The sequence below is a fragment of the Somniosus microcephalus genome, chromosome 15 (assembly GCF_052327205.1).
Source record: "Somniosus microcephalus isolate GS21.2 chromosome 15, FLI_Smic_1.0, whole genome shotgun sequence".
Classification (NCBI taxonomy): Eukaryota; Metazoa; Chordata; class Chondrichthyes; order Squaliformes; family Somniosidae; genus Somniosus; species Somniosus microcephalus.
This window is the reverse complement of record NC_141001.1, coordinates 115,294,474-115,366,562: the sequence shown is the minus strand read 5'-3', so window position 1 is coordinate 115,366,562 and position 72,089 is coordinate 115,294,474. Positions and strand designations below refer to the sequence as shown.

Here is a 72,089-nt window from a genome sequence, read left to right as displayed (position 1 = left end):
CAAATCTCCTCCCAACCTTCTCTGCTCCAAGGAGAACAACCCCAGCTTCTCCAGTCTATCCACGTAACTGAAGTCCCTCATTGACCTGAAATGCTGGGGGAGAAATTCAGTACCTTAGCGCCTCCAGTTAGTGCCTGGCGGTGGCACTAACGGGGCGCAGAGGCAGTAGCACCACGGCGAGGCACATCCAGCACTGCATGCCAAATTCGCCCCCCTCCCCATAGCACCGCCAGTACAAGTTAGCGCCAGGGACTTTAGCGCCAAGCTGATCGTGACGTCTGTGAGCGCGCAATGCTCACTGGGTGCCTGATCTGCTAAATTGATTATCGCCCCCTGCCTTAGTGCCTCGCCCCAACAGCAGCAGGGAGAGAAGGTGTTATTTCGGATTTCCAGCATCCACAGTATTTTGCTATCGAGATAATAGGACTGGCGGTCAAAGAGGTAGGTTTTAAGGAGCGTCTTAAAGGAGGAGACAGAGGTAGAGAGGCTGAGAGGTTTAGGAAGGGAATTCCCAATTCCCAGAGGGAGGCTGAAAGCACGGCCGCCAATGGTGGGGCGAAGGGAGTGGGGGGATGTTCAAGAAGCCAGGGTTGGAGGAATGCAGAGATCTCGGAGGGTTGTAGGGCTGGAAGAGGTTACCAAGGGTAAAGATTATCTAAATCAACAACATACCCGATCCATATCAAAATCGCTGCTTTTCTTCCCTTTGTGACTAGTCATTTTATTAACGGTCTGTTTTCTCAATGAATTTGCAGGGCACACATGTGCTTATCACCATCCTGCACTCGACTTGTTTTACATGAGGCAGTGATCAGATGTGCATTGTTCGGTCTTGTCGACTGGGATTTCTTACCCGCTTTGATGCCTTGGTAACTAATGGAGATGCAGTAAACATTTGCATCTCCACAATACATCGTGACTGAAGCTTTCTTCAACAGACATCTGGGATTGAAGATACCTCGTCTTGGAAAGTGTTCACAGTGGCAGCAGATTCCTCCTGTTTGATTTGAATGTGGAACAAAGATTTTTTTTTAAAAGACCATTGGTGCTACTGTTTATAAACAGATACACAAATAGTACAATTCATAAGAACATAAGAAATAGGAGCAGGAATAGGCCACTTGGCCCCTCGAGCCTGCTCCGCCATTCAAGAAGATCATGGCTGATCTTGGGCTCAAAGCCACTTCCCCACCCGCTCCCCATAACCCTTCACTCCCTTATCTTGCAAAAATCTGTCTATCTCCACCTTAAATGTATTTAATGACCCAGCCTCCACGGCTCTCTGGGGCAGAGAATTCCACAGAGTTACGACCCTCTGAGAGAAGAAATTCCTCCTCATCTCAGTTCTAATATTTTGCTAAAGAAAGAGAGAAAGAACTTGCATTTCTATAGCGCCTTCCACGGCCTCAGGACGTCACAAAGCGCTTTACAGCCAATGAAGTACTTTTTGAAGTGCAGTCACTGTTGCAATGTAGGAAAAGCGGCAGCCGATATACGCACAGCAAGATCCCACAAATTGCAATGTGATAAATGACCAGATAACCCTTTTTTTAAAGTGATGTTGGTTGAGAGATAAATATTGGCCCCAGGACACCGGGGAGAACGCCCCTGCTCTTTTTCGAATATTGTTAGGAAAATAACGGCTGTTGTGGCAGCTACTTTTTAGCTATTTACTTTTTAATAAAAAGTTTTTAAAAAAGTGTCAGCCATATATTTCAGACATCACAGCTGCGATTTCAACTCTGGGTGCGGACTGCTCGACGTGAGGCTGGAGCCGTTTTAAACCCTGGGCCTTCTTTTACATTTCTGTGCGACCGTCTTGTGCCAGAAGTCGATGGGAATGACATCACTGCTGAAGGATTCTGGGCTTCAACATGAAACCACAAAACCAGTTTTAAGGAAATTAAAAAAGGATGGGCTGGTATCCCAGGATTAATTACTTGCTAAAAGGGCAGAATATGGTTAAAAGTATTAACACAGGATAGAACACAGAACGGTTATGGTTTAGAAGACGATGTACTTTTGCGGATAATGGAGGAGACTAAAGATACCCTGGGGCCTTGAGAGACTGTGGGGAAACTGTCAACAAACTGTTTGTGCAGCAGAGAGCGAGAATGGAAAATTACTAGACAGCTTATTTTATCAACCAGCAAGAAGGGCATGAAAACAACCATTTTTAGTAGTTTCGAGGAGACAGGCTACACAAGAACATAAGAAATAAGAGCAGAAGTCGGCCATTTGGCCCTTCGAGCCTGCTCCACCATTCAATGGCTGATCTTCTCCACTTTCCCGCACAATCCCCATATCCCTTGATTCCCTTAATATTCAAAAATCTATCGATCTCTGTCTTTACGGGACAGACCAGGAGACTGATTGGGAGACAGACCAGAAAAGCACCAAGAAGGATGTCAATAGAGGATTAACCCCCTCAGTCTGCCGAACTGGAAGGAGTTTCAACGTGCACTTCTTCTGGGAAAATGCTGGCGTATGGGTCTAAATTGAAGAGCTCTTTCAGAGAGCCGGCACAGGCACGACGGGCCGAATGGCCTCCTTCTGTGCTGTAAGGGGGGGATTTTGCCAGCCCTGGGGAGGCGAGTATGGAGGCGGGACTGCTGGGAAAATGGGAGAAAGTGGGTGCGGGTACCGAACCCGCCCCCAATCCGCCTCCATGCTATCTTCCCAGGAGGCGGGTACCCGACCCGCGCCAGGTCCCATCTCCTGGAGGCGGGAAGGGGATTACAGCCACTTAACTGCATGTTAACAGGTAATTAACAGGCAGTTAAGAGGATCATCCCCATTTTTCCACCAGAGGTGCGGGCTTCCCGACGTCAGGAAACCCCGCCAGGGTCAGTGAGGCGAGCAGTGGGTTTGCGGGGGTGAGGGGGATCGAAAAGGGTGAGCTTAACAGGGTCAATCAAGGGGAAATAGCGTGGGTTGGCCACAAGTCGATGGAGGCGGGACTAAAACCCGACAAGTGGGAGTCACGCCTCCAAAAGCTCCCCATTAACAAAATCCAGCCCAAAGATTCTACAAACTAACCCCCTAAGTATCTCTAAAACTGCTGCACTTTAATGTTAACAAAACCAATTGATAGAAAAGTTTTAAATCTTGCTTCCTTCTTACCTCTGATAGAGTTAAATAAAACCCTGCCTACACTGCTAGTGGTTGTGAGCGAATATTAGAGTTGGGGGGGGGGGGGCCGGAGCTGGGACTCGGGTAAATAATGTCTGGCAATGTGTGACAAAGGGAAGAGGGCCGTAGGAAACCAGCAACACTCGTGATCAGGAAGTGGGTGGTGCTGTGTGGGAAACCCGGGGCAGGAGGACCAAGGTATCCTTGTGGGATCGGGAGAACCACAAGGAAACCTATATAAAAGTAAGATCTAAATAGGATAAAAACTTACCCGGGTCTTCTGTGGCCAGGATGCCGCCGGCAGTTAAAATGGCGTGCGCGTCACGATGACATCATCAGAATGCGGCATTGCCATTTAAATTAGGCCCCCCCGGGTCTTGAGCGAGTGGCCTTCCCTTGCCCGAATTCAGGCAAGTTAAGATTGTGGGAGGCAGGAATGCAAAGGAAACACCTCCCACCACCACCAACATCTTAACGCCCACTGTTCCCCGGGGAGTAAGGTGGCAGTGGTGGGGTTAAAATACCTCCTCATATTTCTAGATATCGATAAAGAGAGAATGCCAATTAAGAAAGAAAACAGAACCTGTGCTTATAAAACACCCATCATATCCGCAAAATGTCCTAAAGTGTTCCACAGTACATTAGTTAGTTTTGAAGTACAGTCGCTGTTGCTCAAACGCTGCCGACAATTTGCAAACAATTATTCCAGATGGCTCCGGTTTAACATCTCGTGTAAAAAAAAAGGCATCTTTTGACTTGGAGATGTGAATGCTACCAAGTGAATCTTGTAAATTTTGGGTTGACAAGCACCGAGCAATCTTAAAAAAAAAGTCCCTCAACAAACAGCAATTAAACTCTGGATGACCCTCAGACCTATTTCAACCAATCCCACAAGGGGATGCCTTAAGAAGTTTCAGGTCAGGTTAAAAGCTAACCATCACAAGCATCCTCCAGGGTGCTCAGGAGAAACCCACAAACAAATAATCAGCTTGCTTTTGCAAACAAATAAAAAAGGAGCTCACATTAAGATAAAAAAAGGAAAAAAATTGAGTAGGCTAGGCCTACATTTCCTAGAGTTTAGAAGAATGGGAGGTGATCTCATTGAAACATGTAAAATTCTTAAGGGGATTGACAGGGTAGACGCTGAGAGGCTGTTTCCCCCTGGCTGGGGAGTCAAGAACCAGGGGTCACAGTCTCAGGATAAGGGGGCGGCCATTTAAGACTGAGATGAGGAGGAATTTCTTCACTCAGAGGGTGGGGAATCCTTGGAATTCTCTATCCCAGAGGACTGTGGATACTCAGTCGTTGAGTATATTCAAGACTGAGAATGATAGATTTTTGGATACTAAGGGGGAATCACCACCACCTTCTCAAGGGCAATTAGGGATGGGCAATAAATGCTGGCCTGGCCAGCGAATGAATAAAAAAAATTACGCTCCTGTGAAGTGGGACATTTTACAACATCAAAAGGCGCTACATCAATGCAAGTTGTAGTCTTGCTATAACACATGGAGGTAGAACGCCACCTTTGACTGTTTCAACCCATCCTGCATCTCACTATTACCATTTAAAAACAAAAAAATCAGCATTTAATCGTGCACACAAGATCCCGATAGATAAAACATACCTTGCCGAGGGATCGGCTCACGGTCGCCGAAAGCCAATGATACAGAAAGGAACAGCAGCCTCAGTGTTAACATTTTACTCACTGATCCCTCGCCATGGAGACCACTGGAGCGTCGTGTGAGTGTCAGCCTTAAACTGCAAACAGAAACTGTCCCCAAGTGTTGCCGCACAATCCGGCTACGTAGGGCCGCATTCCAAACTCATTAAAATATACCATGGATCTGTTAAAATACACATTAAAGACATTGTAATTTCACCAAACATTCGTCCATTTCAGATTTAGTTGAATCCATCATTGTTTTGAATCCTCAATAAACCGGTAATTATTTAATTGCATTGATCTAATTAACACATCCTGCAAAAACTCCATCTCAAACTAATCCTACCTGCTCCGCGTGGGGTGAGATTCAGGACAAGACCTGCTCCCGGCAGAGATTTAACACCAATTAGCAAGTGGGCAGTGATTGCAATCTCAAGTTATTTTCCCAGTTTGCTTTCAGATTCCAGTGGAAAATGATTAAGAGGGTGGAACAAAGTGGTTTGCTTTTACCGTTCACGACTGATTCAGTTTAGGATCCCATTGCCTTGGTAACTGCCCTTGTGATTTGGGTGATGTTTTTGTTCTGCCCATCGCCAGTTCATTGCCATTGTCCAGCCCATTCAGCTCCCCTGCCACACGCAATGTGATCTCTCCACGATTTCGCTCTTGATAGACACAAAACGAACGCAGACTTTCTAACTGACTAACAGTGCAGTGATTCACGGCAAGTCTTAAATTGGTTCTTAAAAAGGGACAAAGTTTAAAGTAAACACGAGCAAATCAAACAGATGGAACGTTATGCAATAGAACTAAAATTGCTGGAAAGCTACAGATTTAACAAAAAGAATTGAGCATGTCCACTGCACTCCAATCAAAAGCATTTTTTTTTTAATGTCAGCTGTGGCTCAGTTGGTAGCACCCTTGCCTCTGAGTCAGAACAATTGTGGGTTCAAGCCCCCACTCCAGAGACTTGAGCACAAAAATCTAGGCTGACACTCCCAGTGCGGTACTGGGGGAGTGCTGCACTGTCGGAGGTGTCATGTTCATAAATAAATAGACATTTTTATCATGAACAGCTAGCTTGTGCTAGACATTTATTCAGCCATGTTGACTTGTATACAGTAGCCATGTTGACTCTCTCGACCAGTGCCTCATGTTAAACAAGACAACCCCTATAGATGTAGCCCACTACTAAAACATACAGCTACACCGAGTGTACCATTCTAGAGTGACATGTTACTGCATATCATTACATCCCCCTTCCTTTGAGGTTAAACAAAATCAATATCAATCACCTTTCAAGAAAAACGATAAAGATGATATCAGTAACACTTTTGTTAGTGCTCTATAAACCTTTGAATGAACTTGTTTTTTTTTAACATCTTCACAACAGTCAACACATCTTCATAGCTTTACTTTATGAACTCTAAGCTTTTCATTCTTTTATTATAGTTTTCTTCGTACTCAAAGATTAAGTCTATCAGGCTTTTTTACTTCACGTGTGGATCTTCTCAGCAAAGGTAAGTCTGATGTGTTTTCATGAGAGCCTGTATGTGTGTTTGTGTTAGATTGTTCTGGTGGTGAGTGACAAGATTCAGTTATGGCATTGTCATTGATTTGCTCGTGGATAGTTTCTTGTGTTTTCAGGAGGGAACGGCGGTTCCTCCTGAGAATCTGTCCTTCCTCAGTTCTAACAGTGTATGACCTTGGTCCTACTTATTCAAGAACTGTAGCTTTCCTGTTCCATGCATTTGGATCCTCAATCCTGACAACATCATCCCTTGTCAATGGTTTCATAGTTTTGGATGACTTGTCATAGTATGATTTCTGTTTCAGCTTTAACAGTTGAAGTCTCTGTCTCAGTTCCTTACTCTGCTTTTCTTTTGCACAACAGGGTAGCGTGGTGCGCAACTTGTGACCCATTAGGAGTTCACCAGGTGAAGAACCACAGTCTAAAGGGGAGGCTCGGTAGCTCAGCAGGGTGAGATAAGGATCAGACTTGCTTTCTGTTGCTTTCTTCAGTAGCTGTTTGAGAACTTGAACACCTTTCTCTGCCTTACAATTCGACTGAGCATACAGAGGACTGGATGTGATGTGCTGAAAGTCATAATGTGCTGCAAACTGTTGCCACTTCTTACAGTTGAAGCACGGACCATTGTCGCTAACGGCAATCCTGGGAATCCCATGTCTGGCGAAGATGGATTTAACATGCATTATGACACTGCTTGCTGATGTGCTTGAGAGCAGCGCCATCTCAGGATAGTTAGATTAGTAGTCAATCACTATTAGATAGTCTTTACTATTCAAATGAAAAAGGTCCATACCAACCTTTTGCCATGGTGCTGTTGGTAAGTCAGCTACTATCATTGGTTCCTTTGCTTGTTTGTTTTGGTGTTTCTGACATGTCTCACATTTGCCTATCATGTTCTCAATGTCCTTATTTATGCCAGGCCAATAAACAGTGTCTCTTGCTCTCCTTTTGCATTTTTCAATTCCAAGGTGTCCCTCATGAATCCGTTTGAGCATGTCTCGACGTAAAGCCTGTGGAATGACTATACTGTTCTGTCTTAGTAACAGTCCACTTGCGACACTCAACTCTGGCCTGATGTGATAGTACTTTGGACAGGAACCTTTTGGCCAACCATTATGAATGTTCTCTATTACTGTTTGTAACACTGTATCTTTTACTGTTTCTTCTGCTATTTGCTTTGATTTTGTGTCTGACACGGGCAGCGCAGCAGTGACCATACTCACATGAATATCCATGTCTTCCTCAGTAGAGCTCACATGACTAATTGTGGGTGCTCGGGATAGTGCATCTGCTAACACTATGTGTTTGCCTGGTATGTAGATCAGTTCAAAGTCATATATTTGCAGCTTCATCATGAGTCATTGAATCCTTGGAGACATCTCATTCGGGTTTTTTTTTTTTATGATGGCAACCAGTGGGCAGTGGTCTGTCTCAACTGTGAAGGCGGGAAGTCCATATATGTAGCCATGGAACTTTTCTAGTCCAACTACCAAGCCTAGACATTCCTTTTCAATCTGGGCGTATCGACACTCAGAATCAGTCATACACCTGGAGGCATAGGCAACAGGCTTCCAATCTTCACCCTCTGCTTGTAGCAAGACCGCGCCTAGGCCATCTTTTGATGCATCCGTTGACACTTTGATTCTCTTTGTTGGGTCAAAGAAGGTGAGTACAGGTGTGGTTGTCAACACTGTTTTGAGGTTCACCCACTCTTGTTCATGTCTTTCTGTCCATGCGAACTCATTTGTTTTATGTAGTAGGTCTCGCAGGCAGGACGTCTTGGTTGACAAGTTAGGAATGAACTTTCCAATGAAGTTTTTCATCCCCATGATGTGTAGCACTCCTTTTTTGTCAGTGGGTCAGGGCATGTTGAGTATGGCGTTTACTTTTTCCATATCTGGCTCTATTCCTTTACCAGATAGGTTATCTCCTAGGAAAGTGACTTCCTGGACGCCAAACTGACACTTGGCTTTGTTGAGCTTCAGTCCATTCCGGCGTATGCTCTGTAGCACTTTAGTCAGTCTCTCATTGTGTTCTTTCAGTGTGGAGCCCCAGATGATGATGTCATCAACATAGACCCGAACTCCTTCCAGACCTTCAATTATGTGTTCCATCGCTCTATGAAAGATTTCAGATGCAGATATTATCCCGAAAGGCATTCTGAGGAAACAATACCTGCCAAATGGTGTGTTGAAGGTACAGTATTTGGTGCTCTCTTCATCCAGTTTTAGTTGCCAAAATCCTTGTGAGGCATCGAGCTTTGTAAAGTATCTGGCACCTGACATTTCACTGGTGATTTCTTCTCACTTGGGAATCTGGTAGTGTTCACGTTTTATGTTTGCATTTAAGTCCTTTGGATCCATGCATATTCTTAGATCATTGTTCTTTTTCTTTACACATACCATGGAGTTAACCCAGTCTGTTGGCGCTTCGACTTTCCTGATGACTCCTAGTATGGTCATTCTGTCCAGTTCTTTCTTGAGCCGGTCACGCAGGGGTGCTGGAACTCTCCGTGGAGCATGTACCACTGGCTGAGCATCCTCCTTTAGCTGGATCTTGTAAGTGAATGGTAGAACTCCAAATCCTTTGAACACATCCTGGAAATTACTCACTACAGAATCCACTGAGTCATCTGGTCTGCTTATGGCACAGTTTATACGTAGACTCTCTTGACCAGTTCTAAGTCCTCACAAGCTTTGTCACCTAGTAGTGAATCAAGACCTTCAGCCACAACAGAATACATGAGATGATGCACTTTGTCTTTGACTGTCACTTTAAGTCTGCATACACCTAAGCTATCTATTTTCTGTCCATTATAGTTCTTCAGTAGGACTGACTTTTTCTGTATTTTGGGCTTTTCTTTCATATTTTTAATGTCACTCATACTGATTAAGTTTGCTTTTGCCCCAGTGTCTGGTTTCAATGTAACTAATGCTCCATTTACCTGCAGTGGCATCATCCATTTGTCCTCTTTTACTGCATTAACTTTATGTTCAGCATTGTTCTTTCCTGAGGGCTGCACATTTTCTGTATCCTTTTCTATATTGTCACATGACACCATTCCTACAAAAAATGTCTCACTTAAATCAGTGTCCTCTTTTACTGCATTAACTTTATGTTCTTTCTTTGCTTTTACTTTTGAAAAGCATTGTTTGGCAAAGTGATTCTTTCCATTACATTTTGTGCACATTTTCCCAAACGCTGGGCATTGTCTTGACTGGTGCTGGTAACCACAGCATTTACAATTGAAAGTTCCATCCTCTGATTGCTTTGCATTCCTGTTCTGCCCACATTTCTTCCCCTTGCAGGACACAGCACCAACAGCTGCACTGTCACTCACTACAGTCGCACCATTATTAATTTCACTGAAAGTCTTTGCGTGCTGCTGAGCTAGCTCACTGGCATGGCATATTTTCACAGCATCCTCCAATGTTAGTTCGGTTTCTCTCAACAGACGTTCCCTGACCTTTTTATCATGAATACCAAACACAATCTGGTCACGAATCATGGATAATTTCAGTTCAGAGAAATTACATGTCTGTGCTTTCAGTTTCAGATCGGTCACAAAGCGATCAAAAGTCTCATTTTGCTGCTGTGTCCGTGAACGGAACACGTACCTCTCATAGGTCTCGTTCTTTTTGGGAGAACAATGTGTATCAAACTTCTTTAGCACGTCGTCCATTTTTTCTCTGTCCTCCTCTTGATCAAATACAAACGTATTAAATACCTCTATTGCCTGCGGGCCTGCAACCGTGAGCAGCAACGCTATTTTCCTTGCGTCTGGCTTCGTACCGAACCCGATGGCGGCAATGTAGAGTTCAAATTGTTGTTTGAAAGTCCACCAATTGCAGTCGACATTCCCCGTGAGTTTCAAACCCTCCGGTGGCTTCAAATTCTCCATGTCGCGTTTCGCAATATTCAGCAGATATTACCACTCCTGGTCGCATGTTATGTTCATAAATAAATAGATGTTTTTATTATGAACAGCTAGCTTGTGCTAGTCATTTATTCAGCCACGTTGACTTGTATACAGTAGCCATGTTGACTCTCTCGACCATATAGATGTAGCCCACTACTAAAACATACAGCTACACCTAGTGTACCATTCTAGAATGAGATATTACTGCATATCATTACACCTTTGCCTAACAAAAATCCATTGATCTCGCTCTCGAAATGGTCACTTGTTCCCCAGCCTTTTGGGGGGGGAAGAGAAAGCCACATCTCCACTACCTTTTGTGTAAGAAAGAATAGTGCTTCCCGATTTCACTCCTGAATGGTCTGTCTCTTATTTAAAGATTGTGGCCCCCTTGTTCTGGATCCCCCCAACTAGAGAAAATAGCTGACAACTTGCAAACTACCTGAACCATAACACCAATTGATCTGATCGACTTTAGGATGGGGGCAGCCAAGGGTGGCAGCTAAGCATCGTACCCGTACCACAGACTACTCTCCAGGGCCGGCCAGCTAGTACATGTAAACATTGGAGTGTGGCCCTCAAACTGTGACTGTCTTGTTTTGCACACTTTGTACAAAAATAATAAATTGCAGGACAACGGAGTATTACAGTTTAAACTCTTTTAATGAAGCATCAGGTCTGTAAGCTTTCTCAATCAATACAGCAGCACCATGTGGACAAGATGGAGTCCGGACCCCTGGGTCCTCTAAACCAACAGCAGTCCTTACAGATGCCTGCAGGCCAATGACAACTCAGCATGTGATCACATGTGAATATAATAGGTATTCCTTACAGATGCCTGCGGGCCAATCATAAATCAATATGCAAATGTTAAATCCGCTTTCTTTTAAAAGAAAAATGTTATGCATTACTTTCGAACCTTTCTTCTACATAATGTTCACAGTAGCATCAACATATAAGTAAACTCAACATTTAACTAGCACTGAAAACATCTCAACGTTTCAATAACGATGTACAGTTTTTTTTAGGGCAGCGATCCGCCTACACCCTTTGACAGTTCACAAGTCAAGGATAACTCTAGGCTTGTCCTCTCGTCGGAATGACGGTGTTGTTCCTTGGTGTTCAGGAGGTGCCTGTGATTGCAGTGGTACACCTGTCCTTCTGGGGTGCGGATGTGATACGATCGCTCAGTGTCAGCTGGCTGGATGACAACTGCTGGCTTCCAGTAGTCATGCTCCTGGATTCTGACGGATTCTCCATTGTGCAGCGGCGGCAGTAGTCTAGCTGACCTGTCATAGTATCTGTTTTGGTGTTGCTGTCTCTGTACACGTTTTGCATGCACTTGCTTGCAGCTGACGTTGTTCCATGTGAACAGATCTGTTGCCACAAGATGCCAGGGCCTGTCTGGGATACGGTGAGGTATCATGGGCTCTTTGACATTTGATGGGCGGCGTTCTAGACAAATGGAACATTTTCCGACAATGTCCTCAATGTGTTTGCACATTCCGGGCCAAAACATAATGTAACGTACCCTTTGCTTGCATTTTACCATGCACATATGTCCAGCATGAATTTTTGTCAACATCTCTTCTGTGAGACTGGTAGGAATGATGATTTTCTCCCCTTTGAAGACGATTCCGTTGATTTGTGACAGTTCGTCTCTGTGGTTCCAGAATTCAGATATGCTCTGAGGGCATTTCCTCCTTTCCTCAGGCCATCCTTCATGTATGACTTTGCTCAGCAGTGTGAGTTGTGCATCTTTCTCTGTTGCTGCTCGAATCTCCTTCAGTTTTGAGTCACTCACAGGTAAGCTGTTGTACACCATGTGCACCTGCACATCCATGCCTTCACTGAGGCTGCTGCCCTGGTAGCTAAGAGACTTTCTGGAGAGCGTGTCTGTGACAGGAATGTCTTTGCCTGGATGGTGAATGATTGTGAAGTCATACTTCTGTAGCTGAAGGATCATTCTCTGTAGCCTTGGTGGGGCTGCGGCTAGTGGTTTCCTAATGATTGACTCGAGGGGCTTGTGGTCGGATTCCACAATGACCTGTTGGTCATCGACGTACTGGTGGAAACGCTTACATCCAAACAGAATTGCATATAGCTTTCTCGATTTGAGCATAGTTGATTTCACTGTCTGAGAGAGATCTGGAAGCGTAGCCGATGGGCTTTCCTTCTTGCAGTATTACTGCGCCTAGTCCGTACTTTGACACACCCACTTGTAGTCTGAGCTCTTTGTTGGGGTCGAAGTAGGCAAGAAACATAGAAACATAGAAGATAGGAGCAGGAGTAGGCCATTCAGCCCTTCGAGCCTGCTCCGCCATTCAATGAGATCATGGCTGATCATCCAAATTCAGTACCCTGTCCCTGCCTTCTCCCCATATCCCTAGATCCCTTTAGCCTCAAGAAATATATCCAACTCTTTCTTGAATATATTTAATGAACTGGCCTCCACCGCCCTCTGTGGCAGAGAATTCCACAGGTTCACCACTCTCAGGGTGAAGAAATTCCTCCTCATTTCAGTCCTAAATGGCTTACCCCTTATCCTTAGACTATGACCCCTGGTTCTGGACTCCCCGGCCATCAGAAACATCCTTTCTGCATCTAGTCTGTCCAGACCTGACAGAATTTTATAGGTTTCGATGAGATCTGCTCTCAATCTTCTAAACTCCAGTGAGTATGAGCCCAATCGACACAATCTCTCCTCGTACGTCATTTCTGCCATCCCAGGTATCAGCCTAGTGAATCTTTGCTGCACTCCCTCCATGGCAAGAACGTCCTTCCTCAGGTAAGGTGACCAAAACTGCACACAATACTCAAGGTGCAGTCTCACCAAGGCCCTGTACAACTGCAGTAAGACATCCTTGTTCTTGTACTCGAACCCTCTTGCTACGAACGCCAACATACCATTTGCCTTCTTAACCGCCTGCTGCACCTGCATGCTTACCTTCAGCAACTGGTGCACAATAACACCCAGGTCTCTTTGCACTTCCCCTTCTCCCAATCTATTGCCATTCAAATAATAATCTGCCTTCCTGTCTTTGCCACCAAAGTGGATAACCTCACATTTATCCACATTTTTGTGCATTTGCCATGTTTCTACCCAATCACCCAACCTATCCAAATCGTACTGGAGTTTCACGACATCCTCCTCACAGCTTACCCTCCCACCCAGCTTTGTGTCGTCTGCAAATTTGGAGATATTACATCCAATTCCCTCGTCCAGATCATTAATATATATTGTGAACAGCTGGGGTCCTAGGACCGATCCTTGCGGTACCCCACTAGTCACTGCCTGCCACTCGGAAAACGACCCGTTTATTCCAACTCTTTGCTTTCTGTCCGCCAACCAGTTCTCTATCCAAGTCAATACCTTGCCCACAATCACATGTGCCTTAATTTTGCACGCTAATCTCTTATGCGGGACCTTATCGAAAGCCTTCTGAAAGTCCAAATACACCACATCCACTGGTTCTCCCTTATCTATTTTACCAGTTACATCCTCAAAAAATTCCAGTAGATTAGTCAAGCATGATTTACCTTTTGTAAATCCATGTTGACTTTGTCCGATCCTGTCACTGCTTTCCAAGTGCTCTGCTATTACATCTTTTATAATAGACTCTAGCATTTTCCCCACTACCGATGTCAGGCTTACCAGTCTATAATTCCCGCTTTTTCTCTACCACCTTTTTTGAATAGTGGGGTAACATTAGCTACCCTCCAATCCATGGGTACTGTTCCAGAGTCTATCGAGTTCTGGAAGATGACCAGCAATGCATCTACTATCTCTAGGGCCACTTCCTTAAGTACCCTGGGACGTAGACCATCAGGCCCTGGGGATTTATCGGCCTTCAGTCCCATCAATTTTCCTAACACCATTTCCCTACAGATACTAATTTCTTTCAGTTCCTCCCTCTCATTAGACCCTATGTTCCCTGGCATCTCTGGGAGGTTATTTGTGTCCTCCTTTGTGAAGACAGAACCAAAGTATGTATTTAGTTGGTCTGCCATTTCCTTGTTTCCCATTATAAATTCCCCTGATTCTGACTGTAAGGGACCTACGCTTGACTTCACCAATCTTTTTCTCTTCACATATCTATAAAAGCTTTTACAGTCAGTTTTTATGTTCCCTGCAAGCTTACTCTCATATTCTATTTTCCCTTTCTTAATTAATCCCTTTGTCCTCCTTTGTTGACTCCTAAACTGCTCCCAATCCTCAGGATTATTGCTTTTTCTAGCCAATTTATATGTCCTCTCCTTGGATCTTATGCTATCCTTAATTTCCTTTGTTAGAACTGGTCCTGGTTCTCTGGTGATTAGGTCTTTCATTTTCTGAAATGCTGTGTCATTTTGTTTGTCCCACAGGAACTCATTGGATTGTTTGAGCAACTGACGCATGGGTGCGTTGATTTCGGAGAGGCTCGGGGCAAACTTGGCTAAGTAGTTAACCATGCCTAGTACTGTCTCTAGCTCTGCGCGGTTCTTTGGCGGCTCCATCTTCTTGATGGCGGAGATTTTCTCTGGATCCAGCTTAATGCCATCAGTTGAGAGGTGATGCCCGAAATAACTGATCTCGGTGGATCCGATTATGCTTTTCTCGGGGTTGAGCTGAATACCTTTCTCCCATGATCTTTGTAGCATCGCACGGAGGTTACTGTCATGTTCCTCTCTATTCCTGCCATAGATGAGGATGTCATCTATGATTGCGACTACTCCGTTGAGGCCTTCATAGGTTTCGTCGATCTTCCGCTGGAATTCATCTTGAGCTGAGATAAGACCAAATGGTAAACGCAGAAATCGGTACCGTCCAAATGGTGTGTTGAACGTTGTTAGCTTAGATGACTCTTCTGTGAGCTTGATAGTCCAGTATCCTGATCGTGCGTCCACTTCACTGAAGTAACGTGCTCCCACTAGCTTGGGTGTGATGTTATCTAGTGTTGGTAGAGGGTAGTGAGGGCGTTTGATAGCCTTGTTCAAATCTTTGTGGTCGAGACAGACTCTGAGCTTGCCTGTACATAGTTTAACAACCATTCCTAACGCGTTGACCCACTCTGTCGGTTCTGTTTCCCGGATAATGATTTCTGTATTCTGCATGCTCTGCAGCTCCTCCTTCAGGCGACTACGTAGAGCAAGGGGTATCCTTCTCGATGGGCAAACCACAGGGGTTGCTGCTGGGTCAAGGTGAATAGTGCATTCACCTGGGAATAGTCCAATTCCTTTGAAAACATCATCAAACTCTTCCATGACTGTCTGCTTCTCAATTGGTGCTGTCAATGATAGCACTAGCTTGATGAGGTCCATGTCTAAACATGCCTTTAGACCTAGCACTGGAGGTGCTTGAGTGTCAATAATGTAAAAATCCAACATCATGTCGCTTTCTTTGTACTTGCATTTCATCACGCATGTGCCTTTTACATTGAGCTGCTCACCCCCATAAACCAGTCAGTCTGCGTGAGGTGGGCTGTAGCTCACACTCATCCTTCAAGCTGTGATACTCACTCAGAGGAATTACATTAACCTGAGATCCAGTGTCTAGTTTAAACCTAAGCTCTTTGCCCTGTTTTCCTATCTCAATATCAGCAAAAGCTTGCTCAGTCTCTGAAATCTGTTTTTTCTGTGACACAGAATCAATAAACAGTTCCTCTGCATTTGGCTCTCTATCTAGCATTTGGCTGTCACTCACTGTGTATACTTTTTTTCCGAAAACAGTCCTGCAAACTTTAGCAAAGTGGTTCCGTTTACCACATTTAGTACATTGCCTTCCTTTGGCAGGGCAGTACTCCTTTTCTCCATGCCAGTTGTTTCCACAATATCCACAGTTTTTGAAGCATTTTATGTCTGTATCGCCCATTTTTAGAACTCTCGCTGTTCTTTATGTTCTGAAACACGCTGTCTGGGCAGTGATCTTTGGTGTGTATCTATTAACTGCGTGCACTGTCTGTTCACTCGAGCTGCTCGTGGCACCGGTTATGGTTTTCAACTGTGCTTGGGCTATCTCGTGTGATCTAGCTATGTCCATAGCTTTGTCCAGAGTTAGCCCGGACCCAACATTCAAAAGTTCCTCTCTCACTTTAGCTGAATATATTCCAAACACGATGCGGTCTCTGACCATCTCATCTTTATCTGCATATGCACAGTCTTTTACCAACAGTTTTAACTCAGTCACGATCTGTTCAAACGACTCACTAGCTCTTTGTACTTTCTCCTGAAACTTGTACCTAGCGAATATCGTATTTGTCTTGGGCATCACATATGCTTCAAAACGGTCAAAATAACTTTTCAGTACCTTTGCTTCATCCGCGGTGAGAGACCATGTGTTAAAAATGTCTCTCCCTTTTTCTCCGATCCACAGGAGTAGGTAGCTGCATCTTTCTTCCTCCCCTTTGCTTTTCAACGGACCCAAAAACATCAACTCCACGTGTTGCTTGAACTTACTCCATTCTCTAGGTAAGTTCAAAGATTCCCAATTCATTCGAGGCAAGGGAGCTCCAACAATGTCCATTTTCAATCCCTGTTCTGACACCATGTCTTGTTTTGCACACTGTACAAAAATAATAAATTGCAGGACAACGGAGTATTACAGTTTAAACTCTTTTAATGAAGCATCAGTCCAAAGATGTGCGGGTTAGGTTGATTGGCTATGATAAATTGACCCTTAGTGTTAGGGGGATTAAATACGTGGGGTTACAGGGATAGGGTGGGATATGAATTGGTGTGGGGGTTACGGGGATCGGGTGGGATATGTGTCGGTGCAGGCTCGATGGGCCGAAATGGCCTCTATCTGCACTGTGAGGTTTCTGTGATTCTGTGATTCTGTAAGCTTTCTCAATCAATACAGCAGCACCGTGTGGACAAGATGGAGTCTGGACCCCTGGGTCCTCTAAGCCAATAGCAGTCCTTACAGATGCCTGCAGGCCAATGACAACTCAGCATGTGATCACATGTGAATATAATAGGTATTCCTTACAGGTGCCTGCGGGCCAATGATAAATCAATATGCAAATGTTACAATGACGTGTCAAAAGCACAGAGAAAGAACTTGCATTTATATAGCCCCTTTCACATCCTCAGGACGTCCCAAAGCTCTTTACAGCCAATGAATTGCTTTTGAAGCGTAGTTGCTGTTGTTAATGTAGGAAATGTGGCAGCCAGTATTTGCACACAGCAAGCTCCCACAAACAGCAACGAGATAATGACCGGATACTGTGGCAGAAATGGCGGTCGGAGGCGTACCTCCGGAGTATGCCTCCGAACCATGAAAGGAAACCGCACCCACCTTCAGTCGGGCCCCGGACAGAGAGTTCCCCTTCGGCGCATAACGTCACAAAGGCCAGGAGCGCAGCGTAGGGCCTCGTGCGGAAGGAAAGACACGCCCACAAGACCTGTCAAAACTCGCGTTTGCATAAGCCACGCCCACAAAAGCTCCTTTCACTCTGCAGCGGATTTAACATCGAAATCAACAGTATCTCTTGAATGCAAGTGCTTTTTAACATTTATAAAAAACTTTTAAAAACTTAGAACATTTTGAACAACTTTAAGGGGGAGAAATCTGGTCTAGCCCCGTTTGCGGCGCTAAAACTTCAAAAGTTGAAAAATTAGCGCCAGGCGTTGATCATTCTCGCCTCCCGCAAAATTCAGCTTTAGCGCTCCGCGAGGGAAGTGGAGCGTTAAATCAAGCACTAACCACTTCTCTTAGGGCGTTAAAGTCCGAGAGCGGGGCGGCAGCGGCAGAGCGCTAAATGATTTTGAGCGCATTGTAAACGGCATCAGAGGCGGCTTCCCTCGCTTAAAGGGAAGGGCCATTGATGCTGCACAAGTTGTCGTCAGTTCTGTTTTACAAGGTGACCTGGGCGACTCCCGTTACAGCCCCAAACACTCTCACAGTGTTGAGGGCTCGGACATCTCGCACCAACGAAACATTAAAAACTTTGCGCAGGCACCAGTCTGGTGCAAATAGTGGCCCAGATATTCCGATCGCAGGCCTCCCGCGGGCGGAGTACTGCGACCTGGAAAAATCTGCGCCCTTACCTGAGGGCTCCCGGGAGGCGTACAGTTCCGCTGCTGGGCCTCTCCAAACTGCCGGTGCGCAGGGCCCACGTATCCTAGAGGCGCAGGAGAGATTGCCGTATCCCTGGGATCACGTGGGCCATGGGGAGCCAATCAGAGAAGGGAATCTCCCTTCATACATTTGACAGGAAGACCTGTCAATTATATGAATGGAGCTCACCCCCAAAACATAGTAAACCTTCAAATAAATTTTTAAAAATTCACATTTTTAAAATGACTTGAAATTACATAAATTAACAATTTTAAACAAAAATTTTTGAAAAAAATAATTAAAGTTTTTAACAGGGCTAAAAATAAACACGTTTTTTAAAGTATTTTTAAATGATAAATCAGTGGAAATTTTTGTTTTTAACTTTTTCCAACTCTTACCCCTGCTTTTATCAGGCACACGAATTGTAAGGGTTTTCTGCGGGTCTCCAGAAAGCGAAACTATCCGCCCACAGAGGCCCTTCTCCAGGGCAGCCGGAGGATCTGTCGAGAGCATTCTTGACAGATTGGAAATGCCGGTTTCCAGCGCATGCGCAGTGCATGCCTGAAACCGGCATTTCCGATGTCTCTACGGGTGGGTGCACAGCGCGTACCCACCCGTAGGGATCGGAATATGCGGCCCAATAAAGGCAGCACGAGCTGAAAAGCATTCCCTTTAATTACCGCTCCCGAAGTGGCCAGCCGAGTTCACGACGCCTCCTCTAGCTGGCGCTGTCGGCGCGAGGCGATAAAACATGGGGGGGGCCAGGGTCAATTATCCATTGGGGTGGTAACGGGGTGCTGCGCGCTTTATGATGTCACGAGCTGCGAGGCGCGAGAGGCCCAGGCGCTAAGAGTTAACCGGCACTGAAGTTCGCGGGCGGCACTGCATTCGCCGCGCCCGGGCGCTAACCCCTTAGCGCTCCCGCCAGGTGCTAACGGGAGGCGCTAACATACCGAATTTTGCGACCTGAGAGTTTTAAAGCATTTTGAAGAGAGTAACCTTTAAATCATTTTAAGTGCCTTTAATTAAACAGCAAAGTGCAACGGGAGCAACGGAGCAACATGCGATGATGAAGAGGGCTCAGGACTTTAATGATGACAACCTGAACACCTCCTCAGTGTGGTGTATGTAACCTGTTCCACCTTAAGAGAACTACCTTAAGAGATGTACTACTTTCTCTTGGCTGCTGTATACTGTAATACCGGTGGTGACCACACCGGTATATAAGTGTTGTGTAGGGATTTGCTGGGCAGTTCAGCCCTGACCTCCGAATAGTAAAGACCTGTTAAAAGTTATTCTTGTGGTCTGTGTCCAGTGATTCATAATAAGCATAACTGGGACACACAGACTTAACAGTGGCGACGAGTCCGATCTTACCCTGCGGCAGTTTTACATCCAAGGCAGCTTCGTCCTCAGAACGGGCGTCGAGAAGAGGCATCCGCCCTCATCATCCTGCTGAGCACCATCGCACGGGAGGCATCGAGAACCCGGGTTAAAAAGAAAAATTCTGACCACGAAGCCCTCCATCAGCGACAGGCAGTGATCATCCCTTCTACCACGGTGGTGGGTAAGCCGATCAGCGACACGAGCAGAAAGTCGGCCGCGTTGACTGTGGAGTGGGGGAGGGAAAACGGAGGAAAAAGGGCGGAGAACTCGACCACGGCCGATGAAAAGGGCCGGGCTGCAATCGAGGCCGAGAGGCGCAGCGACTGGGGCAGCTTAAGGCACGAGAGCCGCGGAGAACTCAAACGCAGCCGGTGTAAAGGACCGGGCTGCATGAGAACCGCTGGGGAGGCGAGAACGGCAGCAGCACGGCAAGCGCCATTGCAGCCAGCGGGGGAAGAAGGCAAACGCGGGAATCCGCCATTGTAGTCGGCGGGGGAAGAAGACGAGCGCGGGAAAGACCGCCAAGCGCGGGAAGCCGCCATTTTAGTAGGCGGGGGAAGAAGACAAGCGTGGGAAGCCGCCATTTTGAGAAAAAGAAAAATTTAAAAACTTGCAAGGATGCCTAAACATGGGAACATTAATACCTTTGATAGTGATATCGAAGATTGGACCACGTATGTAGAACGCATGGAAGTTTATTGTAAAGCAAATAAGGTACCAGATGATGAGAAAGCACTAACCTTATTAAGCTCAATGGGTGCGAAGACATACGGGCTATTGAAGCACCTTCTGTCACCAGATAAACCGGCGGATCAGACTTTCACGAATATTGTTACTGTCCTGAAAAATCATTTAAACCCCACGCCGCTGATGATAGCGGAACGATTTAAATTTTACAGAAGAACGCAGCTGAAAGACGAAAGCAACGCTGAATTTTTAATTGAACTGCGTAAGCTAGCAAAGTACTGTCAGTTTGGAACAGGACTAGCAGATGCGCTGAGAGATAAATTTGTGTGTGGATTGTTAAAAGAAGGAACACAAAAGCGACTGCTTGAGGAGAATGAGCTTACGCTTGATAAAGCTGTCACTATTGCAGCATCGCACGAAGCCGCAGCGAGAGGCACTGCGGAAATGCAGCTACGGTCACCAGAACTCAGCACCAATCAAATGGTCTTGAGTACAGTAAAATGTTATCGTTGTGGAAAGACAACGCATGATCAGAACCAGTGCTGGTTCAAAAATCAGGAATGCAGAAAATGTGGCAGGCTTGGTCACATAGCTAAAGTATGCCGGTCAGGAAAGAAGACCAGCAACAAAAAGTCACCGCAGGAAAAGTACAGAAAGGTACACAAGGTGACAGAGAACAGTTCGAACGAACAGAAGTCAAATTCAGACTCCAGCAGTAATGAACTGGGTAGTCTAAGAGTACACAATGTTGGTAAGGAAGCAGACCTCCAAACAATCTGGGTCACACTTCAGATAGCAGGAGTCCAATTGAAGATGGAATTGGACACTGGATCGGCATTGACGGTCATGAATAAGCAAGATTACAAAAGGTTATTCCCACATATTCCCCTACGGGATACGGAGATTGTATTGAAAACATACACGGGGCAAAGAGTATACCCCATCGGGAAGATAGAGGTAAAGGTGGTCCACAAGGGCAAAGAAAGCCGAGGAATGGACTTATATGTGCTACCTGAGGGAGGTCCACCACTACTGGGATGGGAGTGGATTAGGAAAATAAATATGGACTGGCATTCCTTAAAAGCACTAACGGTAGATTCCGGTAAAAAAGATGTCAAACCTAAACGATTGTCCAGAATATTGGACGATGCTAAAGAGGTGTTCCAACAGGGACTGGGAACACTGAGAGGAATTACGGCAAACATCAAGGTTGAAGAACATGCAAACCCAAAATTTTTCAAAGCCAGACCGTTACCTTATGCGATACGACCTGCTGTGGAAGCTGAGCTGGAAGGGCTAGAACGTTCAGGAGTACTGTTTAAGGTAGACTGGAGTGGGTGGGCCACGCCCATTGTCCCCGTCATGAAGCGTTCATCGAGCAACAAGCCGGGGGAACCGGGGAAGGTTCGCATCTGTGGAGATTTCAAGATCACTGTTAATCCGGTGCTTCACACGGTGCAGTATTCGCTTCCGCGGATTGAGGATATCTTCGCTTCGTTGTCTGGCGGGAAACACTTCACCAAGATAGACCTGGCGCAGGCGTACTTACAGATGGAAGTTGAGGAAGAGTCACGCCAGTATCTCACGATCAACACGCATAGAGGCTTGTACCGGTATAATAGACTGTTTTTTGGAGTGGCATCGGCTCCAGCAATTTGGCAGAGGGCCATGGAGCAGGTATTACAGGGAAATCCAGGCACACAATGTTACCTGGACGATATTCTGATTACAGGAGATGATGACGAGGAACACCTTGCAAATTTGGAACTGGTGCTCACCAGATTGAAAGAATATGGACTTCGAGTTAATCGCCAGAAATGTGAGTTCTTTCAGAAGCGGATCTCGTACTGTGGTCATGTCATTGACCAGGAGGGGCTTCATAAGTCTCCTGACAAGATCGAAGCTGTTGTGAAGGCTCCCGCTCCGGATAATGTATCCCAGTTGAGGTCGTTCCTAGGGTTGATTAACTATTACCATAAGTTTCTGCCAAATTTATCCACGGTGCTGCACCCGCTGAACGCTCTTTTGCAGAAGGGAGTACCATGGAAGTGGAGCGAGGACTGTAAGAGGGCCTTTCGCAAAAGCAAGGCATTGATCACCTCAGAGGAAGTGTTGGCTCACTTCAACCCAACGCTGCCTATTCGTTTGGCTTGTGATGCTTCTCCATATGGTATTGGGGCAGTACTCTCACACAAGTTGCCAAATGGCCTGGAGAGGCCAGTTGCGTTCGCATCCAGATCATTGACCTCCGCTGAGCGCAACTATGCTCAGATAGATAGGGAGGCTCTCAGCCTTGTGTGGGGAGTAAAGAAGTTTAATCATTACCTGCAGGGCCAAAAGTTTATGCTTCTGACAGACCACCAGCCGTTGGTATCCATTTTTAACCCTAAGAAGGGTGTTTCGGTGATGACAGCACAGAGACTCCAGAGATGGTCCCTTTTCCTAGGAGCACATCAATATCAGATTGAATTCAAAGGTACGAAGCAGCATGGTAATGCTGATGGGCTGTCGCGCCTGCCACTACCTACAGAGGAGGAGGCACCGACGGTTGACCCTGTTGAGTTATTTCATTCGACCATCATCGAATGTTTACCAGTCACCAATGCAAGTATTGAAAGAGAAACCAGGAACGACCCGACACTGTCCCGGGTCTACGAAGTGACAGTGAAGGGATGGCCAGCACATGGTGATCCACTGTTACCGGCATTCTCAGCAAGACGAGAACAGCTGTCCGTCTGTCAAGGAACATTGATGTATGGAACAAGGGTGATTATTCCTCCTAAGTTAAGAGAGTGAGTTCTAAAGGAACTGCATGAAGGTCATCTGGGGGGAGTCAAGATGAAAAGCCTTGCTAGGGCTTATGTATGGTGGCCGGGTATCGACCAACAGATAGAGGATCTGACGAAAAGCTGCTCAGGGTGCCAAAAAGTGCAAAATGCACCTCCGATTGCACCGCTGCATCCATGGGAATGGCCTTCAACCCCATGGCAACGTGTGCATATTGACTTTGCTGGTCCATTCATGGACTCCATGTTTTTAATTGCGGTGGACGCACATTCTAAATGGCCAGAAGTGATTAAGATGACTACCACTACCTCGGAAAAGACGATCGCGGTGCTAAGAACGATATTTGCAAGAAATGGATTGCCAGAACAAATATGTTCAGGCAACGGACCGCAGTTCATGTCAGAAGAATTCCAGAAATTCATGAAGAAGAATGGGGTGAAACATTATACCTCTGCCCCATATCATCCGGCTACAAATGGGTTGGCCGAGAGATTTGTACAAACGTTCAAAAAAGCAATAAAGGCCATGAGCGAAGATCAGATTCCACTACAACACAAGGTGGACAAATTCCTACTGGCATATCGAAACGCCACTCATGCAGTGACAAACCAAAGTCCTGCCATGATGTTCTATAACAGGAGGTTGTGGTCCAGGTTGGACTTGTTAAAACCAAATGTGCGGAGGGAAGTTGAAAACAAACAATTCCAGCATATAAATAACAAGACCACTCGGAGTTTCGATATAGGACAACCAGTGTTAGCCCGGGACTATAAAAACAAGAAATGGCAATCTGGAACAATTCGGGCCAGACAAGGACCCCTGATGTACACGGTAGATATCGGTGAAAATGTAATACGGCGTCATGCTGACCAACTGGTAGAATCGAGAACAAGGGTCGAACCTATGGTTACGGCAGAGACAACCGTGGAAGAAGTTAGTGAACCTGAAGCATCTACCTCAGAAGTGAATGTACCTGATGATGATGTCCAATCCATAAGAGATCAACTAGATGAGTCACCCCAGCAACGAGAATCAGAGACCCCGAAAGGCGTTATCCAACTCGAATCAGGAGGCCTCCTCAGAGACTGAATCTTTGAACTGTTTTGCATGAAGTTGTATATATATATGTTATTATGTTATGTTAAATGGGGATATAACTGTTAAGCTAAAAAGGGAGGATTGTGGTGTATGTAACCTGTTCCACCTTAAGAGAACTACCTTAAGAGATGTACTACTTTCTCTTGGCTGCTGTATACTGTAATACCGGTGGTGACCACACCGGTATATAAGTGTTGTGTAGGGATATGCTGGGCAGTTCAGCCCTGACCTCCGAATAGTAAAGACCTGTTAAAAGTTATTCTTGTGGTCTGTGTCCAGTGATTGATCATACGCATAACTGGGACACACAGACTTAACACTCAGTGAGGTTGAGGTGAAGTGCCAGCAGCTCATCGGGACGGCCAAGTCCAGGGCCCCACACAAAGGACAATGGCTAGCTTGGACAGAAGTTGCCCAGGCTGTCCGCGTGAACTCCACTCTCCCATGGACAGCACAACAATGTCGCATAAAGCTTATTTAACGGAAATGCAAGATTTGGTGAACTGTAACTGTACTATAGCTGTGATATGACTTAATTATGGAGGCATGCCAGCTCGTTGTAACATTCAACCGCTTTGGAGACGGCATTGTGCTTGTAAACATCTTATCTGTACTCCACAGATTTGAGGTGTGAAATTTCAATCAGTGAGCAATAGCCGGTCTCCAAAGCCAGCTGGTCTCTTAGCTAACGGTGAAACATAGAGTGAAGTTTGCTGTCACGGGGCAGAATCCAGCTCCTTCGACCCTCTGGCACAGATGCGAGGGGGGCATCTCTGTTAATGTTTTAATGTTTGCTATTATTTAAGTGTTGGTGTTGTGTTATTTCTTGAAATTTATAATCGTGAATGATTGTAATTACCCATTTTGTTTCAGATCTGTAGTCTGTAGTCACTTTAAAGTGTTTAACCTTTTATTCACAACCAATTTAGCATTACAACTGTTTACAAAGTAGAAAATAGCTGGCTAACAATTTGTATTTAAAAACTAAGAACATCAAAAAACCACCTCAAAAGTCTTGCAAAGAGTATTTGCTGCTGGAATAAAAGGTCACTGTCACTTTAAATCATCTCTGTTCTTTTCTGTGCCTTGATGGGGGTGGGGGTGGGGGGTGGGTGGAGGGGAGGTAGGAGGCGATACTATCATCACCTCGTAAACACGTTGGCTACAAGCTGTTCTCTGGCAGCTCTGCTCCTCCCCATCAAGCTTGGCCACAGGGACAGCTGTTAGATCCGTGATTCTGAGAGTGTGATCTTTTTCAATAACCACACGGATGCTGTAACTTAACAATCAACAGGTATTTACTGCAGTAGGGTAGTCTCAAGACTGGGGTACAGAGGCATGCTCAAGGCTTATATACAGGTGTGGTCACTGCCGGTACTACAGTATACAGGAGCTGTAAAAGTAGTTCTCTCTTAAAGGTACATACACTATAATTCCTCCCCTTTTAGATTAGCAGTACCCATAATATTCAAATAACAATTAACACTTTAACATGTACATTAAACAATAATAGTCCATTTATAGATTCAGTCTTTGGGGCGGCTTCCTGATCCTTTCGGGATAGCGCCTTTCCTGAGGTTCTTGTTCTTGGTGTGGAGGCGATTCTGGCCCCTTTTCATCAGTTAGTTCATCGGGTTCCACTGCTACTGGTTCAGAGGTAGATGCTACCGGCATGTCGGGTTCATCCCCAGGTACGCAAGACATGGGGTTGACTCGTTCCTGTGACGCTAAGATCTGATCAACGTGGCGTCTCACAATGTTCTCCCCGACATCCACTGTGTACATTAATGGCCCCTGCCTTGTGCATATCGTTCCGGGTTGCCATTTCTCTGTTCGGTAGTCATGGGCCAAGACTGGTTGTCCTACGTTGAAGCTCTTTGTCGGCTTCTCATTGATGTGCTGGAATTGTTTATCCTCAACATTTCTTCGCACATTTGGTCTAAGCAAGTCCAGACGAGATCTCAACCTTCGGTTAAAGAACATCATGGCCGGGGTCTGGTTGGTAACTGCATGTGTCGCGTTTCGGTAGGCTAATAAGAAATTGTCCACCTTATGCTGTAGTGGAATTTCATCATTGCACATGGCCTTTATCGCCTTCTTAAAGGTTTGTACGAACCTCTCAGCCAATCCATTTGTGGCTGGCTGATACGGGGCAGATGTGTAATGCCTTACCCCATTCCTTCTCATAAATTTTCAAAACTCTTCGGACACAAACTGTGGTCTATTATCAGAGCAAATCTGCTCTGGCAAGCTGCTTCTGGCAAATATGGTCCGTAGGACTGCAATCGTTTTCTCTGTAGTGGTTAAGGACATTTTTATCACCTCAGGCCACTTCGAATGAGCATCCACTGCTATTAAGAACATTGAGTCCATGAATGGACCAGCAAAATCAATATGCACCCATTGCCATGGAGAGGAGGGCCACTCCCATGGGTGTAGAGGGGCATGTGGTGGTGCATTTTGGACCTTCTGGCATCCTGAGCAGCTCTTGGTTAGGTCTTCGATTTGTTGATCGATTCCCGGCCACCACACATAAGCCCTAGCAAGGCTTTTCATTTTCACCCCTCCCAGATGACCTTCGTGAAGCTCATTGAGCACTCTCTCCCTTAACTTGGGTGGAATCACCACTCTGGATCCACACATCACTGTCCCCTGGCATACTGACAGCTGTTCTCTTCTGGATGAGAATGCTGGCAACAGTGAGTTGCCATGTGTTGGCCATCCCCTCACCGTCAAATCATATACCCGAGACAGCGTCGGATCATTGCGGGTCTCCTTCTCTATATCCGCGTTCGTTACTGGCAATCGTTCAATTATTGATGAATAAAATATCTCGATAGGGTCCACTGCTGGTGCTTCCTCCACAGTAGGCAGTGGCAGGCGCGATAGCCCATCAGCGTTTCCATGCTGTTTCGTGCCTTTATATTCTATTTCATATTGATTCGCCCCTAGAAACAGGGACCATCTTTGTAACCGTTGTGCAGCCATCACTGGAACGCCCTTCTTAGGATTAAAGATGGAGACAAGTGGTTGGTGGTCAGTCAGCAAGGTGAACTTCTGCCCATGCCGATAGTGGTTGAATTTTTTTACTCCCCATACTAGGCTGAGGGCCTCCCTGTCAATCTGGGCGTAGTTGCGCTCGGCTGAGGTTAGGGACCGAGACGCAAAGGCTACTGCCCTCTCCAACCCATCTGGGAATTTGTGCGACAGCACCACTCCAATACCATAGGGTGATGCATCACATGCCAAACGAATTGGTCGTGCTGGGTTGAAATGGGCCAACACCTCTTTTGATGTGATCAATTCTTTACACTTCTGGAAAGCTCGTCTACGTTCGTCATTCCACTTCCATGGTACCCCTGTTTGCAGTAGGGTGTTCAGTGGGTGTAATACCGTGGACAAATTTGGTAAGAACTTATGGTAGTAGTTTACCAGCCCGAGGAACGACCTCAGTTGTGACACATTTTCCGGTGCTGGAGCCTTGACTACTGCCTCAATCTTTTCAGGGGACTTATGTAACCCCTCTTCATCGATGACATGGCCACAATGCGAGATCTGCTTCTGGAAAAACTCGCACTTGTGGCGATTATCTCGTAGCCCATATTCCTTTAATCTAGTGAGTACCTTCTCCAAGTTGGCGAGGTGATCACTGTCATTTTCGCCCGTGACCAGGATGTCGTCCAAATAACACTGGGACCCTGGAATCCCTTGCAGGACTTGATCCATCACCCTTTGCCAAATAGCCGGAGCCGATGCTACCCCAAACACCAGCTGGTTGTATTGATAGAGACCTTTATGAGTGTTAATCGTAAGGTATTGTTTCGAGGCTTCTTCTACCTCCATTTGCAAGTACGCCTAGGCTAGATCAATTTTGGTGAAGCACTTACCTCCAGATGGTGAGGCGAAAATATCCTCAATTCGTGGAAGCGGATATTGTACCGTGTGAAGGGCTGGGTTCACTGTCACCTTAAAATCCCCACAGATGCGGACCTTCTTTGGTTCCCCAGGCGTATTACTCAATGACCTCTTCATTACAGGAACGGTGGGTGTAGCCCACTCGCTCCAGTCTACTTTGGACAGTACTCCTGAACGTTCCAACCCTTCCAGCTCTGCTTCGACAGCTGGTCTGATCGCATAAGGCACTGGTCTGGCCTTAAGAAACCTTGGGCTTGCATTTTCCTCTATTTTAATCATTGCTGTTATGCCTTTTAGTGTTCCGAGTCCCTCCTGGAACACTTCTTTTGCGTCAGTTAGCATTTTTGACAGTCGGCCAGGTGTGACGTCGCCATCCTTTTTGGCCTCAACCTTCAGTGCCTGTATGGAATGCCAATCTAATTGTATCTTCTGGATCCATTCACGTCCTAGCAGTGGTGGTCCTCCATCTGGCAATACATATATATCCATCTTAGGTATTTCCTGGCCTTTATATATCACTTTCACCCTTATTTTTCCTTTGGGGTAGACTTTTTGCCCCGTGTACGTCTTCAAGACAATCTCTGTAGCTTTCAAGGGTATATGTGAAAATAGCCGCTTGTAGTCCCTTTGGTTTATGACTGTTAGGGCTGATCCTGTGTCCAATTCCATTTTCACTTGGACTCCGTCTATCTTGAGTGTAACCCAGATAGTCTGGTGATCCTCCATTTTGGTTACCTTATGTAGTTTCAGACAACCCAGCTCCTTGCTTCCGGAGTCTGTGTCACTTTTCTGTTCGTCTGAACTACTGTCCATCACCTGGTGTACCTTTTTGTACTTCTCCTGTGGAGATTTCTTACTGTTGGTTTTCTTCCCAGACCTGCAGACTCTTGCTATGTGTCCTGCTTTTCCACACTGTCTGCACACTTGGTCCTTGAACCAACAATCCTTCTGGTCATGTGTTGTTCTGCCGCAGCGATAGCACTTCCCTGTTCCATAGGACATTTCATTGGTGCCATATTCTTGCGGTCTCCGTTGTATCTCTGCAGCGCCCCTTGTGGCTGCTTCGTGTGATACTGCCATACTGAAAGCCTTGTCCAGCGTAAGATCCCTTTCTGATAGAAGCCGTTTCTGGATTCCTTCACTTTGCAGCCCACACACAAACTTGTCCCTTAACGTATCTGCTATTCCCGCTCCAAACTGGCAGTGTTTCGATAGTTTGCGCAGTTCTGTTAGGTACTCAGCATTGCTTTCGTCTTTGTGTTGGTTCCTTTTATGGAACTTAAATCATTCTGCTATCAGCAGCGGTGTGGGGTTTAAGTGGTCCTGTAGGATTTCTACTATGCTTTCGAAATTCTTGTTCACAGGCTTCTCTGGGGTTATTAGGTTTCGCAGTAACCCATAAGTTTTTGCACCCATGGAATTTAACAAAACCAGTGCTTTCCTAGCATCTGGCACTTCATTCACCCTGCAGTACAGCTCAATACGTTCCACATATGTCACCCAATCTTCGACTTCATTGTCGAACGTAGAGATACTGCCACTCTTCTGCATCCCTGGGTGTGATTTAACTGTCAAAAATGGCATCTCCCACGCTTCCCCTTCTTCTCCGCTGGCACAAAATGGTGTCTCCCGTGCTTTCCTTCCTTCCCGCGCTCGCCCTTCTTCTCCGCTGCGGCTTCTAAAAATGGCGTCTCCCGCGCTCTACCTTCTTCTCCCCGCGGACACTGTTCAGCCCTTGAGCCCTGGCTGTGCTCTGCGCATTTTTTTGTTTTTTTTTGTACGCCTTTCCCGTTTCTGCCGCTCGGTCCTGAACCCGGCTGTTGCTTTACCCTCTCTCTCTCCGTTTTGTTTTTCCTCGACGCCGCTCGGTTTTCAACCCCCGGCTGCGTCCTGTGCGCTTCACCCTCTGTCTTACCCCGTCGACGCTGCTCGGCTTTCTCTCCGCCGTCGGTCGGCTCCAGCCGCCGCTGTCCGGGAAGGGTCTGCGCTGTACCTGTCGTCAGTCTATTGCTGATCGTCGTGGCTGGGGAACCAAGCCCGGCTCTCCACAGCCTCCCCTGCGATGTTCACTCTCTGCCGGAGAACTGGGCGGTTGCTCGTGGTCGACGCCGGTGTTTCTGGCCTCGACTTTCTTCCACCGCCCTCCCGGAGCGAATCCTCGAAGGGAAATGCAGAGTTGCAGGTAAATTCGAATTGACACTCGTCGCCACTGTTAGATCCATGATTCTGAGAGTATGATGTTTTTCAATAACCACACGGATGCTGTAACTTAACAATCAACAGGTATTTACTGGAGTAGGGTAGTCTCAAGACTGGGGTACAGAGGCATGCTCAAGGCTTATATACAGGTGTGGTCACTGCCGGTACTACAGTATACAGGAGCTGTAAAAGTAGTTCTCTCTTAAAGGTACCTACACTACAACAGCAATGTTGGCATCCTCCCATTTCCTTCTTCTTCTTAGGCAGTCCCTCGGAACCGAGGATGAATTGCTTCCACACTAAAAATGAGTTCTCAGGTGACTGATTAGTTCAATGCGGGACCTACAGTCTCTGTCACAGGTGGGGCAGACGGTGGTTGAAGGGGCGGGTGGGTGGGGTGCTTGGGTTGACGTGCGCTCCTTGCGCTGCCTGCGCTTGGCTTCCGCTTGCTCCCGGCGAAGAGACTCGAGGTGTTCGGCGCCTTCCCGGATGCTTCTCCTCCACTTTGTGCGGTCTCGGGCCAGGGATTCCCAGGTGTCGGTGGAGATGTTGCACTTTTTCAAGGAGGCTTTGAGGGTGTCCTTGAAGCATTTCCTCTTCCCACTTGAGGCTCGCTTGCCGTGTCGGAGCTCCGAGTAGAGCACTATTTCCACGGGGGTCTCGGTTGCAGGGTCAGTCCTTCCCGCAGGGCAAAGTTGTGCAAAGTGCAACAGGCCACCACAATCCTTGACACTTTCAGAGGAGAGTACTGCAAAGTCACCCCCTGACCTGTCCAGGCACCAGAAGCATGATTTTAGAACCCCGGATTTTCCTCTCCGCCACTTGGCGTGCGGACACGTGTGCAGGGTTAACATCTCTCCTGTGCCTCATTATTTGTCCTGCGGTATGGTGCCATCAGCCACTGTTTTAGCGGGTAGCGCTCGTCGCCCAATATCCATGCAGCTCCTGAACGCAGAGAGCTGAGGGCGGCATGCAAATCTGAGCGCCGGAGGACGAAGGCATCATGAGCACTTTGCCGGTGATCTGCATTCACATTTAGAATCCTCAGTAGGGCACGACTGACAGACAGACGGAAACATTTCAGCATTCAAGAGGGCACAGAATGAGAGCTGGCAGCATAACCCAGGTCTGTAGTCACAACCCACATTTGATGGGTAGCATCCCGAGACAGGTATCCCCCCCACCCCTCCCCCACAATACAGAATTCAATGCCCAAGTTTGAGGAATTTCTTCACCCAGAGAGTGGTGAACCTGTGGAATTCTCTACCACAGAAGACAGTTGAGGCCAATTCATTAAATATATTCAAGAAGGAGTTAGATATATTTCTTAAGGCTAAGGGGATCAAGGGATATGGGGAGAAAGCAGGGACAGGGTACTGAATTTGGATGATCAGCCATGATCTCATTAAATGGTGGAACAGGCTCGAGGGGCCGAATGGCCTACTCCTGCTCCTATCTTCTATGTTTCTATGTTTCCTCTCCCCACCCCCGGCTCAGTTTTAATCCACAGAGTGCAACAGCTTTATGACATAATCAAGGTGATAGTATTGAAGCCCCTGCAGCCAATCAGGGCCCAGGTCCTGAAGGTGGTGTGATTGTTTCCCCGGAATGCAGGGTCAGAGATCCACCACTGAGTTCTAAAGTCTCCAGGTGCATCTTTTTAATTTAAAGATAACTTCAAATGGAATGCCGTGATGCAAAAAGTTAATTACGCTAATGGGGCAAGTGGAATAAGGGGCGTCGGAGATCTGCGAAGACCAACTTCAAGCCACCCAGGAAAGATGAGCAAAAAAGCTCCCAAGTATTTCCCGTCGCTTTATGACACCAACAGCAGCGCGTCGTCCCTGAACAGCTTCAACATGTGGAAGAACCTGTTCCCAGCACAAGAGATCACGGAAAACAAGGGCCCGAAGGCTTCCCTGTGGCCACGTGGGCTGGCGGACAACCCTTACGAGCCCCTGAAATTCTTCTCCCCTCCGGCGGGAGGGGATTCCGCCTGGAGCGAGCTGGATGAGATCTGCGAGCTGGACATCCGCCTGAAGGAAATGGAGCTCCTCACGTTAACTGGGGATGGGTTCGATTTGAGAAGATGTGAGTTCTGGAGTTCACCATTTCATTTTGAAGCTGTATCTGCCCTAGTTTTTACTTCACGCCTACTCTCCTATGTTTGTTGTTGGCCCTTGTGGTGTGGTTGTCGGAGTGGAGGCAGTTTCGTTCACACGTTGATGCAAGATTGGATGATTAGCGATCCGACTGCAAGTTACGTTAGGGATTAGAGTTTGTAGGCCACCTCCAGGAGCCAATCTTGCAACACCTGGTCTCCTCACGCTGTAGTAGAACTGTTGTCTAGTGTGGAGCCACTTTAACTGTTTTAAGGAGTTCCCAGTGTTGCATGGGATTGCCTGGGAACTTTTTAAAGCTCCAGATATGAGATAGTAAATGGAGGCCCCGTCTGCCCTCGCAGGTGGGTGTAAAAGATCCCACGGGCACTATTTGAAGAGGAGCAGGAGAGTTCTCCCCGGTGTCAGTATTTATTCCTCAATCAGCATCACTAAAAACAGCAATTAACTAAAAGACCAGATTTTCTGTTTGCTGTGCACAAAATGGCTGCCGCCTTTCCCAACAATGCATCAGTGACCGCACTTCAAAAAGTACTTAATTGGCTGTAAAGCCCTTTGGGACGTCCTGAGGTTGTGAAAGGCGCTGTAGAAATGCAAGTCCTCTCTTTAAACTTGACATTTCTTATCTTCTTGTCCGTTTCCTGTTCTTCATTTCTCGTCGGAGGTGCTAACTCCTCCCTGACGCTCAAGGTGTCCTGCGACACCTTACCAGAGTGCCCACATTCTTCGTGTGTGGACCTCAACAATGAGCAAGGATGGGCTAGTCAACAGCAACTAAACAAGTATAAACAAGTGGGTGTAAAAGTGGGTATAAAACAAGCAGTGCAAGGAGCGCACGTCAACCCAAGCACCCCACCCACCCGCCCCTTCAACCACCGTCTGCCCCACCCATAACAGAGACTGTAGGTCCCGCATTGGACTCATCAGTCACCCGCAAACTCATTTTTAGTGTGGAAGCAAGTCATCCTCGGTTCCGAGGGACTGCCTAAGAAGAAGAAGAATAAACATGTAGATGCTCAACTGGGGCTCAAGCAGATCGCTCTCCTGTAGTACTGGAACACCAAGTCCTCTAAATCGGGCGTAGTTTTTCTTTCGGTTTAATCGACTAAAGTACCAGCCCTTCAAATGAGGCTCATTTCCTTACCGTCAAGGGTGCCCAAAGCTATAATTTAAAAAAAAAATTCCTAATGCATTTGCATAAAATTTGCAGTTAAGAGACAGCTTAAAATTGTAGAATTTACAATTGTAGGGAAATATTTAGCTGACTTTCAAAGAGGCCATGGATGCATTTTTTTTAAATGTCACTGGAAACCGCAGTATTTTCAACAACATATATTTTTAAGGTAATAAAACAGCCAAAGGCGCTGAACGGGGTGGGAATTCCAGAATTTGGGGCCCAGTCAATTCGTTATATTGTAGGAACTTGGGTTCCTAACTAAAAGACTGAGTTCTACTCAGGCGATCAAACAAAACAAACTTTAATGAAACAAACAGGTTTTAACAAGAAACTGCAGGATAACATCGAATGTAGGTCTGCTCTCACTGGAGGTTCCACGAGGACTGCCCCTGCAGTCCCGTGGCTGACATCATGATGTCATCACGTTTTCCCGCCAGTGGGGAATCATGTGATGAACGGCGTGACATCATCACGTTTTAGCCGCGCTGTTAAAGTAACCACACTCTGTACAGTTAAACAGCATAAATAAAGATACAGACTCAGACTGTAGCTAACATGTTGTTAAAGGAATTATATACAAATGATCTGAGTCCTTTGGTGGCTCCGCCATATGCGCCCCCCCCAGAATTGTCTTTAACAGCAAAAGTGAGACGTCGAGGAGGCCTGACAAGTCTGTCCGAGCGACTTTGGTAACCCTGCAGAGGAAGCTGATGGACGGTGGTCGAGCTAGCGGGCCGTTGTGGTTGAGCTGGCGCTGCGAGTGTGGTCGAGCTGGCGAGCAGCTGTGCTTGATCTGGCACGGTGGCTGCGGGTGGTCGGCCACGTTTCGGCGGTTGAGCGACGATGACTGGACGATCCAGGTCCAGGTGAGCCAGCTTCAACCGGTCCACCGAAATGTGATCCGGCTTTCCTCCGATGTCGACCGAAAAGGATTTGTCTCCTGATTCGATGACGCAGAAAGGGCCAGTGTAAGGGGGTTTGAGCAGATCCCGGTGAGCGTCGTGGCGGATAAACACGTACTCGGCATTCTTCAGCTCCGCTGGCACGTGGGAGCTCTGTAGGTGTGATTTGACGTAGGCACCGGAGCGAAACATCTGGCCGCTTCCTGGTGGCTGACGAGTTGCTGGGAGGCGGACCATGGCTCTGTGGGAGAAGGGAGGAAATCCCCTGGTACTCGGAGCGGCTAGCCATAAACGAGTTCAGCCAAGGACGATTGCAGGTCTTCTTTGGGCGCCGTACGAAGACCCAAAAGGACCCATGGGAGTCTGTCCACCCATCCCGCACCGTGAAGACTGGCCCGTAGGGCGGCTTTAAGCGACCTGTGGAATCGCTCGCAATGGCCGTTTGCCTGTGGATGATAGGCGGTGGTGCGATGAAGTTTGGTGCCAAGCCCCTGAGCTACAGCGTTCCAGAACTCCGAGGAAACTTGTGGCCCACGATCGGAAGAGATGTCCGCCGGTACCCCGAAACGAGCAACCCAACAGGAGATGAAAGCTCTAGCGACGTCTGCCGAAGTGGTGGAAACCAAAGGAATTGCCTCTGGCCACCTAGTGGTGCGGTCCACCATGGTGAGGAGATGCGTATAACCATGGGAAGGCAGAAGTGGCCCCACAAGGTCCACATACACGTGGTCAAAACGACACTCCAGAACAGCGAACATAGCCACTGGAGCTTTTACATGACACTGGACCTTGGCCTTCTGGCAGACCACGCAGGTGTTGGCCCAGTCACGGACATCGAGGTGCATACCCTTCCAGATGAACTTCGCCGACATTAGCCGTTGTGAAGCCTTCATACCAGGGTGCGACAACCCGTGTATGGCGTCAAACACCTTCCGGCGCCATGCGACTGGCACGATAGGTCGGGGAATGCCCATGGAGACGTCGCAAAGGAGCGTGGCACCTGCGGCCTGGAAACTGACGTCGGTCGCTTGGAAACTAGAGGGGACGGTTCTGTATGATTGGACCTCTGGGTCCGAGGCCTGATCCACAGCCATGAGGGCGTAGTCAATCCCCAGGTGAACCACATGGACCGTTGCGTGGGAGTGATCCGCAGCCATGAGGGCGTAGTCAATCCCCAGGTGAACCGCATGGACCGTTGCGTGGGAGAGGCAATCCGCCACCAGGTTGTCTTTACCAGACACATGTTGAATGTCCGTGGTAAATTCAGAAATAAACGTCAGGTGACGTTGCTGACGAGCGGACCACGGTTCGGCGGTCTTGGCCATGGCGAACGTTAGAGGCTTGTGGTCGACAAAAGCCATGAAGGGACGTCCTTCTAATAAGAACCGGAAATGGCGAATGGCTAGAAAAAGGGCCAGTAACTCTCGATCGAAGGTGCTGTATTTTCTTTCATTTTACCGTAGTTGACGGCTGAAAAACGCCAGCGGTTGCCACGTGCCGTTCACCCACTGCTCCTGCACTGCGCCGATGGCGTAGTCCGATGCGTCTGTGGTAAGGGCGATGGTGGCACCTGGAAGTGGGTGCGCCAGCATGGTTGCATTGGCCAAAGCGCTCTTGGTGTTGACGAATGCCTGGTCCATCTCGGCCGTCCAGCTGATTGGATCCTTACCGGACTTGCCCTTGAGGGCCCCGTACAAAGGCTGCATTAGCTGAGCCGCCTTAGGGACGAATCGGTGATAGAAATTGACCATCCCCAGGAACTCTTGCAGGGCCTTGACGGTTGGCGGGTGCGGGAAAGAGGTAACAGATTCCACCTTCGTCAGTAAGGGGACGGCGCCATCTGATGTTATGCGGTGTCTCAAGAAATCGATCCGCTGCAGGCCGAACTGGCACTTGGCCGGGTTGATGATCAAACCATGCTGGCTGAGGCGTGTAAAGAGGGTACGCAAATGGCAGATGTGCTCTTCCTTGCTAGCGCTGGCGATGAGAATGTCGTCAAGGTAGACGAAGATGAAGTTTAGGTCTCGGAGCACGGAGTCCATTAAGCGTTGGAAAGCCTGTGCCGCGTTCTTCAAGCCAAACGGCATTCGCAGGAACTCAAAAAGGCCGAAAGGTGTGATGACTGCGGTTTTCGGGACGTCTTGCGGGTGCACGGGAACCTGGTGATACCCCCGGACGAGGTCGGCTTTAGAAAAGATAGAATTTCCCGCCAAATGGGCTGAGAAATCCTGAATATGCGGGATCGGGTACCGATCAGGAGTAGTGGCGTCGTTCAGGCATCGGTAGTCACCGCATGGCCGCCAGCCGCCACCCGGTTTCGGAACAATGTGGAGAGGCGAAGACCAGGGACTATTCGACCGGCGAATAATCCCCAGCCGCTCCATCGTGTCGAACTCCGCTTTTGCAGCCGCGAGCTTGCCGGGTTCGAGCCTTCTAGCCCGGGGAGCCAGTAGTGGTGATGTTCAACACCATGCTTCGTGGCCGAGGAGGAGAAAGTGGGCCTTGTCAGCTCCGGGAACTCTCCGAGGAGCCGAGTGAAGTCATCCGGGGAAGGGAACGTGCAGGCGATAGAGCGCGCCACGGTGGTACCGTGGTGGCATGGAATCGAGTGGAAGGTGGCCGCGTTGATCAACCGGCGGCACCGGACATCGACGAGGAGGCCGTTGGCACACAGAAAATCCGCCCCTAGGATGGCCTGCGTGACTGTGGCCGTGACGAATTCCCAATGGAAGCGTTGACCACCGAAACAGACTTGGACCCGCCGCTTTCGGAAAGTTCGAATGGCTGCGCCATTAGCCGCCACGAGGGAAAAGCTGTGGTTCCCAGCTTGCATATCAAGATTCGACGCAGGTAGGATGCTACACTGCGGCCTGGTGTCACAAAGGAAACGTCGACCCGATAGGGAATCGGTGATGTAAAGAAGTTTCCCCGTAGATCCGATGGCCATCGCAGCCGCGGAGCGCCCGTTAGACCCGGTCCTCCTTCGCCAGGAACGCTGCAGGAGCTTTGTTTTTTTGGGGGCGAAAAGCTGCAGGGAGAGCGGCAGCGTCGTGCTTTCGCGCCAAAACGGGCGTGGTAGGAGCACCAGCCCGCTGCAAGAGGAGCTGGAGCCACGTCTGTGGGGGATGGGCGTCTCGTGGCAGCGCAGCACTGCTGGGTTACTGTGAAAATCTTATCTGCTTCGGCAGCAAGCTCTGCGCAGTCTGTGACCTCGGACCTGGCTAGGGCAGCCTGCACCTGCTCCGGCAGTTGGCAGAGGAATAGCTCCCGGAAGAGGAAGCACTCCGGTTCAGCACCCAAGAGCGTGAGCATTTGGCTCATGAGCTCGGACGGTTTGGAGTTCCCGAGGCCAGGCATCGTGATGAGCCGGCGAGCGCGTTCTGACTTCAAGAGCCCGAAGACCTGTAGCAACCGTGCCTTTAACGTATCATACTTGCGGTCAGTAGGAGGACTACCGAGGAGGCTGACGATCCGCGAGGCAGTGGCGCTATCGAGGGCGGAGACCACGTAGTAATAACGGGTCTGATCCGCGACGATGTTCCTGATGGCGAACTGGGCTTCAGCCTGGATAAACCATGCGGCTGGCTGTTGCTCCCAGAACTGTGGCAGTTTCAAAGTCACGGCGTTCGTGTCCATGCTGAAGATCTTCCGCGAAAACCGTTCACGAAAGTCGGGGTCACCAATGTAGGAACTTGGGTTCCTAACTAAAAGACTGAGTTCTACTCAGGTGATCAAACAAAATGAACTTTAATGAAACAAACAGGCTTCAACAAGAAACTGCAGGATAACATCGAATGTAGGTCTGCTCTCTCTGGAGGCTCCACGAGGACTGCCCCTGCAGTCCCGTGGCTGACGTCATGACGTCATCACGTTTTCCCGCCAGTGGGGAATCACGTGATGAACGGCGTGACGTCATCACATTTTAGCCGCGCTGTTAAAGTAACCACACTCTGTACAGTTAAACAGCATAGATAAAGATACAGACTCAGACTGTAGCTAACATGTTGTTAAAGAAATTATATACAAACGATTTGAGTCTTTTGGTGGCTCCGCCACAATATTTTATAATCCGCAGATTTGCTATTTATATTTCTATTCATTTTTATTTCTTGTTTTTTTTAATTCGCATTGATTATTATTTCTTTTTTTTCATTATTTTTATTTGGCTCATTATTTCGAATTTCTTTACTGTTGCTGCTGATGAAAATCATCGGTCCTAAATTCCGCTGGAGAGGCAACGGTCATTTTAGGACCAATCCTTCAGCATCTCAAGGACCTCCTGCCTTTTCCACATTGATTTCCAAACAATTTCTAGTATTGCTTCTTTGTACCTCCATAAACTTGAGCTCATCCAAAACTCTGCTGCCCCATGTCCTAACTCGCACCAAGTCCTGTTCACCCATCACCCCCCTGTGCTCGTTGACCTACATTGGCTCCCGCCCAGTCCGGCAATGCCTCGCTTTTAAAATTCTCATCCTTGTTTTCAAATCCCTCCATGGCCTCCCCCCTCCCTATCTCTCTAACCTCCTCCAGCCCCACAACCCTCCGAGATCTCGGCGCTCCTCCAACTCTTACGCATCCGCTTTTAATCGATCCACTATTGGTGGCCATGCCTTCAGCAGCCCAGGCCCTAAGCTCTGGAATTCCCTCCCTAAATCTCTCCAGCTCTCTAGCTTTCTCTCGCCTCCTTTAAGACACTTCTTACAACCTACCTCTTTGAGCAAGTATTTGATCAGCTGTCCCACTTTCTCCTTATGTGGATTGGTATCAAGTTTTGTTTGACAATGCTCCTGTGAAGTGCCTTGGGATGTTTTACAATGTTAAAGGCGCTATATAAATGCAAGTTGTTATCCATGGTTATCCTATTTAATTGCTCCACATTCTCCAGTTGTACTTCTTCTCTTCTTAGGCAGTCCCTCGGGAACCGAGGATGACTTGCTTCCACATTAAAAATGAGTTCTCAGGTGACTGATGAGTCCAATGCAGGACCTACAGTCTCTGTCACAGGTGGGGCAGACGGTGGTTGAAGGGGCGGGTGGGTGGGGTGCTTGAGTTGACGTACACTCCTTGCGCTGCCTGCGCTTGGCTTCCGCTTGCTCCCGGCGAAGAGACTCGAGGTGTTCGGCGCCTTCCCGAATGCTTCTCCTCCACTTTGTGCGGTCTTGCGCCAGGAATTCCCAGGTATCGGTGGGGATGTTACACTTTTTCAAGGAGGCTTTGAGGGTGCCTTTGAAGCGTTTTCTCTGCCCACCTGGAGCTCCGAGTAGAGCGCGTGTTTTGGGAATCTCGTATCGGGCATGCGGACAATGTGACCCATCCATCGGAGCTGATCGAGCGTGGTCAAAGCTTTGATGCTGGGGATGTTGGCCTGAGCAAGAACACTGATGTTGGTGCGCCTATCCTGCCAATGGATTTGCAGGATCTTGCGGAGGCAGCATTGGTGGTACCTCTCCAGTGCTTTGAGGTGCCTGCTGTACATGGCTGAGGCATACAGGAGGGTGGGTATCACTGCTGCTCTGTAGACCATGAGCTTAGTGCCGGGTTTGAGGTCCTGGTCTTCAAACACTCTCTTCCTCAGGTGACCGAAGGCTGCACTGGTACACTGAAGGCGGTGTTGGACTTCGTCGTCGACGTCTGCCCTTGTTGACAGTAGGCTCCCAAGGTATGGAATGTGGTTCACGTTGTCCAAGTCCTTGTCGTGGATTTTGATAATCGGGGGGCAGTACTGTGTGGCGGGGGCAGATTGGTAGAGGACCTTTGTCTTACGGATGTTTAGAGTAAGGCCCATGTTCTTGTATGCTTCGGTGAAGGTGTTGACGATGGTTTGGAGTTCGACCTCCGTGTGAGCGCAGACGCAAGCGTCGTCTGCATACTGTAATTCGACGACAGAGGATGGGACGACTTTGGATCTGGACTGGAGGCGACGGAGGTTGAACAGTTTCCCGTTTGTTCTGTAAATTAGCTCCACTCCAGTGGGGAGCTTACTGAGGGTGAGATGGAGCATTGCAGCAAGGAAGATCGAGAAGAGCGTCGGTGCGATGACACAGCCTTGCTTGACCCCGGTTCGTACGTGAATTGGGTCTGTGGTGGAACCGTTGGTCAGAATCATGGCTTGCATGTCATCATGAAGCAGGCGGAGGATGGTGACAAACTTTTGAGGGCAGCCGAATTTGAGGAGGACACTCCATAATCCCTCACGGTTGACAGTGTCGAAGGCCTTTGTGAGATCAAAGAAGGCCATGTACAGCAGTTGGTGCTGTTCCCTGCATTTCTCTTGTAATTGATGTGCGGTGAAGATCATGTCCATTGTGCCCCTTAGTGGGCGGAATCCGCACTTAATTTTAAAGGGTGGAAGATGCCTGTGCGTGAATTCTTTTAACGTGGGGTGGCCGTTGCACACCAGCTACCACATGGGCTTGATAGAGCAAGGACTTGGTCCAATACATATGCTCAGTCTTGGTCCAATATATATGCTCAGTCGTTGAGTATATTCAAAGGAGAGATTGATACATTTTTGGATATTAAGGGAACCAAGGTATATGGGGATAGTGCAGGAAAGTGGAGTTGAGGTAGAAGATCAGCCATAATCTTACTGAATGGCGGAGCAGGCTTGAAGGCTTAAGAAGACGGTTAACAGTAGAGAAAAGAAGCCGAGGGTTATCTTTGCATTCCAGAACGATTCTGGAATAGTGAGCAATTTTGGCAGATGAGAGCAGGACCCGATAATGCTTTATGTGGTCCAGCCAGATCTGGCGGCGAATGGCTAAACCAGTTGTCCACCATATCCGTTGAAGTCTGCGTCCCTTAGACTTAAGGGAATGAAGATGAGGGTTGTACCAGGGGGAATGTCCAGGGAGAGAGAGTAATTGTTTTAACAGGGACTAGGACATCAAATGTGGTGGTGAGGGTGTGGTTGAGCAGATCGGTAGCTGCAGAAATGTTCTGGTGAATGGAGGGCCAAAGGCTGGACAGTTGGGATTGCATAAGTGCAGTTAGAATCAAAGAATGGTTACAGCACAGAAGGAGGCCATTCAGCCTGTCAAGCCCGTGCCGGTTCTCTGCAAGAACGCTTCAGCTAGTCCCACTCCCCCGCCCTTTCCCCGTAGACCTGCAAATATTTTTCTTTCAGGCACTTATCCAATTCCCTTTTGAAAGCCATGATTGAGTCTGCCTCCACCACCCTCTCAGGCAGTGCATTCCAGATCCTAACCACTCGCTGCGTAAAAAAGTTTTTCCTCATGTCGCCTTTGGTTCTTCTGCCAATCACCTTAAATCTGTGTCCTCTGGTTCGCAACCCTTCCGCCAATGGGAACAGTTTCTCTCTATATTGTTGTAAGAGTTGGGGGGTGTTAAGTCTGTGTGTTCCAGTTGTATTAAGATTAATTACTGACACAGACTACAAGAATAAAGTTTCAACAGGTCTTTACTAGTTGGAGGTCAGGACTATACTAAATACAATATCACTACACAGTACTTATATACCGGAGGTCACCACCGGTATTACGTATACAGCAGCCAGAGAAAGTAGTACATCTCTTAAGGTGGAACAGGCTTAAGTTCTCTTAAGGTGGAACAGGTTACATACACCACAATCCTCCCTTTTTAGCTTAACAGTCATATCCCCATTTAACATAACATAATAACATATATACATATATAACTTCAGGTATAAACAGTTCAAAGGTTCAGTCTCTCAGGAGGCCATCTGATTCGGTTTGGATAACGCCTTTCAGTGGTCTCTGATTCTTGTTGCTGAGGTGACTCTTCTTGTTGGTTTCCTATGCATTGGACGTCATCATCAGGTACAGTCCCTGCCGAGGTAGATGCTTCAGGTTCATTAACGTCTTCCACAGTTGTCTCTGTCGCAACCATGGGTTCGACCCTTGCTCTTGATTCTACCAGTTGATCCGCATGACGCCTTATCACATTTTTACCAATATCTACTGTGTACATCAGAGGTCCTTGTCTGGCCCGAATTGTTCCGGACTGCCTTTTTTCGTTTCCATAGCCCCTTGCCAACACTGGTTGTCCTACGTCGAAACTTCGAGTGGACTTGTTATTAATATGCCGGAACTGTTTGTTTTCCACTTCCCTCCGCACATTTGGTTTTAACAAGTCCAACCTGGACCGCAACCTCCTGTTATAAAACATCATGGCAGGACTTTGGTTAGTCACTGCATGAGCGGCGTTTCGATATGCCATTAGGAAATTGTCCACCTTGTGTTGTAACGGAATCTGATCATCGTTCATGGCCTTTATTGCCTTTTTGAATGTTTGGACAAATCTCTCGGCCAACCCGTTTGTCGCCGGATGATATGGGGCAGAGGTATAATGTTTCACCCCATTCTTCTTTAAGAATTTTTGGAATTCTTCCGACACGAACTGTGGTCCGTTGTCCGAACATATCTGTTCTGACAATCCGTTCCTTGCGAATATTGTTCTTAACACCGCAATTGTCTTTTCTGAAGTAGTGGTATTCATCTTGATCACTTCTGGCCATTTGGAATGTGCGTCCACCGCAATTAGGAACATGGAGTCCATGAATGGACCAGCAAAGTCAATATGTACGCGTTGCCATGGGGCTGAAGGCCATTCCCATGGGTGTAGCGGTGCGATCGGAGGTGCATTTTGCACTTTTTGGCACCCAGCACAGCTTTTTGTCAACTCCTCTATCTGTTGGTCAATGCCCGGCCACCATACATAAGCCCTAGCAAGACTTTTCATCTTAACTCCCCCCAGATGACATTCATGCAGTTCCTTTAGAACTCTTTCCTGTAACTTGGGAGGAATAATCACTCTTGTCCCGTACATCAAAGTACCATGGCAGACGGACAGCTGGTCTCGCCTTGCCGAGAATGCCGGTAACAGAGGATCACCATGTGTTGGCCATCCCTTCACTGTCACCTCGTAAGCTCGGGACAGTGTCGGGTCGTTCCTGGTTTCTCTTTCAATACTTGCATTGGTGACTGGTAAACACTCGATGATGGTCGAATCAAATAACTCAACAGGGTCAACTTTCATCGTCTCTTCTGCTTCAGGTAGTGGCAGGCATGACAGCCCATCAGCATTGCCATGCTGCTTTGTACCTTTGAATTCTATTTGATATTGATGTGCCCCTAGGAAAAGGGACCATCTCTGGAGTCGCTGTGCTGTCATCACCGAAACACCCTTCTTAGGGTTAAAAATGGATACCAACGGCTGATGGTCTGTCAGAAGTGTGAATTTTTGGCCCTGCAGGTAATGATTAAACTTCTTCACTCCCCATACAGGCTGAGAGCCTCCCTATCGATCTGCGCATAGTTGCGCTCAGCGGAGGTCAATGATCTGGATGCAAACGCGACTGGCCTTTCCGTGCCATTTGGCAACTTGTGTGAGAGTACTGCCCCAATACCATATGGAGGAGCATCACAAGCCAACCGAATAGGCAGTGTCGGGTTGAAGTGAGCCAACACTTCCTCTGAGGTGATCAATTCTTTGCTTTTGCAAAATGCCTTCTTACAGTTTTCGCTCCATTCCCATGGTACCCCCTTCTGTAAAAGAGCGTTCAGCGGGTGCAGTACCGTGGATAGATTCGGTAGAAACTTATGGTAATAGTTAATCAATCCCAGAAACGACCTCAACTGAGAGACATTATCCGGAGCGGGAGCCTTTACAACTGCCTCTATCTTGTCAGGAGACTTATGAAGCCCCTCCCGGTCAATGACATGACCACAGTACGAGATCCGCTTCTGAAAGAACTCACATTTCTGACGATTAACTCTAAGTCCATACTCTTTCAGTCTGTTGAGCACCAGTTCCAAGTTTGCGAGGTGTTCTTCATCACCATCACCTGTAATCAGAATATCGTCCAGGTAACATTGTGTGCCTGGAATTCCCTGTAATACCTGCTCCATGGCCCTCTGCCAAATTGCCGGAGCCGATGCCACTCCAAAAACCAGCCTATTATACCGGTACAAACCTCTATGCATGTTGATCGTGAGGTACTGGCGTGACTCTTCTTCAACCTCCATCTGCAAGTGCGCCTGCGCCAGGTCTATCTTGGTGAAGTGTTTCCCGCCAGACAACGAAGCAAAAATATCCTCAATCCGCGGAAGCGGATACTGCACCGTGTGAAGCACCGGATTAACGGTGATCTTGAAATCTCCACAGATGCGAACCTTCCCTGGTTCTCCTGGCTTGTTGCTCGAAGGACGTTTCATAACGGGAACAATGGGCGTAGCCCACTCACTCCAATCTACCTTAGACAGTACACCTGAACGTTCTAGCGCTTCCAGTTCCGCTTCTACAGTAGGTCGTATTGCATAGGGCTTTGAAAAATTTTGGTTGTGCATGTTCATCAATCTTGATGTTTGCCGTAATTCCTTTCAGTGTTCCCAGTCCTTGCTGGAACACCTCTTTAGCATCATCCAATATTTTGGACAATCGTTTAGGTTTGACATCTGTTTCCCCGGAATCTACCGTTAGTGCTTTTAAGGAGTGCCAGTCCATATTCATTTTCCTAATCCACTCCCGTCCCAGTAGTGGTGGACCTCCTTCAGGTAGCACATATAAGTCCATTACTTGGCTTTCTTCGCCCTTGTGGACCACTTTTACCTCTATCTTTCCGATGGGGTACACTTTTTGCCCCGTGTATGTTTTCAATATAATCTCCATATCCCGTAGGGGAATATGTTGGAATAACCTTTTGTAATCTTTCTTATTCATGACCGTCAATGCCGATCCAGTGTCCAATTCCATCTTTACTTGGACTCCTGCTATCTGAAGAGTGACCCAAATTGTCTGGAGATCTGCATCCTTACCAACGTTGTGTACTCTTAAGCTACCCAGTTCATTACTGCTAGCGTCTGAATCTGACTTCTGTTCGTTCGAACTGGTCTTTGTCACCTTGTGCACCTTTATGTATTTTCCTTGCGGTGACTTTTTGTTGCTGGTCTTCTTTCCTGACCGGTATACTTTAGCTATGTGGCCAAGCTTGCCACACGTTCTGCATTCTTGGTTTTTAACCCAACACTGGTTCTGATCGTGTGGTCTTTCCACAACAATAACATTTTACAGTACTCAAACCCAATTTATTTGTACTGAGTTCCGGTGACCGTAGCTGCATTACTGCCGTGCCTCTCGCTGTGGCTTCGTGTGCTGCTGCCATAGTGACCGCTTTCTCAAGCGTCAGCTCATTCTCCTCGAGCAGTCGCTTTTGTGTATCTTCTTTTAATAATCCACACACAAATTTATCTCTTAGCGCGTCTGTTAGTCCCGTTCCAAACTGACAGTACTTTGCTAGCTTACGCAATTCCATTAAATATTCAGCATTGCTTTCATCCTTCAGCTGCCTTCTGCTGTAAAATTTAAATCGTTCCGCTAGCATCAGCGGCGTGGGGTTTAGATGATTTTTCAGGACAGTAACAATCTCCTCGAACGTCTTATCCGCCGGTTCATCTGGTGATAAAAGGTGTTTCAATTGCCCGTATGTCTTCGCACCCATTAAGTTTAATAAAGTTAGTGCTTTCTCTGCATCTGGGATTTTATTTGCTTTACAATAATTTTGTATGCGTTCTACATACATGGCCCAATCTTCGATGTCGCTATCAAAGGTATTAATGTTCCCATGTTTAGGCATCGTTGCAATTTATTTTATTTATTTATTTTTTATTTTACCCCAAGATGGCGGCTTCCCGCTCTTGTCTTCGTCCTCCACCTACAAAATGGCGGTTTTCCCGCGCTTGGCGGTCTTCACCCACTGGCTGCAATGGCATTTGGCGTGCTGCTGCTGCTCCCCTTTCCCAGCGGTTAGTAACTCCCCCGACGCTGTCTCCGCTTCACCGCGGCTCCCTCGGGCATTCGCGCTTCCCCGATGTCACGCCTCGCAGCCCTTCTTGCAGCCCGGTTATTAGCATCGGCTGCGTTCGCCTTCACCGCGGCTCTCGCGCCTTCAGTCGCCCCAGACGCTGCGCCTTTTTGGCCCGAAAGCGGCCCGGCCCTTATCACCAGCCGCGATCGATGTCCCCGCACTGCGCCTTTCGGCCCGAATGCGGCCCGGCCCTTATCTCCGGTTGCAATCGATCTCACCGCCCTTATTCCTCCGTCTTCCTCCCCCGTCTGTACAGCCAATGCGGCCGACTTTCTGCTCACGTCGCTGAACGGCTTACCCACCACCGAGGTAGAAAGAAGATAGCTGACTGCCGCTGATGGAGGCTTCGAGTTCAGGATGTCTTCTGCACTCCGGGTCCTCGATGCCTGCCGCGCGACGTGTCTTCCAGCAGGGTGATGAGGGTGGATGCCTCTCTTCGACGCCCGTTCTGTGGACGAAGCCGCCATGGATATAAACTGCCGCAGGGTAAGAATCGGACTCGTCGCCACTGTTAAGTCTGTGTGTTCCAGTTGTATTAAGATTAATTACTGACACAGACTACAAGAATAAAGTTTCAACAGGTCTTTACTAGTTGGAGGTCAGGACTATACTAAATACAATATCACTACACAGTACTTATATACCAGTGGTCACCACCGGTATTACGTATACAGCAGCCAGAGAAAGTAGTACATCTCTTAAGGTGGAACAGGCTTAAGTTCTCTTAAGGTGGAACAGGTTACATACACCACAGGGGGGAGAGTTTTTTCCAGGGGCAGACAGAGAAATAGGGTTGGGGGGTCCGGGGGGTGGAGCGGGGGGGTGGGCCTGGGTGGAGAGTGATACAAGGAAATGGTCAAAGATGGCCTTATCTGCGATTGACATGATGGGAGTAGTGAGGCCAAGATGGATGCCATCCTTCCTAAACAACTGACCTTGTCCAGTGAACACCTCCCATTTATCAATGAGGTGGAGCTTCTTTTTGCAAAGGTCCCGATGCCAGATGTTGAACCCACGATTCGGCTATTCCTCTCCAGCGATCAGGACACAAATGGTAATAGCCCGGAGATTACTACCCTTGCTGAAGGTCAGCTATGAGGCCTTTGTACCAATCTGTAAGCCTACTACAGTACCTTGGCACTCACATCAGATCATCCACACGATCCTGGAGATCAGCTACCTTGTCCCCGGGAAAACATAAGACTGCTCTTGACAAAGCCTTACCTCCATAGCGTACTGTCTGTACTCCTGATGATAGAGTACCCTATGAGGATTGCCTGCACATGCTGCCTCACTCTTCCTTGGCTGTTCACCCACCAATATCCTCTTGAACTTTTTTATTAGTTCATGGGATGTGGACGACACTGGCCAGCCTTTGATGCCCATCTCCAATTGCCCTGGAGACGGTGGTGGTGAGCCACCTTCTTGAATCGCTGCAGTCCATTTCTTTGTAGCGGTTTGGTATAACTGAGTGGCTCGCTGGGCCATTTCAGAGGGCAGTTAAGAGTCAGCCACGTTGCTGTGGGTCTGGAGTCGTCACATATAGGCCAGACCAGGTAAGGCAGCAGGCTTCCTTCCCTAAAGGGCACTAGTGAGCCAGATGGATTTTTACAATAATCCGGTAGTTTCACGGTCATCAGCTTTTTATTCAGATTTATTTAATGAACTGAATTTAATTTCCCCAGCTGCCGTGGTGGGATTGTGAACTCGCGTCCCCGGATCATTAGTCCAAGCCTCTGGATTACTGGTCCAGCAACATAACCACTATGCTACCGTACCGCCGATACGAGCATGAAGGTTGATCAGTCTCACTGGTGCTAAGCTGTTGTGTCCTCAAAATCACAAAGCAGGGCAAACCTATTGGAGCAACAAAAGAATCCAGAGTGGAGTAGAATCCAGTAATATCAATGTCCGATAATGAGGACTTACTTTTCATCCCAGTCAGGTAGTCATCAAAATCCACCAAGTATGTTCATTGGTCAATTTTCTCTTTTAAACGGGTGATTTTTAAAATTCATTCATGGGATGTGGGCGTCGCTGGCAAGGCCAGCATTTATTGTCCATCCCTAATTGCCCTCGAGAAGGTGGTGGTGAGCCGCCTTCTTGAACCACTGCAGCCCGTGTGGTGAATGTACTCCCACAGTGCTGTTAGGGAGGGAGTTCCAGGATTTTGACCCAGCGACGATGAAGGATCGGCGATATATTCCCAAGTCAGGATGGTGTGTGACTTGGAGGGGAACTTGGAGGTGGTGTTGTTCCCATGCGCCTGCTGCCCTTGTCCTTCTAGGTGGTAGAACTCGCGGGTTTGGGAGGTGCTGCCGCAGAAGCCTTGGCGTGTTGCTGCAGTGCACCTTATAGATGGTACACACTGCAGCCGTGGTGCGCCGGTGGTGGAGGGAGTGAATGTTTAAGGTGGTGGATGGGGTGCCAATCAAATGGGATGCTTTGTCCTGGATGGTGTCGAGCTTCTTGAGTGTTGTTGGAGCTGCACTCATCCAGGCAAGTGGAGCGTATTCCATCACACTCCTGACTTGTGCCTTGTAGATGGTGAAAAGGCTTTGGGGAGTCAGGAGGTGAGACACTCGCCGCAGAATACCCAGCCTGTGACCTGCTCTTGTTGCCACAATATTTATGTGGCTCGTCCAGTCAATAGTGATGCCCAGGATGTTGATGGTGGGGGATTCAGCAATAGTACTTCCATTGAATGTCAAGATGTGGTGGTTGGACTGTCTTGTTGGAGATAGTCATTACCTGGCACTTGTGTGGTGCAAATGTTACCTGCCACTTATCAGCCCAAGCCTGAATGTCGTCCAGGTCTTGCTGCATGTGGGCATGGACTGCTTCATTATCTGAGGAGTTGCGAATGACACTGAACACTGTGCAGTCATCAGCGAACATTCCCACATCTGACTTTTTGATGGAGGGAAGGTCATTGGTGATAAAACAGCTGAAGATGGTTGGGCCTAGAAAGCTGCCCTGAGGAACTCCTGCAGCGATATCCTGGGGCTGAGATAATTGACCTCCAACTACCACAACCATCTTCCTTTGTGCTAGGTATGACTCCAGCCAGTGGAGAGTTTTCCCCCTGATTCCCATTGACTTCAGTTTTACTAGGGCTCCTTGCTGCCAGACTCGGTCAAATGCTGCCTTGATGTAAAGGGCAGTCACTCTCACCTCACCTCTGGAATTCAGCTCCATTGTCCATGCTTCGACCAAGGCTGTAATGAGGTCAGAAGCTGAGTGGTCCTGGCAAAACATTTACTTCAACGCCATCACTCTCTAATATTATCTTAAAGGTGTACATGGAGCACACCTCGCACTGAAGTCACTCTCCTATTCTTTGGGACACAGGGTGCACCATCCTTACCTGGAGGAAATCTGAATGAAAGGGAGGGGGGGGGAAAAACCATAAACAGGTAGAACAAGCAGTAATACAATGTACTCCTGACCAGTCCAGTTCTAACTCCTTCAGTCACAACTACCAGATTACCATCCTCACCAGCAAATTCATAATTAGGTCACCTGGCTACTCCCTTACATAGGAACAGGAGGAGGCTACTTAGCCCCTCGAGCCTGGTCTGCCATTCAATGAGATCATGGCTGATCTGTGACCTAACTCCATCTACCCGCCTTTGGCCCATATCCCTTAATACCTTTGGTTAACGGAAAACTATCAATCTCTGTTAGATCCGTGTTTCTGAAAGTATGATGCTTTCCAATAACTACACGGATGCTGTAACTTAACAATCAACAGGTGTTTACTGGAGTAGGGTAGTCTCAAGACTGGGGGTACAAAGGCATGCTCAAGGCTTATATACAGGTGTGGTCACTGCCGGTACTACAGTATACAGGAGCTGTAAAAGTAGTTCTTTCTTAAAGGTACATACACTACAATTCCTCCCCTTTTAGATTAGCAGCACCCATAATATTCAAATAACAATTAACACTTTAACATGCACATTAAACAAAAATAGTCCATTTATAGATTCAGTCTTTGGGGCTGCAGTGTATGTACTTTGCAGAAGGAACTATATTCTGCAGCCCCTGTATACTGCAGTACCAGTAGTGACCACCCCTGTATATAAGCCTGTGTAGTAACTTTGCATAGTAGTTCCCGGTTGTCTCCACTCAGTAAAGACCTGTTATAACCAAATCCTGCAGTCCGTGTCTCAATTACACACGGACATAACACTGGCGACGAGCAGATTCGAACTTACCTACAGTCTGCACCACCTCATGGGGATCCATCCCTGAAGTGAAGTTGTCAGAGGTCGAGGCCGGAAGGAAGAAAGAAAAAAAAAAGAAAACAAACAGAAGAAACGGGCGTCGACCGTGGGCAACCGCCTCTGATTCATCGGAGTTGAAGATTTACAGGAGAGGCTGTCGAGAGCGGGGCTTGGTTATCCTGTCTATGGTGTTCCAGCTAATCGGGCTGGTGGCAGGTAGTACACTGATCCTTCCTGGGCTGCGGCGGGCTAGAGCTCGATCGGGTGGCTTTTCAACGGGGCGAGCAGCGTTGTCGGGAAGAGGAGAGAGAGAGAGAGGGTGGAGCACACAGGGCGCGGCCGGTGCTATGAAGCCGGGCAGCGTACAGACCCGAGAAGAGGGAGGAAAGTGTCCCGCAGGGTTGCTCCGACGACGGGGAAATAAAAGAAATTAGAAGCGCAGAAAGCCGCGAGGAACTGCAGTTTGCCACGGGAACCGCGGAGAGCAGCGTTAGCAGCAGCGCGGGGGGAAGTGCGCGAAGACCATAGGGCGTCGCCATCAAGGCATAAAACGCCAGCAACAGCGCTAGCAGCAGTGGGGAATTGGAAAGCGCGGGAGGCGCCATTTTGTTCAATCGGGGAAGAAGGCAAAGCGCGTGAGGCGCCATCTTAGATTTCCAAGCTGCCGAAGACTGGCAATATCACTGCCTTCGATAATGCAATAGAAGACTGGACCACGTATGTGGATAGAGTCGAAGTATATTGCGAGGCAAACGAAGTAGCCGATGAGAAAAAGGCATCGGTACTACTAAACTTAATGGGCGCAAGAACGTACGGCCTACTCCGGAACCTGATTACTCCAGCCAAACATTTGGCGAAGAGTTTTAACGAAATTGTTGATATCCTACAGGAACACCTAAATCCTACACCGCTGCTGATAGCAGAAAGATTTAAATTCCACAGGAGAAATCAGCATAAAGATGAGAGCAATGCTGATTACCTTACGGAACTACGTAAGCTATCAAAGCACTGCCAGTTCAGAGCAGGACTGGCAGATACCCTACGGGACAAATTTGTCTGTGGACTCCTGAGTGAAGGAACCCAGAAGAGGTTACTCTCAGAGAAAGAGCTGACGCTAGATAAAGCCTTCAGCGTGGCAGTATCATACGAAGCAGCAGCAAGGGGAGCTGCGGAAATACAGCAAAAGCCACAGGAATACGGCACCCACGAAATGACACGGGGATTTGAAAAATGTTATCGCTGCGGCAGAACAACCCATGACCAGAAGGACTGCTGGTCCAAGGACAAAATATGCAGGCAATGCGGAAAGATGGGACACATTGCACGAGTTTGCAGGTCTGGGAAGAAGACTAACGACAACAAAAAGGCTACTAAGGAACAGTACAGGAAAGTACAAAAGATGACGGACAGTAGTTCCGAAGACCAGATGAGCGATAGTGAATCCGGGAACAACAGACTAAGCTGTCTCAAGCTTCACAACGTAATCGCAAAAGAGGATCACCGAACCATTTGGGTCACCCTCACGATAGCAGGGTCCCAAGTCAAAATGGAATTGGATACAGGATCAGCCCTGACCATCATGAATCGATGAGACTACGAGTGGCTATTCCCACACATACCCTTGAAAGAGACATCCATTGTCTTGAAGACGTATAAGGGGCAAAAAGTATACCCCAGAGGGAAAATACGGGTGCCTGTCGAATACAACGGCAAGGAAATACAGAAATTGTATCTGTACATACTGCAAGGTGGTGGACCACCGTTATTGGGACGTGAATGGATCAGAAAGATAAGTTTAGACTGGCACTCCATTCAGGCACTGACGGTGGCTGGTAAAAAGGATGACGACGTCACACCTGGATGATTGTCAAAAATCTTAGCTAACGCCAAAGAGGTATTTCAACAAGAACTGGGAACTCTTAAAGGCGTAACCGCCTCGATAAAAATAGAAGAGAATGCAATTCCCAAGTTTTTCAAAGCAAGACCGGTACCATATGCAATTCGCCCAGCCGTCGAGGCAGAGCTGGAGAATCTGGAGAATGAAGGCGTGTTATCTAAGGTAGACTGGAGCGAGTGGGCGACACCCATCGTTCCTGTCATGAAGAAAACGTTAAACAATAAGTCTGAGGAGCCAAGGAAGGTTCGCATCTCTGGGGACTTTAAGGTGATGGTGAACCCAATCCTTCACACAGTACAATATCCTCTCCCGAGGATAGAAGATATTTTTGCCTCACTATCTGGAGGGAAGCGTTTTACAAAAATTGACCTAGCACAAGCATATTTGCAGATGGAGGTTGAAGAATCCTCTAGGAAGTATCTCACAATAAACACTCACAAAGGTCTTTACCAGAATCATCGACTGGTATTCGGAGTAGCATCAGCTCCGGCGATATGGCAAAGAGCGATGGAACAAGTCCTGCAAGGGATTCCAGGGACTCAGTGTTACTTGGACGACATCCTAGTGACAGGTGAAGATGACAGTGAACACCTTGCCAACCTAGAGCAAGTGCTCACGAGACTAAGAGAACATGGGCTACGAGCCAATTGCCCCAAGTGTGAGCTTTTTAAGAAACAGATATCGTATTGTGGCCACGTGATTGATGAAGAGGGGTTACATAAGTCCCCTGACAAAATTGAAGCAGCAGTTAAGGCTCCAGCGCCTGAAAATGTGTCGCAACTGAGGTCATTCCTCGGATTGGTGAATTACTACCATAAGTTTTTGCCGAATTTGTCCACAATTCTGCACCCACTGAACGCCCTACTACAAACTGGAGTAGCATGGAAATGGAGCGATGAATGTAAGCGGGCCTTTCAGAAGAGTAAAGACCGAATCACTTCAAGAGAAGTATTGGCTCACGACAACCCATCACTACCGATAAGACTGGCGTGTGATGCGTCTCCCTACGGCATTGAAGCGGTACTGTCACATAAATTCCTTGATGGTTCAGAGAGGCCGATAGCTTTTGCGTCATGCTCGTTAACTTCAGCCGAGCGTAACTACGCCCAGATTGACAGAGAGGCCCTCAGCCTGGTGTGGGGGGTGAAGAAGTTCAATCACTACCTGCACGGTCAGAAATTTACTCTACTAACTGATCATCAACCTCTTGTCTCCACCTTCAACCCTCAGAAGGGCGTCCCGATAATGACAGCACAACAGCTACAGAAGTGGTCCCTTTTCCTAGGGGCACACCAATATGACATCGAGTACAAAGGAACTAAACAGCATGGGAATGCTGATGGATTGTCGCGCCTACCTTTGCCGATGGTGGAAGAAGCACCTGCAGTGGATCCAGTGGAGATATTCCACTCGACCATAGTCGAATGTCTCGCTGTGACGAATGCAAACATAGAAAAGGAAACACGAAATGACCCGACACTCTCCTGGGTCTATGATTTAATGGTGAAGGGATGGCCAGCACATGGTGAACCACTGTTGCCAGCATTCTCGCCGAGAAGAGAACAGCTGTCAGTGTGCAGAGGAACCTTGATGTGTGGATCCAGAGTAGTAATTCCACCCAAATTGAAGGATAGAGTGCTCAATGAGCTTCATGAGGGTCATCTGGGAGGGGTAAAAATGAAGAACTTAGCCAGAGCGTTTGTGTGGTGGCCGGGAATCGATAGAGAAATCGAAGAGATGACCAAGAGCTGTACAGGATGCCAGAAGGTCCAAAACGCCCCACCACAAGCCCCTCTACATCCATGGGAGTGGCCCTCATCTCCATGGCAAAGGGTGCACATTGATTTTGCTGGTCCATTTATGGACTCGATGTTTTTAATTGCGGTGGATGCACATTCAAAGTGGCCAGAGGTAATAAAAATGTCCTCAACCACCACAGAAAAAACTATCAGTCTTACGAACCATATTCGCCAGAAATGGGCTGCCTGAACAGATTTGCTCCGACAATGGACCACAGTTTGTGTCTGAAGAGTTCCGGATTTCTTAAAGAACAATGGTGTTAAGCATTACACATCCGCCCCATATCATCCAGCCACCAATGGATTGGCTGAGAGGTTCGTTCAAACATTCAAGAAGGCTATCAAGGCAATGTGTAATGAAGACATACCCCTACAACACAAGGTGGATAACTTCTTGTTTGCCTACCAGGATGCGACACATGCTGTTACCAACCAAACTCCAGCCATGATGTTCTTCAATCGAAGACTACGATGCCGCTTGGATTTGGTTAAGCCAAACATCAGAAGAGATGTGGAGAACAGGCAGTTTCAGAATATGAATGAAAGGCCGACCAGGAGTCTTAAGATAGGTCAACCAGTTTTGGCCCGGGACTACCGCACCGAGAAATGGCAGCCAGGAATGATCTGTACACGGCAAGGACCTCTAATGTATACCGTGGACTTTGGAGAGAGCATTGTAAGACGCCATGCTGACCAGATTCTAGAGTCACTGGAAAACGTCAATTCCACACCACGATCCGATACACCTGGTGATGAAACCGAAGTGCCAATTGCATCTACCTCAGAATCAGTGATATTGGAAGCAGACGAACCAAACAACGACGTTGATCCTGAATCAACTTTGCCAGAAGAACCTGATACCCCAAAGAGGCGTTATCCAGACAGAATCAGGAAGCCTCCTCAAAGACTGAACTTATAATTGCTTAACTTCAGCTAATGTATCTAGCAACTGTAATTGTAAATATGTTATTTAATTATTAATCGAATGTTATGTACTGTTTAGCTAAAAGGGGAGGAATTCTAGTGTATGTACTTTGCAGAAGGAACTATATTCTGCAGCCCCTGTATACTGCAGTACCAGTAGTGACCACCCCTGTATATAAGCCTGTGTGGTAACTTTTGCATAGTAGTTCCAGTTTGTCTCCACTTAGTAAAGACCTGTTGTAACCAACTCCTGCAGTCCGTGTCTCAATTACACACGGACATAATAGGGGCGGCTTCCTGATCCTTTCTGGATAGCGCCTTTCCTGAGGTTCTTGTTCTTGGTGCAGAGGCGATTCTGGCCCCTTTTCGTCGGTTAGTTCATCAGTTTCCGCTGCTACTGGTTCTGAGGTAGATGCTACCGGTATGTCGGGTTCATCCCCAGGTACTCGAGACATGGGGTTGACTCGTTCCTGTGACGCTAAGATTTGATCGACGTGGCGTCTCACAATGTTCTCCCCGACATCCACTGTGTACATTAATGGCCCCTGCCTTGTGCATATCGTTCCGGGTTGCCATTTCTCTGTTCGGTAGTCACGGGCCAAGACTGGTTGTCCTACATTGAAGCTCCTTGTCAGCTTCTCATTGATGTGCTGGAATTGTTTATCCTCAACATTTCTTTGCACATTTGGTCTGAGCAAATCCAGACGAGATCTCAACCTTCGATTAAAGAACATCATGGCCGGGGTCTGGTTGGTAACTGCATGTGTCACATTTCTGTAGGCTAATAGGAAATTGTCCACCTTATGCTGTAGTGGAATTTCATCGTCGCACATGGCCTTTATCGCCTTTTTAAAGGTTTGTACGAACCTCTCAGCCAATCCATTTGTGGCTGGATGATACGGGGCGGATGTGTAATGCCTTACCCCATTCCTTCTCATAAATTTCCGAAACTCTTCGGACACAAACTGTGGTCCATTATCAGAGCAAATCTGCTCTGGCAAGCCGTTCCTGGCAAATATGGTCCGTAGGACTGCAATCGTTTTCTCTGTAGTGGTTGAGGACATTTTTATCACCTCAGGCCATTTCGAGTGAGCATCCACTGCTATTAAGAACATTGAGTAAATGAATGGTCCAGCAAAATCAATATGCACCCGTTGCCATGGAGAGGAGGGCCACTCCCATGGGTGTAGAGGGGCATGTGGTGGTGCATTTTGGACCTTCTGGCATCCTGAGCAGCTCTTTGTTAGGTCCTCGATTTGTTGATCGATCCCCGGCCACCACACACAAGCCCTAGCAAGGCTTTTCATTTTCACCCCTCCCAGATGACCTTCATGAAGCTCATTTAGCACTCTCTCCCTTAACTTGGGTGGAATCACCACTCGGGATCCACACATCACTGTCCCCTGGCATACTGACAGCTGTTCTCTTCTGGATGAGAATGCTGGCAACAGTGAGTCGCCATGTGTTGGCCATCCCCTCACCGTCAAATCATATACCCGAGACAGTGTCGGATCATTGCGGGTCTCCTTCTCTATATCCGCGTTAGTTACTGGCAATCGTTCAATTATTGATGAATAAAATATCTCAATAGGGTCCACTGCTGGTGCTTCCTCCACAGTAGGCAGTGGCAGGCGTGATAGCCCATCAGCGTTTCCATGCTGTTTCGTGCCTTTATATTCTATTTCATATTGGTTCGCCCCTAGAAAAAGGGACCATCTTTGTAACCGTTGTGCAGTCATCACCGGCACGCCCTTCTTTGAATTAAAGATGGAGACAAGTGGTTGGTGGTCAGTCAGCAAGGTGAACTTCTGCCCATGCAGATAGTGGTTAAATTTTTTTACTCCCCATACTAGGCTGAGGGCCTCCCTGTCAATCTGGGTGTAGTTGCGCTTTGCTGAGGTTAGTGACCGAAACCCGTCAGATGGGTTCTCCAACCCATCTGCGAATTTGTGCGACAGCACCACTCCAATACCATAGGGTGATGCATCACATGCCAAACGAATTGGTAGTGCTGGGTTGAAATGGGCCAACACCTCTTTTGATGTGATCAATTCTTTGCACTTCTGGAAAGCTCATTTACGTTCGTCATTCCACTTCCATGGTACCCCCGTTTGCAGTAGGGTGTTCAGTGGGTGTAATACCATAGACAAATTTGGTAAGAACTTATGGTAGTAGTTCACCAGCCCGAGGAACGACCTCAGTTGTGACACATTTTCCGGTGCTGGAGCCTTGACTACTGCCTCAATCTTTTCAGGGGACTTATGTAACCCCTCTTTGTGGTGTATGTGCCTTTAAGAACCCCTGTGTACTGTAATGCCGGTAATGGCCACTCGGGCTATATAAGCCTGTATAGTGTCTTGTATCTGTTAGTTCACCTCCAGACTTTGTCCAGTAAACCAACTCCTGCATTCCGTGTCTCCATTAACACACGGACACAACAGTGGCGATGAATTGGAAACGGACTTACCTGCAATTCGGCAGCACCTCAAGGAGATCGATTCCTCAGACGAAGGAAGAAGGAGAAAAGAAAAAAAAAAACTGTGGTTTCACCAGCTAGCCGGGCTGGTGGCAGGTACTGCAATAATCCTTCCTGGGCGGTGGGCTGGGGCTCGATCGGCTGGCTCTACAGCGGGGCCAAGCAGTGAAGGCGCAGGCAAACAAAGACGAAGGGTGGAGCACTCGGGAGACAGCCAGCTCTGCAAAGCAGGTCGGCGTTCGGACCACACAGAGGGAGGGGAAAGTCCCAGAGAGTCCGGTGGGAACAAGTCTCCGACTATTAAAAATATTTGTATAAATAAAAACCGCGGAGAACAGCGTTGTCAGCAGCAACAGCGGCGGGAAAGCGTGGGAGACGCCATTTTTTTTTCTGCAAGGAAGAAAGGAAAGCGCGGGAGGCGCCATTTTTTTTTTCAGAAGGCCTAAGACTGGCAACATTACTACTTTCGATAGTAATGAAGAGGATTGGGCCACATATGTGGAAAGAGTAGAAGTATATTGCACAGCGAATGAAATAAAGGATGATAAAAAGGCATCGGTACTTCTAAATCTAATGGGCGCAAGGACATACAGGCTGTTACAAAACTTAATCACTCCAGCCAAACCGATGGACAAGAATTTTAAGGAGATTGTTGATACCCTACACTGCCAATTCGGGGCAGGACTGGCAGATTCTCTACGAGACAAATTCGTCTGCGGTCTCCTAAGTGAAGTAACACAAAAATAGCTACTTTCTGAGAAAGATTTGACACTGGACAAGGCTTTCAGTGTGTCTGTGTCATACGAAGCAGCGGCGGGAGGAGCTGCAGAGATACAGCGAAAGCCACAGGACTTCGTCGCCCATGAAATGACACGGGGTTTCGAGAGATGTTATCGCTGCGGCAAATCCACCCATGACCAGAGGGACTGCTGGTTCAAGGACAAAGCATGCAGGCAATGCGGAAAGATGGGACACATTACACGTGTATGCCGATCTGGAAACAAAAAATCCACTGACAGAAAAAAAATCAATAAGGAAAAGTAGAGAAAGGTACAAATGATGACGGACAGTAGCTCCGAAGACCAGAAGAGCGATAGCGACTCCGGAAACAAGAGACTAAGCTCTCTCAAATTACATAATGTAATTGCCAAAGAAGATTACCAGACCATTTGGGTTACCCTCACGATAGCGGGGTGCCCAGTTAAAATGGAGCTAGATACAGGATCAGCTCTGACCGTCATAAATAGACGGGATTACGAGCGGCTATTTCCGCATATACCTTTGAAAGACACATCCATTATCTTGAAAACATATGCGGGGCAGAAAGTATACCCCAAAGGGAAAATAAAGGTGCCTGTTGTATACAACGGCAAGGAAATACAGAAGTTGTATTTATACGTTCTGCAAGATGGTGGTCCACCGCTGTTGGGACGTGAATGGATCAGGAAGATACGTTTGGACTGGCACTCCATTCAGGCACTGACGGTGACCAGTAAGAAAAAAATGATGATGACATCATACCTCAACGATTAAAAGACATCTTGGCCAACGCCAAAGAAGTGTTCCAACAGGAACTAGGAACCTTGAAAGGCGTCACTGCCTCAATAAAGGTGGAAGATGCGGCAATTCCCAAGTTTTTTAAGGCAAGGCCGGTGCCATACGCAATTCGTCCAGCAGTCGAGGCAGAGCTGCAGAATTTGGAAAGGACAGGCGTGTTATCCAAGATAGATTGGAGCGAGTGGGCAACACCCATCATCCTGGTCATGAAGAAAACTTTGAATAATGATAAATCTGAAGAACAGAGAAAAATTCGCATCTGTGGGGACTTCAAGGTGACTGTAAACCCGATCCTTCACACGATACAATATCCTCTTCCGAGGATAGAAAATATTTTCGCCTCACTATCCGGAGGGAAACGTTTCACAAAAATTGACTTGGCACAGGCATATCTACAGATGGAGGTTGAGGAGGCCTCTAAAAAGTATCTCACAATAAACACACACAAAGGCCTGTACCAGTACAATCGACTGGTTTTCGGAATAGCATCAGCTCCAGCTATCTGGCAAAGAGCTATGGAACAAGTCCTGCAAGGGATTCCAGGGACTCAATGCTACCTAGACGACATCCTTGTAACAGGAGAAAACGACAACGAACACCTTGCCAATTTGGAGAAGGTGCTCACTAGGCTGAGAGAACGGGGCCTACGAGCAAACCGCCCCAAGTGTGACTTTTTCCTGAAACAAATATCATATTGTGGCCACATAATTAATGAAGAAGGGTTGCATAAGTCCCCTGAGAAAATTGAAGCTGTCATAAAAGCACCAGCACCTGAAAATGTCTCACAATTAAGGTCGTTCCTGGGATTGATAAATTACTATCATAAATTTTTACCGAACTTGTCAACTGTTCTGCACCCTCTTAACGAACTGCTACAAACGGGAGTAATTTGGGAATGGAGCGAGGACTGTAAACGTGCCTTCCATAAATGTAAAGGCTTGATCACGTCCAAGGAAGCTTTGGCTCATTACAACCCATCACTGACAATCAGACTGGCGTGCGATGCATCCCCTTACGGCGTAGGAGCCGTATTAGCACATAGATTCCCTGATGGCTCAGAACGGCCGATAGCTTTTGCGTCACGCTCATTGAACTCAGCTGAGCGTAACTATGCCCAGATCGACGGGGAAGCACTCAGCCTGGTATGGGGAGTGAAGAAATTCAACCATCACCTACACGGACAAAAATTTACCTTGTTGACTGACCATCAACCCCTCGTCTCCATATTCAACCCTAAAAAGGGCGTTCCCATTATGACAGCACAAAGGCTACAGAGGTGGTCCCTTTTCCTAGGGGCACACCGATATGACATAGAATACAAAGGATCAAAACAGCATGGAAATGCTGATGGTTTATCGCATCTACCGTTGCCAACGGTAGAAGAGGGACCTACAGGGGACCCAGTGGAAATGTTCCACTCTACCATAGTAGAATGTCTACCAGTAACAAATTCTGCCATTGAAAAGGAAACGAGAAATGACCCGACTCTCTCACGAGTCTACGATTTAACGGTGAAGGGATGGCCAGCACATGGCGAACCACTGTTGCCAGCATTCTCGCAAAGAAGGGAACAGCTGTCAGTGTGCCGAGGAACCTTGATGTGTGGATCCAGAGTGGTGATTCCACCCAAACTCCAGGATAAAGTGCTAAAGGAGCTTCACGAGGGGCATCTGGGTGGAGTGAAAATGAAGAACCTAGCCAGAGCGTTTGTGTGGTGGCCAGGTATCGATGGAGACATCGAAGAAATGACCAAGGGCTGTCTAGAATGCCAGAAGGTCCAAAACGCCCCACCACAAGCCCCTCTACATCCATGGGAGTGGCCCTCATCTCCATGGCAAAGGGTACACATCGACTTTGCTGGTCCATTTATGGACTCAATGTTCTTAATCGCGGTTGATGCACACTCCAAGTGGCCGGAGGTAATAAAGATGTCCTCCACCACCACGGAAAAAACCATCACAGTATTAAGGACCATATTCGCCAGGAATGGGCTGCCTGAACAGATCTGTTCTGATAATGGACCACAATTTGTGTCCGAAGAATTCAGGAAGTTCTTAAAAAACAATGGGGTTAAGCACTATACGTCCGCCCCATACCATCCCGCCACCAATGGATTGGCTGAAAGGTTTGTCCAGACCTTCAAGAAGGCCATAAAGGCCATGGGTAATGAATACATAAATCTACAGCATAAGGTAGATAACTTCTTGTTTGCATACAGGAATTCAACACATATGATTACAAACCAGACTCCCGCCATAATGTTTTTCAATAGAAGACTAAGATGCCGGCTGGATTTGATCAAGCCAAACATCAGAAGGGATGTAGAGAACCAACAATTTCAAGGCATGAATGAAAGGCCAACTAGAACCTTCCAGATAGGTCAACAAGTTTTGGCCCGGGACTACCGTACCGAGAAATGGCAGCCTGGAACTATTTGCACACGACTAGGACCGCTGATGTATACCGTGGACATTGGAGAAAGCATAATAAGGCGCCATGCTGACCAGATCATAGAGTCCTCTGAAAAGGGACAAACTACACCACAACTCTATACACCTGATGATGAAGCAGAGATACCCATAGTATCTACCTCCGATCCGGTGATGCTAGAACCAGATGAACCTGACGCTGGCATTCCAGCCGAATCGACCTTGCCAAAAGAACCTACTACACCACCGAAAACTACTACACCACTGAGGCGTTATCCAGACCGAGTCAGGAAGCCTCCAGAGAGACTGACTTATAATTGATTAACTGCAACAATATGTAGATTATTGTTCTTATAAACATGTTAAATAACAATTACTTAAAATGTTATGTACTGGTTGTCTAAAAGGGGAGTAATTGTGGTTTATGTGCCTTTAAGAACCACTGTGTACTGTAATGCCGGTAATGGCCACTCGGGCTATATAAGCCTGTATAGTGTCTTGTATCTGTTAGTTCACCTCCAGACTTTGTCCAGTAAACACCTGTAAACCAACTCCTGCATTCCGTGTCTCCATTAACACACGGACACAACACTCTTCATCGATAACGTGGCCACAATACAAGATCTGCTTCTGGAAAAACTCGCACTTGTGGCAATTAGCTCGTAGCCCATATTCCTTTAATCTAGTGAGCACCTTCTCCAGGTTGGCGAGGTGATCACTGTCATTTTCACCCGTGGCCAGGATGTCGTCCAAATAACACTGGGTCCCTGGAATCCCTTGCAGGACTTGATCCATCGCCCTTTGCCAAATAGCCGGAGCCGGTGCTACCCCGAACACCAGCCGGTTGTATTGGTAGAGACCTTTATGAGTGTTGATCGTGAGGTATTGTTTCGAGGCTTCTTCTACCTCCATTTGCAAGTACGCCTGGGCTAGATCAATTTTGGTGAAGTGTTTACCTCCAGATAGCGAGGCGAAAATATCCTAAAATTGGTGGAAGCGGATATTGTACCGTGTGAAGGACTGGGTTCACTGTCACCTTAAAATCCCCACAGATGCGGACCTTCTTTGGTGCCCCAGGCGTATTACTCAACGACCTCTTTATTAGAGGAACGATGGGTGTATCCCACTCGCTCCAGTCTACTTTGGACAGTACTCCTGAACGTTCCAACCCTTCCAGCTCTGCTTCGACAGCTGGTCGGATCGCATAAGGCACTGGTCTGGCCTTAAGAAACTTTGGGCTTGCATTTTCCTTTATTTTAATCGTTGCTGTTATGCCTTTTAGTGTTCCGAGTCCCTCCTGGAACACTTCTTTTGCGTCAGTTAGCATTTTTGGCAGTCGTCCAGGTGTGACGTCGTCATCCTTTTTGGCCTCAACCTTCAGTGCCTGTATGGAATGCCAATCTAATTGTATCTTCCGGATCCATTCACGCCCTAGTAGTGGTGGTCCTCCATCTGGCAATATAGGTCCATTTTAGGTATTTCCTGGCCTTTGTATATCACTTCCACCCTTATTTTTCCTTTGGGGTAGACTTTTTGCCCCGTGTACGTCTTCAAGACAATCTCTGTAGCTTTCAAGGGTATATGTGAAAATAGCCGCTTGTAGTCCCTTTGGTTTATGACTGTTAGGGCTGATCCTGTGTCCAATTCCATTTTCACTTGGACTCCGTCTATCTTGAGTGTGACCCAGATAGTCTGGTGCTCCTCCATTTTGGTTACCTTATGTAGTTTCAGACAACCCAGCTCCTTGCTTCCGGAGTCTGTATCACTTTTCTGTTCGTCTGAACTACTGTCCATCACCTTATGTACCTTTTTGTACTTCTCCTGTGGAGATTTCTTGCTGTTGGTTTTCTTCCCTGACCTGCAGACTCTTGCTATGTGTCCTGCTTTTCCACACTGTCTGCACACTTGGTCCTTGAACCAACAATCCTTCTGGTCATGTGTTGTTCTGCCGCAGCAATAACACTTCCCAGTTCCATATTACATTTCATTGGTGCCATATTCTTGCGGTCTCTGTTGTATCTCTGCAGCGCCCCTTGCTATACTGCCATACTGAAAGCCTTGTCCAGCATAAGATCCTTTTCTGATAGAAGCCGTTTCTGGGTTCCTTCACTTTGAAGCCCACACACAAACTTGTCCCTTAACGTATCTGCTAGTCCCACTCCAAACTGGCAGTGTTTCGATAGCTTGCGCAGTTCCGTTAAGTGCTCAGCATTACTTTTGTCTTTATGCTGGTTCCTTTTGTGGAACTTAAATCTTTCTGCTATCAGCAGCAGTGTGGGGTTTAAGTGGTCCTGTAGGATTTCTACTATGCTTTCGAAATTCTTATTCATGGGCTTCTCTGGGGTTATTAGGTTTCGCAGTAAGCCATAAGTTTTTACACCCATGGAATTTAACAAAACCAGTGCTTTCCTAGCATCTGGCACTTCATTCGCCCTGCAGTACACCTCAATGCGTTCCACATATGTCGCCCAATCTTCGACTTCATTGTCGAACGTAGAGATACTGCCACTCTTCGGCATCCCTGGGTGTGATTTAACTGGCAAAAATGGCATCTCCCGTGCTCTCCCTTCTTCTCCGCTGGCACAAAATGGCGTCTCCCGCACTTTCCTTTCTTCCCGCGCTCGCCCTTCTTCTCCGCTGCGGCTTCTAAGTATGGCGTCTCCCATGCTCTTCCTTCTTCTCCGCGGCTCAATGGCGTCTCCCGCGCTCTCCCTTCTTCTCCCCGCGGACACTGTTCAGCCCTTGAGCCCTGGCTGTGCTCTGCGCATTTTTCCTGTGCGCCTTTCCCGTTTCCGCCGCTCGGTCCTGAACCCGGCTGCTGCTTTACCCTCTCTCTGTCTCTGTTTTGTTTTTCCTCGACGCCGCTCGGTTTTAAACCCCCGGCTGCGCCCTGTGTGCTTCACCCTCTCTCTTACCCCGTCGACGCTGCTCGGCTTTTTCTCTGCCGTCGGTCGGCTCCAGCCGCCGCTGTCCAGGAAGGGTCTGTGCTGTACCTGTTGTCAGTCTGTTGCTGGATCGTCGTGGCTGTGGAACCAAGCCCGGCTCTCAACAGCCTCCCCTGCGATGTTCACTCTCTGCCGGATGACTGGGCGGTTGCTCGTGGTTGACGCCCGTGTTTCTGGCCTCGACTTTCTTCCACCGCCCTCCCGGAGCGAATCCTCGAAGGGAAATGCAGAGTTGCAGGTAGATTCGAATCGACACTCGTCACCACTGTTAGATCCGTGATTCTGAGAGTATGATGTTTTCCAATAACTACACGGATGCTGTAACTTAACAATCAACAGGTGTTTACTGGAGTAGGGTAGTCTCAAGACTGGGGGTACAGAGGCATGCTCAAGGCTTATATACAGGTGTGGTCACTGCCGGTACTGCAGTATACAGGAGCTGTAAAAGTAGTTCTCTCTTAAAGGTACATACACTACAATCTCCGAATTAAAATTAACAATTGACCGAGCATCAATTGCCATTTGTGGTAGAGAGTTCCAAACTTCTACCACCCTTTGTGTGTAGAAGTGTTTCCTAATTTCACTCCTGAAAGGCCTGGCTCTTATTTTTAGACTGTGCCCCCAGTCCTAGAATCCCCAACCAGCGGAAATAGTTTCTCTCTATCTCTTACCACCTGCACCTGCTTTCAATTACCCCTAATTGCCCTCCAATTACATCCCAACTAGACCCTATCTATAAGGAATCTGTTCCCTCAACTAATCTAATTTTTAGGAATAATTTTTTTTTTACAACTTTGAATACAACTAATAGATAGTACAGATGTTAGTAAGTATTAGCAGAACACAGATAAATACATATGATACATTGGAGATTGATGCAGAAGTACCAGACTCGTGTATAAGTAGACACTGATTAGTACTGTCCTGGGTCACAACTCCCAGCAAGAGATTACCACGCTCTGCTCAAGTCTTGCATTTCTATAGCGCCTTTCACGACGTCCCAAAGTGCTTTACAGCCAATGAAATACTTTTGAAGTGCAGTCACTGTTGTAATGTAGGAAACGCGGCAGCCAGTTTGTGCACAGCAAGCTCCCACAAACAGCAATGTGACAAACAACCAGTTAATCTGTTTTTAGCAATGTTGGTTGAGGGATAAATATTGGCCAGGACACCGGGGAGAACTCCCCTGCTCTTCCTCAAAATAGTGGCCACGGGATGTTTTAAGCCCACCTGAGAGAGCAGGGAGGGCCTCGGTTTAACATCTCAACCGAAAGGCGGCACCTCCGACAGTGCAGCACTCCCTCAGTACTGGCACGTCAGCCTAGGTTTTTGTGGTCAAGTCTCTGGAGTGGGACGTGAACCCACAACCTTCTATCACTTACAGAGGTGAGGGTGCCACCCACTGGGCCGCGGCTACCCTTAATCAGCAATAAATGCATGCCGAGCCAAATATATTAGAAGAGGCGACCAAAGGCTTGGTCAAAAAGGAGGGTTTTAAGACGGGTCTTAAAGGAGATGAGATAAAGTGGGAGCTGAGGCAGGAATTCCAGAGCGTGGGGCCCAGGCGCTGAAGGCAAGACATTGAATGGTGGGGTGAAGGGAAGGGGGGTGCATAAGAAGCCAGAGTCAAAGGAACGGAGAGTTTGGGGGATGGTTGTAGGCTTGGAAGAGGTAGGGAGGGCTGAGGCCATGAAGGGATTTAAACACAAAGATGAGAATTTTAAATTGGAGGCGTTGGGGGACCAGGAGACAATGTAGGTCAGCAAGGTCAGGGGCGAGCAGGGGTTCGTGCGGGATAGGATACGGACAGCAGAGCTTTGGTGAGCTGACGTTTACAGAAGGCGGAGGGTGGGAGGTCAGCCAGGAGAACATTGGAATCGTTTGGAGGTGACAAAGGCATGGACGAGGGTTTCAGCAGTGAGCGGGCTGAGGTCGGAGCGGAGATGGGCGATGTACATAAACTGAAATGTTTCACAGACAGAAAAGGCGTGGTTTCCAATTAACGTCTGTAATTGCTGCAGTTGGACAGGGCCTTGGTGGGACCACACCTTGAGTATTGTGTGCAGTTTTGTTTGCCTTATCTGAGGAAGGATGTTCTTGCCATGGAGAGAGTGCAGCGAAGATTCACCAGACTGATACCTGGGATGGCAGGAATGACGTATGAAGAGAGATTGGGTCGATTAGGCTTATATTCGCTAGAGTTTAGAAGAATGAGAGGGGATCTCATTGAAACTTATGAAATTCTAACAGGACTAGACAGACTAGATGCAGGAAGGATGTTCCCGATGGCCGGGGGAGTCCAGAACCAGGGGTCACAGTCTAAGGATAAGGGGTAAGCCATTTAGGACAGAGATGAGGAGGAATTTTTTCACCCAGAGAGTGGTGAACCTGTGGAATTCTCTACCACAGAGGGCAGTTGAGGCCTAGTTATTAAATATATTCAAGAAGGAGTTAGATATATTTCTTAAGGCTAAAGGGGTCAAGGGATATGGGGAGAAAGCAGGGACAGGGTACTGAATTTGGATGATCAGCCATGATCTCATTAAATGGCGGAGCAGGCTCGAGGGGCCGAATGGCCTACTCCTGCTCCTATATTCTATGTTTCTATGTTAATTACAGTGCTGACAGGGAGGTGTGACTACATCAGTGTGCAAAACAGAAGCACTTGGCCATAATTTTCCACACGACCAGTTTCAGGGGAAGCAACAAAGAGGAAAAACAAAGATAAAGAAAGAAAGACTCACATTTCTACAGCACCTTTCATGACCTCAGAACGCCCCAAAGCATTTTACAGCCAATGAAGTAATTTTTGAAGTGTAGGCACTGTTGTGATGTAGGAAACCCGGCAACTAATTTGCGCACAGCAAGCTCCCACAAACAGCAATATGATAATGACCCAATCATCTGTTTTAGTGATGTTATTTGAGAGATGAATTTTGGCCCCAGGACACCAGGGAGAACTCCACCCTGCTCTTCTTCGAAATAGTGGCCATGGGATCTTTTATGCCCTCCTGAGAGGGCAGACATTGGTTTAACGTCTCGTCTGAAAGATTGAGACATAGAATTATTCCAATAACGTCCACCTCAGTTGTGGGATCCTCTTGACGGTTGCTTTCGATTGTTAATCACTTTGGCCAAGTTGCCCCTGCCCCTCGTTATTGCCATGCCAACCACTGTGCAGTCAGAGGATAAAATGACCGCGTCTATCGGGACATTTTAAAATGTCTGTTGCTTTGAGCTGTACAGGAAAACACAAACCATTTTGACCAAAGCCGAGCCTGAGTCCAGAGTCCTATAACCACAGGCTGATTAGCTTTGTCAGCTGTGCCTCAGTGGATAGCACCCTCGCCTCTGAGACAGAAGGTTGTGAGTTCATAGTCCCACTCCCGCGACTTGAGCACAACAACCTTAGGCTGACACTCCAGTGGAGTACTGAGGGAGTGCCGCACTGTCGGAGGTGCCGTCTTTCCGAAACGAGTCCCTATATTGGAGAAGAGCAGGGGAGTTCTGCCCGGTGTCCTGGCCAATATTTACCCCTCTATCTACATCACTAAAACAAATTATCTGGTCATTATCACATTGCTGTTTGTGGGAGCTTGCTGTGTGCAAATTGTCTGCCACGTTTTCTACATTACAACAGTGACCACACTTCAAAAAGTACTTCATTGGCTGTACGGCGCTTTGGGACGTCCTGAGGTCGTGAAAGGCACTGTAGAGATACAAGTTCTTTCTTTTTTTCCTTATGGTAGTGAGTTCCACATTCTCACCACCCACAGTAACCTACTGCCATTGGTTTGATAATGTGCTTTTTGTTATGATGCATTGTTACAAAGTGCAATAGAGAAAGATTTATTTCTAGCCGTTCAGACTCTTATGTAAAACAAATGAGTCTGCTTCCCTATAGATAAATTTCTAAAGATGTTAAAGGACGAAAAGATGCAAGACATCAAGGCAGCTAAGGAAAAGAAACAGATCCTGAAGGACAAAGCAAAGAAATGGTAGCTGTGCGATTGTGCAGTGACATTGGAAGCTCAACACCCTGTGGGAGAGACCATCCATCTACAATCAAAGATATTTAATATCGGGGGCCAACACACACACAAAAAACACCAACCTGGACTGAATTATTGATAGCGTTTTACTTTTCTGATTTGTAACTATGTGCCTCATTTCAGTGCAAACAGTCAAATTCACATTTCAAGTGTAGATATTCTGCCCGATAACTCTGATAGGCCACGGACAGAGGTAGTGTACGCGTCATTTAAGCTGCCCTTATTTTTTAGCAAGAAGGAGCACACACCTTTGTTGTCGCACAGCGGGAGTCTAACTTTCTCTTTCTAAAATAACAACAGAAAATGCTGGCAAAACTCAGCAGGCCAGGCAACATCCATGGAGAGAGAAATAGAGTCAACGTTTCAGGTCAAAACCCTTCGTCAAGACTCAACACTCTCACTCAAGACTCTCTTTCTAACAGCTCCCGTAGGCAGTGTTACAACAAAGGGGTTACTATGATCAACGTGTGCCAACAGTGTGTGACTTGTCCTGCCATCCTCTTATTTCATTGACGTCCAATCAGGGTCGGGTTGCCAACTCTGGTTGGATGCAGTCCTGGAAGTTTCACCACATGACTGCCCACCTCCAACCATCCCACCTGGTCAAACAACCCTTTCCCCTGCCCCCATCTCCAATATTTTAATAAATTATAAAACGAAAAGAATAAAACACTATTTTTTTTTAAACTGCCCCAATTATTTTTTTTCACCAGAGTCTATGCTCGCAGCGGCGTCCAGGAGATTAATCTTCAATCCCCTGGAGACTCCAGGGCAATTCCTGGCGGGTTGGCGACCCGAAATCAGGGACTTTGCATGAAATGTGCGTGTAAACATGTTTTGACGTCGCTCTGAATGGGCTGCACTGGGAAGGGGGGTCAGTTATCCTGCTGAATAACTTTATCTGCTGCTTAATGAACCTTGTAGATTGGGCCGAGCCATGGAAATTCCAATAACTTCAACAACTCCGCACCCCCCCGCCCCATAATGTGTGCGATGTTTTAAAATTGCTCATCTCCCCTAAACCTCCCCCCACCTTAGGCTGTTTGATAGGCAGTAAGTTGAAAACCCATATCAATAGGAAACGTTGATATGTAGAAAAATGACAGTAGAATATTTAAATATGCGTATCTTCAACACAAACAACCATCAGTTGATAGTTGATAGTTCCTCCACAGGCTGACTGCACAATGAACCATGCATCCTCTTTGTTCCACCATACTTTCAACCTGTCTTTAGTTTATCTCAACTGGGTAAAGGCCTTAGATTCTATCTTTATATATATTCTGTAACCCGAGAGCGTTTTCACTAAAAAATCAAGCTGCTTTACCAGCTTGTGACAACTTGTGACGTCTATTTGCCAATACCCAAATCCAAATTTTTTTGGTTGGGGGGGTGGGGGGGGAAGCTACATTTCTGCAAATCTTGTCCAGAGTTCCTGCTGAAAGATCCGCCCTTTAAAAGTTTTAATAGCTGAGGCACTCTCGAGGTCAAAAGATTTCACAATTGTTTCCCCCCACACCCCCCAACAGTTATGTAATTCATTTAAGCACTTTAAGCGTCCTTAAAATCAAATTACTTAAATCCCCAAGCCCCACACACCCCGAGACGCAATATAGCAGATGTTCCAACGAGCAGATGTTCAGCGACCTCAACCTAGGGTCCTTCTGATGGGACATCTCCAGAAATGTGCTGGCCATCTCGGTTCGTAATATGAGCCCTATTCAGGCGGCGATAAACGTGTGGCTGTGATGGCAAAGTCTGCCAGGGGAGGGGAGGGGAGCAGGGTGGGGTTCACTGCCGAGCACAGCCGTGCACCTCTGCACATTTCTGGAAGTTTGACGTAAAATAAGAGGATTTCCCCAAAAAGGGGTCACAATTGTGAGAACAGGACAGTTACTCATCTGACGCTGTTGACAATCTGGAAACCTTGCTTCAAACACTACTTCATTTACCACAAACGTTATTTAATGGACGGTTATGGTGCAGTCAGAGGGGGTATACGATGGAATGTGAAAGGCATAATAAATACTGTAAGTAGATCGTTGACTGTGACTGATTACATGCGACCTTTAAGTGCAAAAGTCTACGTTGGGGTAAAAACACTGGGTTTGAGTTAGAATTACATTTAAATCTTTTTATCGGTAGTTATAACTTAAATACAATGTATAAAGTAAAGGAATGTGGCAACTTTGCTTAATGCATAAAGCATTAGATTTGTGGAGATGAATTATCATAATTTGATGTAAGGACTGTTTCAAAGGGGCGGGAAATGTGTCGCAGTGAGGCTGTTGTTAACTCGTGATTGGAATAGGCTGAACAATAGTTAATTGGTAATTGTTTCTGTAGAAGCAAATTAATGGAATAATAAACATTGAAATTGTATATCATTGGGGTATTTTGATGTAAAAGTTAATAATGTACAATATCAATGATTTTACAATTTGGAAATTTTGTGTAGTTTATTTTCTGGACTGCCCATGGATAAAGTAATGTAAGCAATGTAAAATAAATAAGTAGATAAATTAAAGCCTATAGAAAAAAATGGAGATGAGCTGCAGTTGTCTGATCAACCTGATAGTTCCAAGCGACATTAGAAAAGTGTAAAATTGTGTATGAAGTAAGTACATAGCTCTGCCTTTCCACAAAATCCCAGTGGAGCATTTGCCAAATGTGTGTAATTTATTATTTTACAAATCTGTCTCTGGTTTATCCACTTAATATATTAAAACATCTCACATCTGTGTCTACTTCCTCTCTGCAAAATGTTACCTCCTATTATTGCATTTTTGTGCCATTTTTCCCCCTTATAAATTCCTATGTACTCAGTTAGAATGGAAACTGCCTATGTAAACATGTCACGCTGTAATTGCACCCTCCCACCAGTGGCGGTGCTGTAACACCTCATTTTTGTGTCTCTCAGCTCCTCAGCCTGTCTTGCAGAGAACCACCTTTGCTGCACTCAACTCTACTTCCCTGCTTCCCAAACCGGCATAAGGTTTTTTTGCCAACTATAAGTAATGATGTAACTGCAACAACTTGTATTGATACAGCGCCTTTAATGTAGTAAAATGGCCCCAAGGCGCTTCACAGGAGTATTAGCAAATGAAATTTGACACCGAGCCACATAAGGAGATATTATGACAGGTGACCAAAAGCTTGGTCAAAGAGGTAGGTTAGAAGGAGGGTCTTAAAGGAGGAAAGAGAGGTGGAGAGGTTTAGGGAGGGAATTTCAGAGCTTAGAGCCTCGGTAGCTGAAGGCACGACTGCCAATGGTGGATCGATTAAAATCGCGGATGCTCAAAAGACCAGAATTGGAGGAGCGCAGAGATTTTGGAGGGTTGTGGGGCTGAAGGAGGTTACAGAGATAGGGAGGTGTGAG

The 72,089-nt window shown here is 47.3% G+C and overlaps 1 protein-coding gene and 1 long non-coding RNA gene across 2 annotated transcripts in view; one reads left to right on the top strand and one right to left on the bottom strand.

The window, feature by feature from the left end:
* The window catches only part of LOC147107167 (uncharacterized), a 9,350-nt gene extending 4,380 nt beyond the window's left edge, over window positions 1-4,970 (bottom strand). The window contains exons 1-2 of the long non-coding RNA XR_015081082.1: window positions 4,760-4,970; window positions 854-997 (exon numbers count right to left, since the gene is read on the bottom strand). This is a non-coding gene — a long non-coding RNA (uncharacterized LOC147107167). The remainder of the gene's footprint in view (window positions 1-853; window positions 998-4,759) is intronic.
* Window positions 4,971-32,098: 27,128 nt separating this feature from the next.
* On the top strand, window positions 32,099-68,660 carry LOC147107166 (uncharacterized protein C11orf91 homolog). Its single transcript, XM_086007540.1, has 2 exons — window positions 32,099-32,461; window positions 68,563-68,660. The coding sequence occupies exons 1-2, from the start codon at window positions 32,140-32,142 to the stop codon at window positions 68,658-68,660; spliced, it is 420 nt and encodes a 139-aa protein (XP_085863666.1). The 5' UTR covers window positions 32,099-32,139.
* Window positions 68,661-72,089: the final 3,429 nt, after the last annotated feature.

What these genes read in the sequence shown, in the direction of transcription:
- LOC147107166 (XM_086007540.1), top strand. Translation starts at nt 32,140, where the DNA reads ATGAGCAAAAAAGCTCCCAAGTATTTCCCGTCGCTTTATGACACCAAC. An exon ending in GAGAAGATGTGAGTTCTGGA is followed by an intron (nt 32,462 to 68,562) that starts GTTCACCATTTC and finishes GCTTCCCTATAG; the next exon opens with ATAAATTTCTAAAGATGTTA.